The sequence below is a fragment of the Notamacropus eugenii genome, chromosome 2 (genome assembly GCF_028372415.1).
Source record: "Notamacropus eugenii isolate mMacEug1 chromosome 2, mMacEug1.pri_v2, whole genome shotgun sequence".
Taxonomy (NCBI): domain Eukaryota; kingdom Metazoa; phylum Chordata; class Mammalia; order Diprotodontia; family Macropodidae; genus Notamacropus; species Notamacropus eugenii.
Genome location: NC_092873.1, coordinates 81829950 through 81899544, shown reverse-complemented (window position 1 = coordinate 81899544; position 69595 = coordinate 81829950). Strand labels below are relative to the sequence as shown.

Genomic DNA, 69595 nt, shown 5'->3' with positions numbered 1-69595 from the left:
AAAATATAATGGTATATTTAGAAAATCCTAGAGAACCTACTAAAAACGAAATTGCTGAAATAATTAACAATTTTAGCAAATTAGCAGGATATAAAATAAACCCACATAAATCATTATAATTTCTCTATATTATCAAGAAAACCCAGCAGCAAGTGATAGAGAAATTCCACATAAAGTAACTGAAGGCAATAAAATACTTAGGAATCTATCTGCCACGATAAATCCAGGAACTATATCAACACAATTTTATAAAATACTTTCCACACAAATAATGTCAGATTAAAGCAACTGGAAAAATATTATCTGTTCATGGTTAGGCCAAGCCAATATAATTTAAAAAAAAACAATTTTAACTAAATTAATCTACTTTTTCAATATCATACAAATCAAACTACAAAAAAATTATTTTATAGAGCTAGAAAAAAATAAAAAATTCACCTAGAAGAACAAAAGATCAAGAATGTTAAGGGAATGAAAAAAACTTAAAAATGGACTGTTAAAAAGCAGTAATCATCAAAACAATATGTTACTAGCTAAGTAACAGTGGGATATCAGTGGGATAGGTTAGATACATTGTTGTTCTGTTTCTCCTTCTTTTTCAAAGAGGACCATGACATCAGGGAAATGATGACATGACTTGCAGCTGACTTTGATTTGAGTGAGGGGGGACTGAACTAGGTCACCAACCTCACTTTCTTCTCCAGAGACATCTGGAACCGATGGCCAGAGTTTCATCAGGATGACTGGAGATGGCCCAGGATGTAGTGGGAGACCCTGGTCCTTTTATGCTAAGGCCTTTTCAGATTCTCACTTTGAGTGAGGTAATTCCCATCCAGTGAATAGACCTCTTTAAGAAGTGAGTCAAGGGATGGCCGACTGGACCCAGATGCCTCAGGAGAAGAAAGTGACGTTGGTGACCTTGCACAGCCCTCCCTCACTCAAATCAAATTCAACTGCAAGTCATGTCATTATCTTGATGTCATGGTCCTCTTTCAGAATAGAGGACAAACATAACCTGAGAATAATGAGCAGCTTCTCTCCTCTCCCCTCCCCTCTCTCCTCTCTTCCTCTCCTCCTCTCCCTCCTCTCCCCTTATCTCTTCTCCTCTCCTCTGGTGTTCTGCCCAGGGTAAGGTACACTCAATGACCAAAAGTTGCTTTTTTCCTTTGGATTTACTAGCTACATTCCTTGCTCAAAGATCAAGTCTTAAACCCAAGTTATTCTGGAGCTAACAGACTGGATAAAAAGTCCCCACCAACCTAGCAGAAGAGAGACAATTCTCAGAGAACAAAAGAAGAGAATATCTGCTCTCAACCTCTGAGCAACATACCCCCACCACATTTTTCAACCAGCTTGTCTAGACTTTCTGACAAGTATGACTCCCTAGGTTTTCCAAATCATGCATCACATGATTTCTGTGGAAACAAAAGTTCAATCATCTCTTACAGAAACTAGCCAGTAAACCTCGTTAACTAGGCAGCTTCCAGCCATCAAAATTTACCTTCCTTTGGAGAAAAAAGAGAGAACAAAAGAATGAACTGAGTTACCTAACTGGTTGGGTCCCCATTCAAGCAGACTCTGCTTTGTAAATTAACACAGTGTTTGCTAAACCCAAAGATTCAAGCGTTTAGAGCAAAAATGCTCTATTTTACAAACATTGCTAAAAAAAAGGAAAAAAAGCTGGAAAACAGCATGGTAAAAGCTCGGTATAGACCTAGTTACACTGTATACCAAGATGAGGTCAAAATGGATACACGATTTTTACAAAAAGGGTGATACCATAATCAAATTAGGGCAGCAAGGGATGGTTTATCAGCCTGATCTGTAGAAAAGAGAAGAATTTAGGATCAAAAAAAGAGAGCATTATGAAATGTAAAATAAGATTAAATGTAGATTAAGATGAGGTTAAAATGTAAAAAAAAAAAAAAGCTATTTTTAAAAAAGAAAAGGGACATGGTTGTACAAAACTATTTCTAGAAGCTTTTTATGGGAAGGCAAAGAATTAGAAATTGATGGAATGTCCATCGATTGGGATATGTCCAGAGAAGTTGTGGCATAAAATTGTAATGGAATACTATTGTCCTATAAGAAATGATACAAAGGAGGGACAGAGTGAAGATGGCAAAGTAGAAGAACAGATCTACTCCAGCTCACCCCCCAAAGTCCTTAAAATATGTATTAAAAATGACTCCAAACAAAGTGTAGAGCAGCAGAAGTCACAAAATAACAGAGTGAAAAACATTTCCAGCCCAAGACAGCCTGGAAGGCCAACAGGAAGAGTCTGGTGCATACAGGACTGGAGCAGACTTTGGAGCTCTGAATCATGGGCAGCTGCCACAGTTTCCAGATTTCTCAACCAATAAACACCAAAGATAGCTTCAAAAATCAGTGAGAAAGCTCTTTCACCTGGGTGAGAGGTAAGCACAATAAGGCTCCATCCCTAGCCCCAGTTCCAGTCCCAGAGCAGCTGCAGCCACTATCTCAGCAGCAGACACTTCTGGATCTCTCAGACTACAGACCATGGGGAAATCGAGCTGTTGATCTGGCTCTCAGTTCTGAGTGGCAGTCCTGGGGTGAGGAGGAGCACTGGCATGGCAGAGCTGGTGGTGGCTGGGGAGACAGAATCCTACTCACAGTTCCAGGGCAGTAAAAAGGGCTTGTGGTTGCTCACAGACCAGAGCGCAGGCCAGGAGAGGTGTAAATACCTCTCCTTTGTGTATGCCACTTTGGAGGAACTGAAAACTTACAGGTCCCTAAACATATTTCAGAAAAAAGCTGCACAAAACCTCTGAAGTCTAAGGTGGTGTAACCTCCATGTAACAAAGGACTGAAAAGTCAAGTAATTGGCTGGGGAAATGCCCAAAAGTGGGAAAAAATAAGACTATAGAAGGCTACTTTCTTGGTGAAAAGGTGTTTTCTTCCATCCTCTCAGATGAGGAAGATCAAAGCATTCAATCAGAGGAAGACAAAAGGAGGAAGATAGGCTTCTACATCCAAAGCCTCCTACATCAAGGCTCCTACATCCAAAGCCTACTAAACAAATATGAATCGGTCTTAGGTCATGAAAGAGTGCAGAAAGGATTTTGAAATCAAGTAAGAGAAGTGGAGGAAAAACTGGGAAGAGAAATGAGAGGAATGCAAGAAAATAGTGAAAAACAAGTCAACAGCTTGTTAAAGAAGATCCAAAAAATGCTGGAGAAAATAACACCTTTAAAAATAGACTAATCTGGGCGGAGTCAAGATGGCAGAGTAGAAAGATACACATATGCTAGCACTTCCCCACAGCCCGTAAAGTACCTGTAAAGAAAGACTCTCAACAAATTCTAGAGCAGCAGAAGCCATAGAACAACACAGTGGAAGACCTTTCCAGCCCAGAGTGACCTGAAAGGCTGACGAAAAATGTCTGTGGCACCCGGATTCAGAGAGGAGCCCAGCCCAGCCTTGGCTGCATGGGGAGGCTCTGGGAGAAGGACGAGAGCAGGCCTTGGGGGTGAAATCCCCAGTCACAGTAGCAGCGGTGCGCAGATCCCTCAATCCACAGGCCCCAAAGGTCAGCGACAGGGTTTTTTCAGCAGACTGAGAAGGGAGAAGGATTTTTCCATATCTCTGGCCTCAGGTGGCAGCCAGCAAAGATCCCATGGGGCAGGCTGCTGCAGCTTCCACAGCAGCCCCTACAGCAGTGCGTATCCATTGTTTGATCGTAAAACCCCTGGGGGCACTGAGCAGCTGATTCTTACCTCAGCCCTGTGTAGAGGCCCTGCCCCTGCAGCTGATCTTTATCTCACACTGAATGGAGGCCCTGCCCCTGCAGCTTATCTGAATCTCAGCCCCAAGTGCTAGCTTGACAGGAACTGGAGGCAAGGTGGTTGTGAAGACAAGACTATTACTCAGATTCTGGGCACAGAAATTTTTGCTTGCTTCCAGACCAGTGTACATGCTTGATTGTACCACCTTGGAGAAACTTAGATCTTACGCACCCCCAGAGTATACCCTACTCTTGACAAAGGACCCAAAAGTCAAGTAACTGGTTGGGAAAATGCCCAAAAAAGGGGGGGAAAAATAAGACTATGGAAGGTTACTTTCTTGGTGAACAGATATCTCCTCCCTTCCTTTCAGATGAGGAAGAACAATGCTTACCATCAGGGAAAGACATAAAAGTCAAGGCTTCTGTATCCCAAACATCCAAAATAAATATTCAATAGGCTCAGACCATGGAAGACCTCAAAAAGGATTTTGAAAATCAAGTAAGAGAAGAACAACTGGGAAGAGAAATGAGAGAGTTGCAAGAAAAGCATGAAAAGCAAATCAACACCTTGCTAAAGGAGATCCCAAAAAATGCTGAAGAAAATAACACCTTGAAAAAGAGGCTAACTCAATTGGCAACAGAGGTTCAAAAAGCCAATGAGGAGAAGATTGCTTTCAAAAACAGAATTAGACAAATGGAAAAGGAGGTTCAAAAGCTCACTGAAGAAAATAGTTCTTTAAAAATTAGAATGGAACAGATGGAGGCTAATGACTTTATGAGAAACCAAGAAATCACAAAACAAAACCAAAAGAATGAAAAAATGGAAGATAATGTGGAATATCTCATTGGAAAAAAAAACTGACCTGGAAAATAGATCCAAGAGAGACAATTTAAAAATTATGGGACTACCTGAAAGGCATGATCAGAAAAAGAGCCTAGACATCATTTTTCATGAAATTATCAAGGAAAACTGGCCTGATATTCTAGAACCAAGGGGAAAAATAAATATTGAAAGAATCGACCAATCACTTTGTGAAAGAGATCCAAAAAGAGAAACTCCTAGGAACATTGTAGCCAAATTCCAGCGTTCCCAGGTCAAGGAGAAAATATTGCAAGCAGCCAGAAAGGAACAATTCAAGTATTGTGGGAAAACAATCAGGATAACACAGGATCTGGCAACTTCTACATTAAGGGATTGAAGGGCATGGAATGTGATATTCCAAAAGTCAAAGGAACCAGGACTAAAGCCAAGAATCACCTACCCAGCAAAACTGAGTATAATACTTCAGGGGGAAAAAATGTCTTTCAATGAAATAGAGGACTTTCAGGCATTCTTGATGAAAAGACCAGAGAGTGAAAGAAAATTTGACTTTCAAACACAAGAATCAAGAGAAGCATGAAAAGATAAACAGCAAAGAGAAATCATAAAGGACTTACTAAAGTTGAACTGTTAACATTCCCACATGGAAAGACAATGTTTACAACTCTTGAAACTTTTCAGTGTCTGGGTAGTTAGTGGGATTACACACACACACACACACACACACACACACACACACACACACATACACACACACACAAAGAGAGAGACAGACAGACAGAGACAGAGACAGAAGGACAGAGAGAGACAGAGACAGAGAGCACAGAGTGAGTTGAATAGGATGGGATTATATCTTAAAAAATGAAATTAAGGGGTGAAAGAGGAATATATTGGGAGGAGAAAGGGAGACATGGAATGGGGCAAATTATTCTCTTATAAAAAAGGCAAGAGAAGACTTCAGTGGAGGGGAAAAGGGAGGAGGTGAGAGAAAAAATATGAAGCTTACTCTCATCACATTCTACTCAAGGAAGGAATAAAATGCACAATCGTTTTGGTATGAAAACCTGTCTTACAATACAGGAACGTGGGGGAGAAGGGGATAAGCAGGGTGGAGAGGATGATGGAAAGGAGGACAATGGGAGGAGGGAGCAATTAGAAGTCAACACTCTGGAGGAGGGACAAGGTCAAAATAGAGAACAGAAGAAATGGGGGGCGGGATAGGATAGAGGGAAATTGCCTTCTCAATGGGGATGGGTGGGGAGGGATGGAGGAAGAGAAGTTGGAACTCAAAGTTTTAGGAACGCCTGTTGAGTATTTTTCTTGCATACAACTAGGAAATAAGAAATACAGGTAATGAAGTATAGAAATTTATCTTGCCCTACAGGACAAAAGAGAAGATAGGGATAAGGGAAGGGAAGGATGTTAGAAGGGAGGGCAGATTGGTGATAGGGGTAATTAGAATGTTCAGCGTTTTGGGGTGGGGGGAGGGGAGAAATGGGGAGAAAATTTGGAAATCACAATTTTGTGGAAATTAATGTTGAAAACTTAAATAAATTAATTAAAAAACAAATAAATGGATTAAAAAATAGACTAATCCAAATGGCAAAAGAGATCCAGAAGTCCAAAAGGCAAAGATTGTTTTCAGAAGCAGAATTATTCAAATGGAAATGGAGATCCAAGAGCACACTGAAGAAAATAGTTCTTTAAAAATTAGAATGGAGAAAATGGAAGCTAATGACTTTATGAGAAATAAAGAAATTATCAAACAAAAGCAAAAGAATGAAAAAAAGACTGTTAAATATCTTATTGGAAAAACAACTGACCTGAAAAATAGATCCAGGAAAAATAATTTAAAAATTATTGAACTACCTGAATGCCATGATCAAAAAAAAAGAACCTAGACATCATCTTTCAAGAAATTATCAAGTAAAATTGCCCTGATATTCTAGAATCAGAGAATAAAATAGATATTGAAAGAATTCATTGATCACCTCTTGAAAGAGATTCCAAAAGGAAAACTCCTAGGAATATTGTTGCCAAGTTCCAGAGTTCCTAGGTCACAGAGAAAATATTACAAGCAGCCAGAAGGAAACAATTCAAGTATTGTGGAAATACAACCAGGATATCACAGGATTTATCAGCTTCTACCCTAAGGGATCAAAGGACTTGGAATATGATATTCTAGAGGTCAAAGGAGGTAGGGTTGTTACCAAGAGTCACCTACCCAGCAAAACTGAGTATAACACTTCAGAGGGAAGTGAAATGGAATTTCAATGAAATTGTGGACTTCCAAGCATTCTTGTTGAAAAAACCAGAGCTGAATAGAAAATTTAACTTTCAAATGCAAGAAGCAAGAGAAACACGAAAAGCTAAACAGGAAAGAGAACTCATTAAAGAGAACTCATAAGGAACTTATTTAAGTTCAATTATATTCCTACATGGAAAGATGATATTTGTAACTCATGAGTTATGTATATGTGCATATATATCCATATGCGTGTGTGTATATATGTGTGTATATGTATATGTATATGTATTTATATATGTATATATGTATGTGTGCATATGTCTAGATATATATATATAGGTGTGTATGGGTATATATGTATGTGTATATTATATATATATGTGCATGTGTATATACATATATGTGTATATATGGATGTATATGTGTATGTGTGTGTATATATATACATATATATATATATATATACATATATATGTACATAGAGGGCACAGGGTGAGCTGAATATGAAGGGAGAATACCTAAAAAATAAAACTTATCATTTAGTGGAATGTACTAGGAATAAGAGAAAGGGAGAGGTAGAATGTAGCAAATCATCTAAAATAAAAGAGACAAGAAAGAGCTTTTACAGTGGAGGGGAAGAGGAGGGATTTGAAAGGGAATAAGTGAGCCTTACTCTCTTGGGATTTAACTTAAGGAGGGAATAACACACACTCATTTGGGTATGAAAATCTATTTTACCGTACAAGAAAGCAGAGGGGAAGGGATAGGAGAAGGTAAATAATAGAAGGGACAGCAAATTGGGGAAAGGGATAATCAGAAGCAAACACTACTGTGGAGGGACAGGTCAAGGGAGATAATGGAATGAGTGGAATGTAGGACAGGACAGAGAGAAATGTGATTAGTTTCTCACAACGTAACTATTATGGAAGTGTTTTGCATGCCTTCACATGTATATTGAATTGCTTGATTTCTCAGTGAGGGTGGGTGGGAAGGGAGGAAGGGAGAGAATATGGAACTCAAAGCTTTAAAAATGAATGTCAAAAACAGTTTTTGCATACAACTGGGAAATAAGATGGACAGGCAATGGAGTATAGAAATCTATTTTACCCTACAGAAAAATAGAGGGGAAGGGGATAGAATGGGGGGGGAGTGGTAGAAGGGAGGATAGACTGGAGCAAGGGGTGAATGGAGTACATGTTGTCCTGGGGTGGGGGGTAGAGAGAAATGGGGAGAAAATTTGGAATTCAAATTCTTGTTGAAATGAATATGAAAAACCAAAAATAAATAAATTATATATTAAAAAAGAAATTATATGCAAGATAATATCAGAAAAACAGAAGAGAGTTTATATGAACTAGTGCAGAGTGACATGAGCAGAACCAGGAACCCATTCTGCCTAGCAACAACAATACTGTATGATGAACAATTGTGAATGACTTTGCTTTTTTCAGCCATGCACCATCCAAAACAAGCCCAAAGGACTTAAGATGAAAAATGCAATCCACCTCCGGAAAAGACCTGATGGAGTCTGAATATGGACTGAAACATATTTTTCTCTTTCCTTTTTTTGACTCTAGTTTCCTTTACAAAATGACTAATATGAAAATATGTTTTACATGATTGAATGTATATAACTTATATCAGATAGCTTACTATCTTGGGAAGGAGGAGGGCAGGAAGGGACAGGGAGAATTTGGAGTTAAAATTTTTTTAAAATCAAATGTGAAAAATTCGTTGTATATATAATTGGGGGAAGGGGAATAAAATATTATTTTTAAAAACATACTTTTTTTCTCCAACAATTTCTCTGGCTGGGGTGGGGTGGGCAGCCACAGGCAACGAGCACTATGGCGGCAGTGGCGACGGCGGCGGCGGGAGCGGAAGCTGTGTTGGGGACCGTGGGGGCAGGGAGGGGGCATATAGCCACCGTGGTGGGGGGGGGAGGGGTGACCCAAGCCACGACCAGGGTGCCCCTGGGTGGGCCGCGCTGGTGCCAGAGCCATACACATGAGACATGGAGGAGGAGGGCAAGAAAGGGAAGAAGCCTGGAATTGTGTAACCATTTAAGCTAGTTTTCCTTAAAGGAGAAAAGGGTCAGGATAAGAAGGTCCACGAGAAGGTCACAGAAAGATGCCCTCTTCATACTGTGGTGCTATCTCTACCTGATCAAGTTGAACCAGATATGCTGTTGAATGACTATATTGAAAAGGAAGTGAAGTATTTAGGCCAATTAACATCAATCCCAGAATATCTGAATCCCTCCAGTGGGACTGAAATTCTGCATTTCATAGATAATGCAAAGAGGGCTCATCAGCTCCCTGGGCACTTGACCCAGGAACATGATGCTGTGATCAGTCTTTCTGCCTACAACATAAAGCTGGTGTGGAGAGATGGAGAAGACATCATACTCAGGGTTCCCATCCATGACACTGCAGCAGTTTCCTACATCCAGGATGGCTTATCACACCTAGTGGTGCTGAAAACAGCTCAGGACCTTGGAATCTCCCCCAGCCAGAGCCTTTGTGCAGAAGGCTCCAAAACCCTCACCTCGGGCTCCCTGTCTGAAAGCGGAGTGGTACCCGTTGAAGCATGCTGCTTGGTAATCCTGGCTACAGAGAACAAAGTGACTGCAGAAAAACTCTACTCTCTGCTCAGCCAAGTTTTCCAGATTGTTTACACAGAGTCCACCATAGACTTCTTAGACCGAGCAATGTTCTATAGGGCTTCTACTCTCACATGCCAACTGTCCCTGCACAACGAAGACTCTTCTACGAAAGTGGATATGAAGAAGCCTATGAAAGTGAAGCAAGCCCTTTCTTGTTTTTGAAGTTGCCAGATACAAGTGGCCCCTCATCCTCTTTCTTCACACAGCCGTCTCCTCACATCAAAGCAGTCAGTGAGAGTGAGTTGAGCACCACAGCCTCTGAACTCCTGCAGGATTACACGATGACGCTGAGAACCAAGCTGTCATCCCAGGAGATCCAGCAGTTTGCCATGCTACTGCAAGAGTACCGAAATGGGGCCTCCATTCATGAATTTTGCATCAATCTGCGACAACTTTATGGAGACAGCAGGAAGTTTCTATTGTAAGGCCTTTCATCCCAGAAAAAGACAACCAACATTTTGAGAATTTTCTGGAGACAACTGAAGTAAAGGATGGCTGAAGCATCATCACTGACAGTTTTGGAAGGTACCTGCGGACAATAAGCACCACTTCCAATTCAATCACCAATGGGAATGGGGCCACAGGGAGATCAGATGACCAGTCTGCACCATCAGAAGGGGATGAATGGGACCGTATGATCTCTGATATCAGCAATTACATTGAGGCACTTGGCTGCAGCATGGACCAGGACTCTTCATGAGGAAAAAGCCTGAAGGAGGGAGGAGGAACATCTCTCAGGCCTGAAAGGGGCCTTCCTCTCCTTCTGGTTCACTCTCTCCTGTAGCTGTCATCCCAGTCCTTCCTCAGAAATGGTTCTAGGGGACCAGCCATAATGCTAAACACCTTGTTTCCTTCCTTAGTGGTGAGAAGCAGAATGGTGTATTAGAGAGTCTGAGTGAGCTAGGACCCTTCTACTGTGAAGAAATGAATGTGTTATAAGAGGAGGAGTGGTATTGGCTGCCAGAAATATAAAAGAGTTTTGCACTTGTCCAAATTGTCCATGTTCCTTGCTCCTATCCTCTGCCTAGAGGTTTCTGGGTAGGAGTGTGTCAACTAAGGTATGGCAGAAGGATGGGGAGAGGAGCCAACTTGGTGAAGAAGGTTCACTTCAGTTCCCCTGGACAGTTTACAGTTTTGCACATGATGTTCCTGTTGTAACTCTCAGAGACCTTTTCCGAAAGAGGAAGTTTATCACAATGTGAATAATTTAAATCTCTTGTTGTCAGACACATTTCTAGTCTAAATGGAGAGATTGTGTGTGCTGAGAGAAGTGGTAGGCATTTTCCATTTCAAATGGTTGTCCAGGGATGATGGAGAAGTCAATTGGGCTATCTGGAGTATGGCACTGGGGAGTTTTCACTGACTTCTGCTCCCATCTCTCCATAGTCCTAATAAGATCTTGTGGGCCAAAGAGGGGAGAGTACTCTTACCTCTGTTTACTAAGACTGTCCTCATCTCATTTAGGTGTGCCTAAGAGAAACCCATTCCTGGAGAATAGGGCCTTGGCTGGGTATTGCAAGACAGAGTTGGGGCAGGAGTGGGCTAGTTTGACTTTGTTGGAGAGTCTTTGTTGCCTTCTCCAGCATTTCCCTGGACACCCTGCTGCTTTCTGAAGTAGGCAGGGAGGGAGGGGAAGGGGGATCTCCTCTAAACCCAAAGGAAGTTGTGAATTTCAGTGCCAGGAGCTCCTCATGTTTGGCTTGTTCTGATTTTTCCTTCTTAGAACTGAGGGTGAGATAGTGGCAGTCCCATAGGATCAGGTGGTCAGGATTCTCTGAGGGACAAGTTACAGTAATAAATGGAAGACCAAATCATATTCAGTTAACTGGGATGCTTTACCTTTGCATGAGGTATATAATATAATGTACATGTAGTGTAAATATGCTCTTATAAATACACTTATTTTTTTAATCCATATGCCATCCCGATCCTGGCTTGGGAAGCTAGCCTTCCCAGAGTGGTGCGACTTGCTGTCCTCTTGGTGTAATAGCCTCTTCCTTAATTTATACTAGGGTTATATTTTTTACTCCTTTTTAGATAAAACTTCCCTAGATTTTGCTAAGGGACAGTCACAGCTTTCTTTTCATTCTGAGATAAAACTGTTAGTGTGTAGCAATCTTCTCTGATGCTTTTCCAGACAGGTTGTCTACAGTCGCATTCTCTGTCTCTCTTGCTTTCTTCCGTGTATTTCCTTACCATAACCTTGTCACATTCCTTTCTTCATCTGTCTCATTCTCCTGTTTTTGTTCTCATTTAGGCTTGCTCTTGCCCCAGCCTTCCCCTATTTCTACCTCCCCTTCCCCCTTTTTCACATATGCAGCTGTTCCCATGTGTTACTGAGCACGGGGTGGGGGGTGGGGGGCTGCACATTACACTGACTTAGCCAGCCATCTGTGACCTTTGTGTATACAAGTTAGCTATGAAGGAGGGTCACAGTTTCTACCACTGTGCTTCATTGCTGTGTCTGCGTAGATGGGAAATTTGTCTTTCTGAACCTAGCAAAGGCTAACGTCCATTTCCCAGTCCAAACCTTTACCTTTTGGATTAGCATACTTGGACACACGATCATAAATTTAGAGCTGGAAGGGACTTTAAAGATCCCCTAATCCAGTCTTCTCATTTGTAGAATGAGGCACTTGAGGACCAGAGAAGTTAAATGATTTATCCAAAGTTACCTAGTCAGTAAGTAGCTAGAGATTAAATTCAGGTCCAGAATAGCAGACTCCAGATATAGCATTATTTCTACTTCATCACACTGCCTCCTTGCAGGCACCTCATTGGATCCTTGGTTCTCAAGCAGACCAAAAAAACACTTGCCCAAGGTGAGGTTCATTCCTCCTGAGGGAGAGGAGAGGGGGGTGTGAAGGTCATCATGCCAGGGACTCAGTGTCAGAAGCCAAGCCACGGTAGGGCTGTAGGCAGTGTGGATGTATTTAATTTCTACTCCTTCCTCTTCCTTCTGTTTGAAAGCCAGGGCAGGATTAATGAGAATTCTATCATGGATATGTGCTAACTCATTTCCTCTGTTCTGTACCTCCTCTCATAGACTTTCCTTCCTTCCCTCCCGACTTCCTTTCTCTGCGTCTTCTCAATGGTCACTACAGTCTCAACGACTTCCTGTTCAACTATGAGCTTTAGCTTTCCCCAAGATGGAAAGCATTTCTGCCTATCATCTGACTCCCTGTGGTATTTCTCAGGTAAATTGCACCCAGAAGGTACATAAATATGAATGCTAGACTTAACTTGAGAGCACTACTTTGGTATGGGTTGCACATTTTACCACCAGTTCATCTATGCATCCCCACCGACTTCCTATCTCTGGAGCGATGACTGACTAGTTATCAGTTTCAGTGGTACCTGTGGCACTGACCCCAGAACTCCACTTCCATAGGGAAAAGTCAAGATGGTACCCAGAGGTTTAGAAGAGAGGGATCAGGTCTGGAGGAGTGGGAGAAGTGAAAAGGAAGGAAGAGAAGGAATCAAATCCATTGAACTGTCTAATCTTTCTGGAAATGTCTTGGGCTCAGCTCTCTTTAGGCCATAGAGGAACACCCTAACTCCACCCTTACTCAGGTTCATCCTTCCCTGAGCTACAGTTTTAAAATCCCAAAGCCCTTCCTCCAGTTGGGGAAGGGAATACAGAGTAGAAGCAAACACCCCACAAAGCTTCCTCTAGACTTGTGCTCTTCAGAGATGCCAGCCTGGCTGTCCTAACAGTGCTGCTGCACTGTTTTATCTGTCTCTTTCTGTATTACACACCTCCAGGCTTTCGGGGTGGGTCGGGGGGGCAGTGGCAAGTGTTCTTCACAGTGAATTGGGCATTTGATTCTCTTCTCTACAATAGCAAGCTAGAAGGCACTAGTGCCGTGAGCTCCAACCCTGCTAGTATCTGGGATCCTCTAGCCAGACTAGAGCCCCTGGTTGACTGATAGAGATCAATTGTTTCTGTCATACAGAATGATGGGCAAAGAGGCAGTCCCTTCTTCCCAGAACAACAAAGCTAATACAGCTCTTAACATAGAGGAGAACTTAACCTTAACTGAGCATGGATATGCAATGCCTTCCTAGGGCACTGAAATACAAAGGGAATGGAGAGGGGGGCAGGAATGAAAGCAGGAAGGACAGTGGGGGCAGAGAATCTTGAATTTTTGGAGATTCAGCTCCCCACAACGGCTTGAGGTAAAGCTGGACTATGTCTCTCCTGCTTTAAGCAAAATATGAAAAGCCAGTTTGACATAATGAATAAATTAGAGCATGACTGTTCACTTTAGAGAGGATTCCCCTACTAGCAAGCTTCCCTCTTACATTTAAGGTAGGATATCATTCACAGGAATTAGATTAACACATGAAGTTTATAGCACCTAACATAGTGCTGGTCACATGGTAGATGCCTGATAAATACTTATGGGTTAATTGATTACTTGGAGTGATCCATTCATTGATGGTATAAAGGAGAGCACCTGTGTCCCTGGTGGATCCTCACCAAATCCCCAGAACTTTGGCCATCAGAATTGTTAGTGCCTTTGATGTCACTGCACTGGAATTAGTGTACACTCGGCTGACAAAGTTCAGGCCGGGACATGTTGGAGATGATTTTCCATAACAGACTTCAGGGACTTGCCTGTTAGACCTGTAGCCATTTTCATATGTGCCGAGTGATGTGACTCAAGAGCTGCAGTATATTTGTATCATTGGCTGTGGATTGTTGGATCACTGAAAACAAAGTTCTCTGGGTACCGGGCTATTTGGATAATTGTCTTTCTCTCTCCCCACTGCCATGTCCTTCCCTGGCCCAGCCTTGTCCAAGACTTGGTCAGTTTTTGAAACTGAAATTTGTTCCCAGTTCTGTGCTTGGGGAGTGAAGGGGATGGGTGTTAGGGTTAGGGGTGGGGATTGGATGGGAGAGATGCCTTTATTTTTTATATGGTCTCTAGATTTATATACAAAGGTAATTTGCACTATGGGATTCTGGGAACGGGGACAAATCAGGGCCCTAGAGTTTGAAAGCTCTTCGGTCTCCCCAGGTGGGCTTCATGCCAATGGGGCTGAGAGGACTTTGGCCCCTGACACAACCACCTGAGCCATTAAAAGTGTCCTCAAGTCTTTGTGTGGGGTTGTGAGAGGTGGCAGGCAGCTGTATGTATGATATGATGTTCCTCACCTCATTTGTACACGGTTTTGTATGTATGCTTTCTGTACGGAATATTTGTTAGAGGTAAATATATTCCAGCATCCAAAAAAAAAAAAACCCACAATTTCCTTGAAGAACTAGTTGGTATGTAGAATGTAGGGCCTGGAGTTCAGAAGACCTGAGTTCATATCCATCCTCAGACCCATACTAGCTTTGTGACCCTGGGTAAGTCACAACTTTTATCTAAGTTCCATTGATTATAAAATGTGGATAATAGTAGTATCTACCTGCTAGGGTTATTGTGAGGATCATAGAGATAATATTTGCAAATCTTTTACCACAATGCCTCGCACATAGTAGCTGCTTAATAAATGCTTATTCTCTTCCGTTTTCCTCCCCCTTTCCCTGCAACACAATGCTTTATGGGGAAAGAATAGATTCAGTATTTTGTTCAATTCCTACACAACATTGTTCCCATCAAATTCACATTCAAAGGCAGTATCATCACTGCTTTATGAGTCCTTGTTTCAGGTTTCACTAGCATGGATACCAAAAGGTTTCTCCTTGCATCTCAGCATGTTGATACTGGATTGGCTGCATTACCTAGTCTAACATACCAGGATGTCATCACCTTTCAAAATCACATAGTCACCTTTACCTAGATTGGAAAAGAAAAATACAGAGACCAAGGATCAATGCCCTGCTCAAGTATCACATAGCCTCAGATGGGGAAGAAAACCCAAAGGTTTCTTCCCTTACTACTTGGTCTCTTACTTGAAGCAAAGAAGTCACCAAAGAAAGGTAGGAGACAAAGAGGCAGTAGCTGAAACTGATAGTGTTTCTTGAATGTGTTCAAACTCAGAGTCTCTTCTTCAAAATGTGATTTATTAAGGATACCTCCTTATGTATCATCACAGCTCTTCTGGAAGCAAACTTTCTGGCCTTACTATGTGGAGAAATGCTATTCCAGTTGCAATGATCATCAAACTTAAATTTAAAATGAAAAAGAAAACAAAGAAAATAATTTTGATTTATAACAAAAAAAAATAAGCTAAAGAAAGGAGAAGGAAGTTCTATAGGGGAGAACAATAAGCAATTGTTTGAACTCCTAAGTTAAGTTTGAAATATTTTAAAAACAAGCTACACATAGTGGATATTCCTCACTTCAAAGACAGTCCTATTTTTTGTGCTTTACACAAAGAAATAGTCACATCTGTCAATGTTTGTTAGTTTTCTAATAGCAAAAAGGAAAAAAATTATATTAAATACAAATTTATAAAATATCTGAAGCCAGACTACCAAAGCAGATCTATTTATATACAATTTTTAACAATACTGCTTAAAGAAATAATGAACAATTTGAATAACTGGAAGGAAATTCAGGGCTCATGACTTGGCCATACTAATATAATTAAAATTATGATGCCATTGAAGCTAATTTAAAGACTTGGTGCTATGCCAATCAAACTCTCAAAGGAATACTTCATAAAGCTATATAAAAAATAGCAAAATTCATTTATAAGAACAAAAGTACATAGAACCCAAAGAAAATGATGAGAAAAATCAGGATTAAACTGAAAATATAATTTTAAAAACTCAAATTATAATATGAAACAATAGCCACATCCCCAAAAAATGTTGCTGGTTAAAAAATACAAAAGTTGTTGAAAGGAACAACTAAATAAGAAAAAATAAAAATAGAACTAAATAATTCATTATTTAACAAATCAAAGAATACAAATTATTTGTAGAATGTACAATTCCTATTTGAAAAGAATTGCCAAGAAAACAGGAAAGCAGTTTGGCACAAATTAAGTCTAAACTATGATCTTAAACCACATATCTTAATAAAATAAAAATAAGGGGGCTCAGTTTTTGGAAGAAGTTTTGAGTGCCAGATGAGAGTCTGGAAAGCCACTAAGCTGCCCCCCAGCTTTGAAAACTTTGGTGCTTCCTTCTCTGGTAATGATGTATGTATGTTAATGGTCAGACATTTTGGAAGCATGTCTGTTGACTTTTGATTTCTCTGTATTTTCTCTTAAGTTCAAAATGCTGACTAACTGAATGATATATGTGCTTCATTAAAGTGAATGTTAACCCCCCAAAACAATATATAAAAATAAATATGTGACCTAAATATTAAAGCTCACACCCTTAAAAAAAAATTAAGGACAACCGTATCAGTTACTTTTCACAGCTATGATGTGGCAGAGAGTTCTGAATCAAGCAAAAGATAAAAGTGATTTAAAAGAAAGACAACTTCTATAACGTCAAATTTAAAATCTTTTGCAAAAACAGAATTAGTGAACTAGCATGTGATGGAAACCAGTTTATTAGAAGGAAAAAAGTTGCATCAAATACCACTAATTAGGGCTTGATATCCAAAATATACAGAAGCCCAATCCAAATATGCAGTTTAAGTTTTTCTCCAATGACTAACCAAAGGATATAACCAATGCACATTTTTTTAAAATTGTCAATTATGAGCACCTATGTTGAAGTTTCCTCTATTTTTCATTCAGCATGCAAGAATTAGAGGGAAGCTCTCACTTGATCTTCCCTACCCCCTCAAGCCAGCAGCATGTCTCAGGCTGAATTTGATTGAGATGTAAAAGTCAAAAACCATATTGTTTATCTATAGCCACTTCAAACAAGCCACAATTGGAAATGTAAATACAGATCATCCAGGTATGATGGACTTCAAAGTCAAGGCTAAGTGACATGCCTGGAACTCTTTGAAAGGGAAATCCAAAGAAGATTCCATGAAAACTTGTATTACAAAAGTGGAAGAACTAAAAGGAAAATACGGACTATACAAGAAACTGGAGCTGTGCACTTGAAAGCCAAATTTTAAAAATGATTTAATTTCCTAATACTGTGATCAAAGTTAAACCCATGTAAATAATGTGAAGCAGTAAGAGTTGGCAAGGCTACACTAGGTCCATCAGGTTATACAGCTCTTGAATTGGAGAGTGATGCAGTTATTAATCTTGGCTCAGTAGCTTTCTTTAATCTGTAAATCAATAAAGTACATTTGTTACCTTAAAAAATTTTCCTCAAAACAACTAATCATAAGAGAAATACAAATTATACAAATTCAAAAGAAAAACAAATTCACACCCAGCAAATTAAGAATAATAAAAGATGGAAACAGACAACACTGGAGGAGTTATGGAAAAAGAGGATTGGTTGGTTTTTCCTTAATGCTCAAAGAGAACCAAAATGATATCACTACATCAGTGTCAAGATGCAGTATGTCAGACTGTAGCTGATTAGACCAGTGTGAGTTCAGAAGGTTCTACAAGTTAGGTATAAATAACCTATATGAACATTTAAAGTAAAGATGTCTCTCAATCTGTGCATTTCACATTTCTTTGAAATACCGAAATTCTGCTTTGCTCATAGAGCACAGTACCTTCTTTTATGTGGGCATGTCATGTTGGACAGTCCTATGCCAATGTCTCCCATGTCTCACAGTCAATTCCAAAGTTCTTCAGAAATAGCTTGAAAGTGTCCCTGTATCTCTTTTTCTGAACTCCACATATACACTTGCATCGTGTAAGTTCTAAAATATTCTTTTAGAGAAATGTATGTTTGGCATTGAAACAATGTGGCCAAGCCATGAGTTACCCTCTGTGCAGCAGAGTTTGAAAGCTTAGCAGTTCAACTCAAGAAAGGATATCAATGTCTTATACCTTATCTTGCCAGGTTATCTTCAGAATTTTCCTAAGACACTTCAGGTGGAATGTGACATAAGCACAACAACTTCATAGACATTAAGTTTGGTTGGCAGTCTAATACCTCTTCTTTCCCACAATTTCCTTCAGACTCTTCCAAACACTGAACTAGCTCTGGCAATATATGCATTAGCCTCATCATCTATGTCGACATCCCTGAAAAGTATACTGCCAAGGTAAGTGAACACATCCACAGCATTCAAATTTCTCCATTTTCTACAACCATGTATGTTCCATGTATGGATAGTGTGGTGCTGCCTAGTGGAAATCTGTTTTCTTAGTATTGTTAGACTAAAATTAGCACAAGCAGCAGAGAATTGATGCATATTTTGTTGCATCTCAACTTCAGAGGCTGCATTGAGGGCACAATCACCTGTGAACAAAAAGACATGCATCAACTTGATGTCCACTTTAGTCTTGGCTTATAGGCATTTTTAAATTTTTTTGCTAGTAGCCTTTTCAAGTTAAATAATTTACTAACAGTGCAGTAGATGACCTTGATGCTATTTTTGTCCTCACTGAAGGTTTCTAACAACATTACAGAAAACATGATGCTAAAAAACACAGAAGCAAGCACATATCCCTTCACTTCATTGGTGTCTGAGAAAGTACAGGAGCATCGTCCATTATCCAGAACCCAGACAAGCATACTATCATGAAACTGACATACCATACTAGTGAACTTCTCTGGGCAACCACATTTTGCCATAATTTTCAACAAGACCTCATGACTGACAGTATTAAAGGTATCAAAGTATCAAATTAGATCTACAGATGTATACAGACCATTGTTCTACTCCTAGCATTTCTTTTGGAGTTGTTGGACAGCAAACACAATATCAACCATTCCTCAGGCCTTTCTGAAGTCACACTGGTTCTCAGATAGGTTCCCATCTTCCAGGTGAAAGATCAGCCTACTAAAGAGGACTCTCACAAGAATTTTGCAAGCAAGGACTAAGAAACAGATACCCCTGTGATTGTCACAGGAGTGCCTATATCTTTTTCTTTTATAGAGATGGATAATGGCAGCATACTGAGCTCCTGGGGATAATCTTCTCTTGCCATATAACCTGGAAAACTTCAATTAGTTTTTGCATGATCAGTGGATCTCATGTCTTGTAAATCTCAGATAAAATAGAATCAACACCAGGCATTTTGCCACACAAGAGGGCCTAATGACATTCAAAACATCTTCTTCAGTTGGAAGTTCGACTAAAGGGGGATTGCCTTCATTTTGAGGTATACAGTCAATGGATTCAGCATTGATTAATGATAATGTGTTGAGAATGCTTATGGAAGTATTTAGCCCATCTCTTTAGGATCATATCCTTATCATTAAACTATGTGGTTCCATCAGCACTGCATAGTTGAGATGAATCCTAGGTCTTTGACCCACAAATAACCTTCAGGGTATCATAAAAGCATTTTGGATTATTACTATCAGCATAAAACTAAATTTCATCTGCCTTCTTACTGAGCCAAAAATCCTGCATCTCTCTAAGCTTCCCTTGAATTTTAATTTTCATGGACTTAAACTCTGCCTTCTTAGAGATGGATAAGCTATCCTGCTCGTAAACCCTATGGAATTCTTGATTTTGTGACATATAAAAAGTTCAAGAGATTTAGCTTCTGGGTAGCTTATAATTTTATTCATTATGATTACCCAGTAGTTAATAAAAGGATGGTAATTTGGCTGTCTCATAAACCAAAGATCCCTCCTGGAAGCACCATGATCTTTATATAAACTTGGAAAAGTGGATGCTCCCAACAGGTGACAATAAACTCTAATTGGCTAATAATTAATGAGAGAATGAACATAGTAATGGGAGGTAGAACTATTCTAATAATTGGGTGGGGGACATGACTTTTATTATGTCACTCTTAGTTATCCGTACTCAGACCACTCCCAGGTTCTCAGGCATTCTAGACAAAGGGCTTTACCTCCACCCATATCTAAATAGAATAAAATGGACAGAAGTTACCTAGATTAGATTCATTTTTACTCTTTAATCAGAACTAAGCTTTCTCAGTTTGGTGGAGTCTGAACAAGACTAAGGAGAATGTTAAACTCCAACCTCATCATCAGTCATATTTTCCAGAGGCTGATTTGACCTAGTAGAGAATGAGAACATAGAAGGTTAAAAAAACCTGTATCCTCTGATAATTGGTTATTAATATAAGAGAGAAATAATAATTTCTCCCAGTTTTAGTTTAGCATCTTCTGTATTTCTCCATCATTTTTGTCAAATCAGTCTTGAAGTTTGTGAGTGTTCTGGTCCAGATGAGTAAATGTGGTAGTATACAGTAAACCTCTTAATGCTCTTAAAGTGACATCATCCCTCTCACTTTCTGTGTTTCTTTTTTTTTCAATAACACTATCTATTAAATACCAATATTTGCTGTGAGGGTGCATCCATGAAGTTTTCTTTGGTTCATGTAAACAGAAGACAGTGTTGGTGATGAGAAGGTCTTAAGACATGCAAGTCTTCACTAGTGACCATTGCTGTTGCTGTTTCCAACTCCATTACTCCCAAGGATTTTCTACCATATCTGATAGCCTGTGCCTACTCTGGCATTAAAGTCACCCAGAATTATAAACTTGTGTTCTTTTGGCGCACTAATGATTAGGGTCTCCAGGTCTTCATGAAACTTTTCTTTGACCTCATCAGGGTTCATGATGGAAGCATACTTGCTGATGATGGTGATGTGATTTCCTGCAAGTGGCAATCACATTGTCATGAGCCTGGCATTCACTCCTTTGGGGAAGCATACAAGATTATTGATTAAATTACTTTTGATTGCAAAAATCTACACCAGCTTCATAGTGCTCCCTATCACTGCAGTCAGTTAAGGAAAAAAAAATACATATATATATATATGTATATATATATATGTTGCTCAACTTTGGTAAGTTGGCCTTCATTTTCCCAGCTTGTCTCACTCAGGGTTGCTGTTTGGATGCAGTACTTGCTGAGTTCTTTCACAAGAAAAGCTGTTCATCTTTCAAGTCTACTGGATTTCATGTTATCCAGAACTGTATACACATTCCATGTATTAATGCCAAGTGGAATCATCTTCACAAAAGTTTTTGTAGGGGTGTGTGTGTGTGTGTGTGTGTGTGTGTGTGTGTGTGTGTCTTTTGACATATGATAGATTCTCACCTGCCTGGGTAAACAGGCCAGGATTAGGTTAGTGCAATGGTAATTTAAATGGGAAGATCTTTCCCATTCCTTAAAAGGCCCATGTGACCTTTTTAAATCACATGGAAGCCTAAGTCACATGTGGTGGGAAGAGTTTGCTAAACAGGTAGAACAGGAAGGGTGGAGAAGAACTGGGAGAAAGTATTGAGACCTGTCAGTGGGGAGGAGAGAGGATACAGGCAAGCAGACACAGGCTCATGAGTGTTTATGGAAAGGGCCCGGTGGGGAGGGAGAGGGAGGCTTGGGAATGGCTTTGTCCCCTGCCATGCTAATGTGTAATGACTTCTTGGTTACTATAATGGATTTGGCTTTCTGGTGTCTGAATAAATGTGTTTCTTCTGCCTTCTATATGGAGAGTCTGTTATACTTTGTGATTCAGAACTACACTGGCATATTCATAGTTGCCTTCAGTGCTGTGAATATTGCCTCAACGATATAGTTAGGTGAAGCAGACAATTTTTAGGGCACTTTTTCTAGCCCTTTTCTCATACCAGGAAGTAAGCAGTGTGGGTCTTTAAAAAAAAAAAGGCTATTCAGACACACAGGGGGCTGTCAAATTCTACTCCAGCTTCAATCCAATGAGAAGATGACCTTATGGCCTAAGCCATCTGAATTCAGGGTTGTGACTACAGCTCCTACTATATCCACACCTATTGCTTCATTACTTGCGTGTCACCACAGGACTGTGAGGTAGGTTAAAATGGTAAAAAGGCATGGGTGATATATTTAGACCTGCACATAAATTGGATTTAAATGAGGCAAAGTTGCATGAAATCATCAACCTCTCTCTCTCTCTCTCTCTCTCTCTCTCTCTCTCTCTCTCTCTCTCTCTCTCTCTCTCATCACCTCATCATCATCATCATATGGCAAGATAAAAGTCAAGACAGCTGTCAATGACTTGAGATGCAGGGGTGTCTTCAATGTCTCTAACTAGGTCTAAGTCCTTTCACAGACCCTGCTGCAGTTGCCTTCATGGTTATAGGAACAAATTGTTCTTATCTACCCATTCCCACATGGAAGTCTTTACATGCTTGGGGTAGACACCCTTCCCAACTCACCAATGGTTTTGAGACTCCCTAGATACCCTCAACCTGGATAAGCCCATTTGCCAAAACAGTTTACTAAGGTTTGGCCACTGGACATGCTACAGCTTCTTGGATCCACAGATGAGAGTTGGGTGAATCAGGCAGACATCAAAGGCAGAAAGCAGCCTTCACACAAGAGGTGCTAGTCTTCCCTGAATACCCATCTACCCCAATAGGACTACTAAATTATTGTGGGTGGAGCTGTGAAAACTCTTTGGAATTATGCTTTTTTAAAAAAATGACCAAAATATCCGAACTCTTTGACACAGAGTTTCCACTGCTAGGTTTATACCTACCAGGAGGTTGAAGAAAGAAAGATACAATACACCAAAAAAAGAAAAAAAAAAACCCTTATAATAGCACTTTTATGGTAGCAAAGATAATAAATACCCATTAATCAGGAAACAACTGAACAAATGATGATACTTGGATGTTATATAATATTGTTACCCATAAAAAACAATGAATTAGAACACTCATGGGAAAACTTGCATGAATGATTGCAAAATGGAAGAAGTAGAATGGGGGAAACTATATGAGTGTAATAGTGTAAAGGAATAAAATGATTTAAAATCCAGATTAATCACCATGATTATAATGACTAAGCTTGAGTTTTGATGACTTGGGTTCTAAAAACCAGTTTCTCAAATACAAACTTTAACCTACTGCACTTGGCCACTTTGGAACAAGCTGCCAAGAGTGGCTGCTTCTTATGGCTTGAAAGTCTTTAAGCAGAGGCTAGATAACCACTTGCCAGGTTTGCCACACTGGAGGTTCCCTTTTTGTTTGGGTTGGACTTCTACACAATGTACACAAAAATATATTATCTATGATGATGGTAGATATACAATAGATATGGGAGAATGATTCTACATTAGAAAAATAATTATAACTGATCACATTAAAAATTAAAAACTAAAAGCTATGTCATATCAATAGATGTGTTAAAATACTTTGTAAAGCATAAAGCTAATTTATGTTGGAAGAAAAATTATGAAATGGCACAGAATGGTGATTTTTACATAAAATTTTTAAAATATACTGTGGTATTATTTACATTAGAGAAAGAAATTTTTCCAAGTAAATAGAGGAGTAAAACAAATATATTCCTTTCTTGTTATTTCACATAGATCTAAAAATTAGAACAATAGCACCAAGAAAGGAGAGAGTAATTAAATACAAACATTTGCAAAGGGAAACAAAACTATTCCTATTTGGGAATGACATGATAATTTACTTAGAGAGCCCCAGATAATCTGTACAAAATCTAACCGAAATAGTTAAATAGTTCAGGCCTTGCAAACTCCAAGCCCAGGCTTCTATCTACTACACTATGTGACTTCTTAATTAAAAGATGCAGTAAAGTTATGCACTCTTCATTTGTTGGTTGGATTTGCTAAATTGTTTTGTTTTGGTTTTTTTTAGCTTTCTTTTTAAATCTGTTAGAAGGACTAATTTACTGGGTAATAGAGGAATATATTCAGAAATTAATTACTGTGAAAAAAAAGACAAGACTTCAATACAAATTAAGAGCAGACAAATAGAAGTGACTGGTAAGCTAAACAACAAACACACAAATAAAAATAATAGAAAGATAGACCCTAGTTTCAGTCACTAAAAAATTTCACGTTTCTCAAAAGCAATAAACTCCACTCCTTTCCTGTTTTGTTGGCATTCAACTCAGCGTCCTTCTATGGTATCATACACGATACACATACTGATGAACAAGTTCTGTAGATAGTTTCTCCATCTCCACACAGTATGCAACATGTATTCTATATCCATTTGGGTTTCCCTATGTGGATAGTTAAGCTAAAATATTTTAAATGATTATAGATCCCACCCAGGAGGTTCCCCAACATTTGATAAAATCAGTAAAATTTTACGTACAGACAGGAGTATCTGGAGCATGTCACCATTTATAGGAACTTTCTCCTTGACTTGATTTATGTACCTGGACTCAATACAGTGTACATAGATGAGGTTCATGCTTGAGATATGAAGTAAGAATGGAAAGTCTAGTATTAGGGTGAATGCGGAAGAGAAAATAGGAAGTAAGGTTAAGAGAAAAGGAGAAAGGATGCAAAGACTACAATGTGAAAATAAGAAAATCATTTTATTTGTTTCCGAATCTCCTTTTCCTTCTGTGTATATTACATTTTCCTCTGACTCTGCTGTCGCAAATTATAATTTTTTATCCAAAATCTTTAATTAGTTGCTATATACACATATATATATAATATAAAATTTAAATATATATTTAAGCTCTTTCATGTGTACCAGCAAAGACTGTTATTATTTATCAGTTACCACAAAACTTTCTGAGGGTAGATTAAATGACTTCTAATACCTACTTTAGGTCTCTGCATACTTGAGGTGCTAAGTGCATATTACTTAATAAGTTTTGTTTAATGAAAGATTGTCTTGAAATTGGTTATACCAAGAAATTAAAATACCATTCTAAGGCTCAGATAGTTCTGTGAAAAGGGAGACATCAGCTATGACTTCAGGGACATTAGTCTCATATTTCCTCATTTTCCCCTAGGGCTCCTTGGTGTTCCATGCTAATTGATCACTGTGGGAACTTTAACCCAGAGGAGTTCTGCAGAGAAAATCTTCAAGAGGCTGCTGATGGAATTGACACTCGTAGAATTGCACTTCCTTTGTCCTTGGATATCCATAAAAGTTATCCTTCCCCATGGCTGTAAGCCTTTAAAGCAGAACAAGGAATTCCTAGTTACTAGACAGAATCAAAGATTTCGTTGTCTCTGGACTCCCCCTCAGAGGTGGCTCTCAGCATAGATTGAAAATCTGATAATGCATTAAGGCTAGAAACAAGCTAAACATAACTGAGGAAATGTATTGTTATAGTCTTCCCTCTGCTCATAACTGGTGGTCTTTTTAAAAAGGACTATCAGAAAGGAAAGACCTGTTCTTTCTTGTATAAGGGGAAAGAGGGGCAGCTAGGTAGTGCAGAGGATAGAGTACCAGTGCAGTAGTCACGCAGACCTGAGTTCAGATCTCACCTCAGACTCTTGACCCTCACTAGCTGTGTGACCTTGGGCAAGTCACTTAACCCCAATTACTTCATCCTGGATCATCTCCAGATATCCTGATGAATATCTAGTCACTGGATTCAGATGGCTCTGGAGGAGGTGAGGCTGGTGACCTGCACAGCCCTCTCTCACACAAAACAAAGTCAAATGCAAGTCATGTCATTATTTCTCTGATGGCATGGTCTTCTTCGGCAACGAAGGATGAATGAACAATAAGGGGAAGGAGTAATTTCAAAGAGGTGATTTTTTTCACTAGTCTTCATTTCTAAAGGCAGAATAAGGCAAAATGGGCAGCATCAAAAACTATATTATTATTTTTTTTTCATTTAGACATGTAATTGTATCAGTGTAGGGAGCTCCCAGTAAGGAAGCTCTCTGTTCAAGCAAGTCAACTTTCAAGTCAGAGGATGAAAAAGCTGTTGTCAGTGGTCACAAAGTGTACTTGTTAGAAGTGAGACTGAAACTCAAGATAAACTACTTCTGAGGCCAGTACTCCATCCATTATACCACACTGCCTCTCAAAAATAGAAGCATAAAACATAAGAAGCAGAGACTGTAAAAGAATGTAGCTATGATCAATGTCAAATTGGTTTCTCTTTCTTCACCTCCCTGATTTTTGACATAGATTCAAAGAGAGTCTTCTAAAATAGGAGAGATGATGTTGTGTTGGGCAGATTAGGCTGTGATCTTATTTTCTGATGCTATGGAGGACCACATAGACCTAGATTTGAACTAGGGAAACTGTTCTCTCTTCACCTCCCTAGAAGCTGATTTTACTTCCTGTATCAAAGTAGTATCATAAAATTTGGACAGATTCAGAGGAAGTTCAAAGGAGTATCTGAAGTTCTGGGACACAAACATTTGCAACTCAAAGGTGTGTCTAAAGGTAGGTTTTATTTCTTCATTTTCAATTAATCTATCAGAGACATCTCATCAATGTAGAAAGGAACTGACAACAGTTCCATATAGGTCTTAGCAAAAAAAAAAAAAAAGTTTCCTTAAATTTTCATGCTACTAGAAACTATTTCAAGTGTAAACAAACACATTTCGATGAATCTATTATTTAATGTGTGAAGACTTCCTATGATCCTTCTATTCTTACTAGATAGATTTGTTCATTTCTCCTTCTGAACAACTTTCTGGTGATGTGCCTCCCTAACTCTAGCTAGACTAGTCCTATAGTAATAAATAAAGTCTCTCACCCAGCCTATTCTTGGAAACATCTTAGTTTGATAGAACCCATCAGATCAGGTGCTGCATTGGTATAACCTTCAAGAACCCAGGTCACTTCCACGCAGTGATAAAGGCATTAAAGCAGAATTTTCTGAAGGACAAAAAGAACTTGCTTTTCATTTTAAAGTATGATTCTAAAGATATGGGTTTTATTCCTACCCCAGATATACAATTATTACCTTACCTGCTTCCAGAAAGCATCGTCAATGATGTTGAAACATTTACATTTTCTTATCATATTCCCCTTAAGTTTGTGAGGTTATATTCAGAATATGGCTTACTCATAGACATCAAAGAGAGTCATGGAAAGCTACAATGCTTTAATAGACCTGAGATTTCATCAATAAGAATACCCCCTTCAACAGTGCAGGTTCCTACTCATCTATGCCTTTTCATCCTATAAAATTGTCTTCCTTGTCCTTCAGCACATTGATAGCAACTTATAATGAGTGGCTTACTGTACCATAAAAAGATCATACTCAATATTTTAGTAAACTAATTAAAACACACTCTTAACATTGACCTCATTTTCACAAAATCTATTAGCCCAAAAGGTGATCAGTTTATTAGTTACTAGTTAGTTACTGATCATCTAGTGTGTTCATCATTTCTGCTTTGTCTGCTCCATTTTTCTATGTTTCTCTGAAAACCTAACTATTATCTTCATTTGTGAAATACTCCTCTTTATTCCAGTTAATTTTATTCTTTGTTTCAGATAAGGTAGAAATAGATTCAGAAATGAAAATGATGTAGAAACAAAAGATATAAATTTTTGAGAATTGCTTAAAGCCATAGCACAAAGCTGAAAAATGAAGTAGATAACTTGGCTCCCAGTCCTCTTATTAAGTATTTATAGATCCAGGAGATTAGAAATCATATATTTTGAGCCACATGAAAGCTTAGGAGCTTTTAATTCAAATCCCTCATTTTGAAAAACCAAGACACTGAGGCATAGGGAGGTTCATGATTTTCCCAGAGTTGCATAACTGGGGGGAAAAATTGGCACAAGAATTCAATCTAATAAAAGAGGCATCAGACAAGATTTTCTTGACTCCAGATCCTGTTGGACTTCTAACTTGAAGTACAGGACTCTAAAAATGACCTTATTGGATTTTCCCTTTTTTCCACATGTCACTCTGCTACCTCACCCTTATTCATGCCATATGTATAGTACTACAGCAATAAACAGAACCATATTGTATGGATTACCAGTACTAGAATGCTTTCTTTATCATTTCTTCCTCATGAACCTACATTAAACATACACATATGAGCACTTGTGCACACACACACACATACACCACAATAGCCTAGTTTTAGTATAATGGAATTATACCACTCCAAATCTATTGTAATTATTACCACTTTCACATCTCAATTTTCTCCCTTTCTGCCTGTCTTTACTTCCACATTTTCTGTGGGTTTTCTTCCTGAAACAACCTGTGACTCCTATCCTTTTCACCCACCTATCCCATCCATCCTTTAAACTTTACCTAAAACTTGATCTTCCTTAAGAATTCTATTTTTAGTGAGAAAGTTCTCACAAGAGTGAGACTGCCCCAGAAAATATTTAAACAGCCAGAAAGAAAGTGGGCTATTTGGGAGTGGACTATTTAATTTACTGAGTACCAATAGAGTAACCACTGGTTTTAGTATTCTACTGCTCATATTTTTAAAAATCAATACGGTTTTGCTCTACAGAAGTTTACCAACCAATAAGAAAATAAAGCAACCAGAACTCATATAATTCTTTTCAAATCAAAAGGGTATTGAGATAATTGTATTGAGAAGACAACTTTATTGAGTTCAAGGTCATGTGATAGTGAATCCAGTTCAATTCAAGAAGTATTTATGAAAAATCTACTTTATACCACTACTGGGCCAGGTGCTAGGAATATAAAGACAAAAAAAATCCCCTTCTATCAAAAACCTTACATTCTGAGTAATATAATATGTTCATAGAGAAGCAAATATGAGGTTATTTGAGGAAAGGGAGAATATTGACTAGAGATAAATGAAGTGGCATCTAAACTTGAAAAAAACTAGAAATCATTTTTAAAACAGTTAAATATTTTATTTTGTCCCAATTGCATGTGAAAACAATTATCAACATTTGTTTTTAAAACCGAATTCCAAATTCTCTCCCTTCATCTCCAAACCCCTCATTGAGAAGGCAAGTAATTTTGTATGGGTTTTACTGTTTTGATCTTTTCCTAACGCATTTTGGTTTTTAGAGTCATATCATACTCAGGTCTACTTCAACCTAATAACAGTCTTAGACATATGTTTTACATTCATTCATATAAAAAGTAAACAGTCTGTCCTTATTGAGTCCCTTGTAATCAGTTTTTCATATGTATCTTCTATTTTTCTTGGACCTTGCATGTCAAATACTCTATTAAGTTCAGGTTGTGGTTTCTTTTAAACAAAATGATAAAAGTCTGACAATTCATTGAATATTCTTTTTTTTTCTCATTCGGGATTCTGCTTAACTTTTCTGGGTATATTTTCAGTACCAACCCAGATCTTTTGCTCTTCAATATATAGTGTTTCAAGACGTCCAGTCTTTTAGTATCACCACTGTTAGGCCTTGTGTGATTCTAATTGTGACACCACCATATTTAAATTGTTTTTTTCTTGTTTCTCACAATATTTTCTCCTTCATCTTGGAGTTTCAGAATTTGACTATGATATTCCTATAGATTTTCCTTGTAAGATCTCTTTCACGTAGTGATCAGTGATTTCTTTTTCTATTTCTACTTTCCCTCTTGTTCTAATTCTTCAGGACAATTTATTTATTTCTTACATTATTATATCAACATTCTTTTTTGATTATTGCTTTCAGATACTCTGATAGTCTTTTCAGATAGTCTTACGTGTTCTCTTCTTTATCTCTTCTCCACATCAGTTGTTTTTCTTATGAGATGTTTCACATTCTCTTCTATTTTTTAACTCTTTTTGGATTGTTATATTATTTCTTGGTCTCATAACTTCATTAGTTTCTTCTTGCCCAATTCCAGTTTTCAAAGAGTGTTTTTCTTCCTTAAGATTCTGGATCTCCTTTTCTATTTGCTTTACTTTCACTTCATAATCTTCTTGTTTCTCTTGAAATGTGTTTTTTTAATTTTTCCTCAATCTCTCTCATTTGATTTTTAAAGGGTTTTTTTTTTTTTAAGCTCTTCTATGAAGTCTTTTTGAGAAGGTTTATTTTGAGTAGGAGAGCCTTTTTTACTTCAGTATCTTCCTCTAAAAATGAAGCCCAGTCTTCTGTATTCCCATAGTATCTTTTTCTTTTGCCTACTTATTTTTTTGTTTATAGTAACTTGTTGTAATCACTTCTAGTCCTAAGGGATGGTGCTTCTGGCCTCAGGTTCTCCTTCAGCCCGCCCCTCTGGTCTGGAGCCAAAACCAAGAACTCCACTTTCCTGAGGTGTCCACAGCCAGCAGCATCCTGCCCCACTGCTTCTGCATTCATGGGGATATATGCTGGTTAATTCCTGCCCAGGGCCAAGTCTCTGCAGCACACTTGGGCCTGGTGTTCTTTTTCAGCAGAGGTTCCCTCAGTATTCCCAGTCTTAGACACCCAACTCCCCACACTGACCAAGAGTAAAAAACTCCTGTGATTGGGGCTGAGTTTACCTCCCAAACCAGCTAGCCCCAGAGTTCACACCCCAGGGTTACTCTTCACATTGACCAAACCTAGGTCCTGGGATTTTTCTTCAGACCTTCTCCAGTTGTCCCAGGAGGACCACTGTTCTGCCCCAACTCTTCTTTGTTATTACTGATCTACATTCACCATGAAGCACTATTTTATCTTGTTTGTAGTGGGGAAATCTGGAAAGCTTGAGATTTTCAGGTCTACTCCACCATCTTCCCAGAATCCTCTCCACAATAATTTCTTGAAAGATGATGCCTAGGATCCTTTTTCATCATGGCTTTCAAGAAATCCAATAATTTTTTAATTATCTCTTCTGAATGTGTTTTCCAAGTTTCTAATAAGATATTTCACATTGTCTTCTAGCTTTTCATTTTTTTAATTTTGTTTTATTGCTTCTTCATGTCTCATAAAGTCATTAGCTTCCACTTGCTCAGTTCTAATTTTTAAGGAATTATTTTCTTCAGTGAGCTTTTGTACCTCTTCGTCCATTTGTCCAATTATATTTTTTAATGCGTTCTTTTCTTCAATGAATTTTTGTGCCTGTTGTTCCATGTGACTGAGTCTACTGTTAAAGGGATTCTTTTCAATGAATTTCTGTATATATATATGTTTTCCTTTTGGCTAATTCTGCTTTACCAAGCATTCTTCTCCTCCTTGGATGTTTGCACCTTTTTGTACTATTTGTCCTAGTCTGGTTTTTAAGGTGCTATTTTCTTTAAGGTTTATTTTTTGTGTCTCCTTTACCAAGGTATTAACTTTTTTCATGTTTTTTTTTTTTTTTTGCATCACTCCCATTTCTCTTCCCATTTTTTCTTCTACTTCTCTTACTTGATTTTTAACATCCTTTTTGAGCTCTTCCATGACTCAAAACCATTTCATTTTTTTTTTTGGAGGATTTGGACGTAGGAATTTTGACTTTGCTGTCACCATAGTGGCTTTCTATAGTTAGATTATTTTCTGTTGTATGCTTATTTTCTTGACTTTTAATTCTTTGTTAAAGTGAAGCTCTGCTTCCAGGGTGGAGGACACACTGTCTCAAGCTCCAGTTTTATGCAGCTGTTTTCAGAAATACTTCTAAGGGACCTGTAAGTTTTCAGTTTTTCCAAGGTGACATGATCTAGGGAGAAATGTGTGTTTTCTACTCATACTGTACTATGCAATGGTCTGTAAGTGACCACAAGCACTCTTTCCTACCCTGGAACTGTTATCAGGATCCCAGCTCCCCAGTGGCCACAAGTTAGTGCTCCTCCTTGGCCTGTGACTACAAACCAGGACTGTGACCTAGATCTGAGTATGGGCTAAGCACCAGAGTCCTGCCCCCAATGCCAACCAAGAGCCCCTTACAATCTCCTTCTGACCAATTGTTCAACCCCTTTACCATTTGTAGGCTGAGAGTTCTGGAAGCAGTCACTGCAGCTGCTAATTCATTCAATCCTAAGGTCTGCTCCTGGCTTGCTAGGACTTGGTCTACGTTTAACTAGCTCCCCTCTCACTCCAGTGCCATAGACCTTTCCTGATAAACTTTTAAATTGTCTTGGCCTGGAAAATTGTTTCACTCTGTCCTTTTGTGGTTTCTGCCACTCTTGGGGTACGATTTTGAGGCATTATTTAAAACTCTTGTAGAATTTTTGAGGGGAACTCAGTTGAGTTGCTTTTTGTCTGCCAAGTGTGCTTTGACTCCCAAGAAGCTAGAAATTCTAAAGGAGAGAGTGGATGTGGTCCAAACATAGCAGACATCCTGTGCAAAGGCATTAAGATAGGAGATAGAATGTTGAGTTAGGAAACAGTCAATTTGGCTGAAAGATAGAAAGCATGAAAGGAATGACATTGAAATAAATTTGAAGAAGAATTTGGGAAATTCATAGGAGTTATGGGTATCCTGATAATGTAGTATTTCTGGTTTATCTGAAGCAATGATAGGGAAATGAAGAGTGATGAAATTATGATAATAAAGCAATTTATCTTAGACTTACCACCCAATTTTAGTTCCATATTTAGTTTCTTATGGGTCTTTTTGCTCAGTTGACACTGGGTTGGTATACAATGAAAAAACAGAAACAACCTTTGCTCTACAGGAGGGCCTACTACCTAATGTGTTCTTTATCTACTCCCCCTATCCAATCTGTTGCCAAGTCCTGTCAATTCTACCTTTATAACATATCTAATAGGAATTCCATTCTCTCCTGGACTATTTCAATACTTTTTCTCGTTGGTCTCCCTATAGCAAGTATCTCTTCCCTCCAGTTCATCCTCCACTAAGGCATCAAAGTGATATTCCTACAGGACAGATTTGACCATGTCACCCTTCTGCTCCATAGACTCTAGTGGTCCCTTCTTGTCACAGAATCAAATATAATTATTTTGGCATATAAAACCCTTCATGACCTGGCTTCTTCTTATCTTTCCACTCTTTTTATTCCCTTTCTATCCCACTCTTATACTCTGTGATGCTCTGACACGTTCTTTTTCCTTTCTTGCATAAGACACGCCATCTGCCAACTCCAGGCATTTTCACTGGCTGTCTTCCATGCCTACAATTCTCTCTCTCCTCAAATCCATCTCTTGGTGTTCCTGGCTTCCTTACAATACTAACTGAAGTCCCACTAAGAAACTTTTCCCTATACCTTTTAATTATAATGTTTCATGTGTTAATATATCCAGTTTAACTCATTTATAACTTCTTCATTGTTATTTAAATGTCATCTCCCCCATTAGATTGCAAGCTCATTGAGAGCAGTGACTATTTTTTATGCTTTTTTGTATCCCTTGGGCTTAGTAGACCAGTACATAGTAGGCACTTAAAAATGATTGCTGATGACTTGATTTCTATTTCTATGCTTGACAAAACTAACTGTCTGATTTTTTTTCCTATTTTCCTTATTTTCATTAGAACATTTATTCACCTTACTCCTATCTCACCTTTCAGATATTCTGGAATTTTCACAAAGGACAGGGTGCAAAAAGTGGATGGAAACAGCCAACGACAGTTCAGGTGATTTCATCTTAGTAGGTTTCTCTGAACGACCTGAATTGGAACTGGTTCTCTCACTCTTTGTCTCCTTGTTCTATACTATAACTCTTGGGGGTAACACTGCCATCATTCTACTCTCTCTTCTAGACTCCAGGCTCCACACTCCCATGTACTTTTTCCTCAGAAACCTTTCCTTTCTAGACCTTTGCTTCACCACTAGCATTGTCCCCCAGATGCTGGTGAACATCTGGGGAGGGAGCAAAAAGATCAGCTACTCTGGATGTATGGTCCAGTACTGGGTGGCCTTGGCTCTTGGCTCCACTGAGTGTGTGCTTCTTGCTGTGATGGCTGTTGATCGTTATGTAGCTGTCTGTTGGCCCTTACGCTATGCTATGATCATGCATCCACACCTCTGCCACCTCCTAGGAGCTGCTTCTTGGACTGGTGGCTTTGCCAACTCCCTTCTACAGTCATCACTGGCCATGGTGTTACCTCGTTGTGGCAACTACAGAGTGGACCATTTCTTTTGTGAGCTACTAGTCATTGTCAAACTTTCCTGTGTGGACACTGGCCCAACAGAGTCTAAGATGTTCATTGCCCGTCTTATCATCCTTGCCATGCCTGTCTCCATCATCTTAACTTCATATGGGTGCATTGCTCGGGCAGTGGTGAAGATCCGTTCAGCTGAAGGAAGAAAGAAGGCCTTTGGTACTTGTACATCACATCTTCTAGTAGTGTCACTTTTTTATGGGACCATTATGTTTGTGTATCTACAGCCCAAAAACAATTACTCTCAGGACCAAGGTAAAACCCTTGCAGTGCTCTATACAATTCTAGCTCCCACGCTTAACCCTCTGATCTACACCCTGAGGAATAAGGATGTGAAGAAAGCAGTAAGAAAAGTAATGGGGAAAGAGCAGGCATAAAGATACACAGGATATGTAAGAAAAGATAGAACTGCCTCCTAAAAGCAGTGATCTGATGATTCATGGGGACACACAGCATTTTTGTCCTTTTTCTGGTATCAAGGTGTTACTATATTTTATTTCTCAGCTCCCGGAAATTTTACCTAATATTCTGGAATGGTTAAGTATTTTCTTAGAAATCATCTAACCCTTCCAAAAAGAAACCTTTGGCACCTCTACCCCAATCCCAATTATGAAATGTCACCACGTTTAAGTTAGTGGCCCCTTACTCTTTCGTCTCCCACCCAATCTCTGTGAATACATTTCTAAATTATCATTTCTGTTAATCATTGTAGATATAATGCTGATGATTCTTTCATTAGGTTTATTATTTGTCCTTAATGGTAATAGAACCACCATCAACATCATAGCCAGTTTAATAATTAGCAACACTATCATTGTCATCATTATGAAGACATTTATTTAAGTACTTAGTTGTGTTTGACGCTTAGTTGTTTTTGGACTATGGACTCTAATTGGTAATAGAAACTGGCTAATTAGTGGAGTAGATAAACATATATAGGGCTGGAAGAAAACATTTAATGACACTGAATGAAAATGAATATATATATATATGTATATATATATATATAATGAATATGTATACATCTACATGTTTTCATTTATCAATATTCATTCAGAAAAGATTAACTGAGTACCAACTGCATGTAGAGCACTAAGAAGAGGCAGAGTTTAAAAAAGACATGGTCCCTTTCCTCATAGAGATTACTGTCTAGGAGGAAAATTAAGACAAGATTATATAGAATATGAAAGGAAAGAGGTAAGCAAGTCCCCTGACTAGTCAACCAATACTTCATATGAAACTTTCCTAAATAGAGAGCTATCGGAAGGATGAATAGTAGAAAGACATCTATTTTATATACCAACAAGCAAATATTAAGCACTAACCACACAGTCATTGAAAGATGTACAAAGAAAAGCAAATAAAATATCCCATAAGCTCAAAGAGCCTATCTTTAACTGAGAGAAACAAAATGAATGGAAAGAAGTACATAGACACATAAAGACATCAGAGAAGTTAATTTGTTCTGTATTTCCAAGGTGATTTTTAGGCATAGAACATAACTGGGGGCAGCTAAGTGGCACAATGGATAGAGTGCTGAATTTTGAATCAGGAAGACCTGAGTTCAAATCTAACCTCAAACTTTCTAGCTGTGTTACCTTGGACAAGTCATTTAACTTCCATTTGCCATTGGAAAAGGAAATAGTAAACCACTTCAGTATCTTTGTCAAGAAAACCCCATGGATAGAGGTTCACAAGGTCATAAAGAATCAGACATGACTGAATAACACCAATAACAAATAGCTTAAGAAAAAAAAATAAAGATTAAAGACTAAAGTGTGTAAAGCAGCCAGTATGATGTGGCTGAAAGAAAAAGTAACGAATCTCAATAGATCTCAAAGAAATTCTTTTCCATTGACTATTCAATGCCCAAGAATATTAAGCATATATCCAAAGGAAAATGCAATTTCCTGAAAGTTGTACAGTTAACTTATTCCCATACTCTTTTCTGTAATCATCATTATTTTCTGACACCCAAATCAGAAGCCAGCATGGCATAAACTATCTAAGAGAAATTCTCCTCGTGTTTACATAGAGTAAGGAAATTTGAATTCTTTTATAAAAGTGTGGCAAATGAGGTTTCCTTTTATACTTAGTTTTGAAGGATATAGAATGAGAAGAACTGGATCCCTATTCTGGTTCTGTTTTTTATTACCTGCAGAAGTTAATAAAAATAGGATTGTACTTTGTAGGTAGGAAGGATCTGGATTCAAATTTCATCTAAGAATACTTACTGACTGTGACCCTTGACAAAATATTTAGCCTTATTAATCCTCAATTTCCTAATCTGTGAAGAAGAAGAAGGAGGAGAAGAAGAAAAAGAAAAAGAAGAAAAAGAAAAGACCTGCCTGTCATACTTGCCTCAAAGAGCTGCGAGTTATTATGAGAAAATCAAAGAGATAGTGTATATTAAAACAGATGGTAATTCTGTTGAAAGGGCTATATTAAAAATGGTCACCTATAAAATATTATTACCTACATTCTCTTAAGTTTCTTCATCCATTCAGTAAAGAAACTACAACAAATTAACTCTAATGTCTCTACTAGCTTTAAATTCTAAGATGTTTTCTGTGCCCTATAAGGGAGTACCAAAGTTAGGAGAATCTTGGCTATACCCAAAGCCAGAAAAGTATATTCATTAATATTGCAAGCTAGGAGAACATCTAACCAGAGGACAAATACAATATTCTGTTTATTACTATTGCAAGTAAAAGGAATATCTAGCCAGAAGGAAAATCGTATGTTTTACTATCGGTCATGGACTTGTCTGATGGAGAAACCAATTAGTCAAACACTTTCACTTTACAAATGAGGAAATGGCAGAACAGGTAAGGGACAATAAGCAGCAAAGCTGGGAATATGAACCATGTGCTCTGACTCCAAATCCAGGCCTTTTTTCAGTACAGTATTCACTATTGTACAATCTTGATTGAAGTGAAAAGTATCAACAACTACAAGGTACAAAGTGCAAAAGTACAAAGAACTGAGGCAATACATCCAAGGAAATCTGGGGGAAATGGAACTCTGGGACTCAAGAGTGTTTGTTGATGAAACCAATAATACGTGGCCAAGACAAGATGAACATGCCATAGAGGAAGAACAAAAAAGAAGTATCAAGGAGCAAAGGAAGTCCAAATAAAAACCACAGTAACACTGAAGTTATCAAGGAATTTAGCAGTCATGACTGAGACGAATTTATGCTATCAAGTCTTTGGACTTTAATAATTTCTTTCTTTCAGTTATGTAGTAGCCACAATCTTCCAATATTTTTAAGTGTTAACACAACATGAAAGACCTGTTACTAGATGCTACAGAAGAACTAAATTCATAAAACTGGTTTTTTCAGTCTTTCATTCTTCATCTAATTGGTCTGGAAATACCCACAAGAGATGGCTCTGGGATTTTTCATGTTGCCGCATTCTGCCCTGTATGGAGATTTTACACTGTTAAATGCCTGGGAGGAAAACTGAAGAAAAAAGCCAACATCTATGTGACTGGCCATGTTCTTGCTATCAGTGCTAATACTACAACAGAAGAGATCTATGTCAGACATAAATAGTTCTTGAAGAGATAGGAATGAAGGGGGAAAATGGTCTTCTGACATTTCACTTGGGAAGAGAAGGAATTATTGAGAGATCAAACTAAGATACAATAATAATCACCGAATTTTATACTTTAGAGATTATACAGGACTTTATAGAAATTTTCTCTTTGATCCTCATAACACTTTGACATTGATTCAACCTCTCAGTGGCATTGATAGCTACTCCCCTGTTCCTGTTCAGCAAAAGGACCTATATTCAACTTGACGGTTATATGTAGCCATATAATTGGGTGGAAGTACTGAGAAAATATTAGTTTCTGTGTGGTTCACAGAGAGTGAGTGAGCTTCTAACCCTCAATACTTCCTTCTGTGAGGCAGTGCTGATTCACTCTGTGGTATGGATTACTATAGATTTACCTAATAAAAGCAGCTCTAGGAGCTCCCAGTTATAGAAATCTTATCTCTTCCCTGAATTTGTTATGTCTCATTGAGCCCTAGTCACATGACTTCAGCATAATGAAGTCATTCCAATTAAGTAGTAGCAAAACTCAACCAATTATATTTTACAAAGAAATGTAAAGAAAATGAAAGGAAGGCCTGATAACAGAGAATGAATATAAGAATGTTGTCTCCCATTAGGTGGTGAGCTTCTTGAGAGTAAGAACTGGTTTTTGCCTTACTTTGTCATCTCAGCTGTTAGCACAGTACACAACATATAATACATGATTAATAAATGTGCCTTGACTGTTGAAGACTTTAAGTTCTTTCTCTTTTCTTATTGCTGTCACTAGCTTTTTTTGTTCTTTACACAAATGATAAGTGGTGACAGGAGGCATCTTTGTTTCACTCCTATATTCATTAGGGAAACTTTGGGTATTTTTCCATTACAAATAATTCTAGCTTTTGTTTTCTTCACATTTAGTTCTATTTAACTTTCTGAAATTGTAATGTATAAAGTCTCCATTCATTTTTATGAGAATATTTTGATAATCCTTTTTTATCTTACATTATCAGGGTCAATAACTCAGTAAATAGCATATAGCTTTTGACCACTTCTTACCCTGAAATGCTACCCCTAGATGAAAGTTCCTTACTTAGTCCATCCTGGGTCTGTGACCTAGAACCGGGTAGGGAATGATCAAGGGTACCAAGGATATTCCCATGTCCTGCACAAGGCTGGGGTTCCTCTGATTATGTGTCTGAGAACTCTTTTTTGCCTTGGTATACAACCTAAGTCTTCCAGTGCCTGCTTATTGGAATATTCTATGTGGTAAGCCCCTGGAAGACCTCCATCCCCACCATTTTTCTACTTATTCAGACCTCAGATGGACAAATGACTCTCTATGTTTTTCTTGGATTTCTTAATCAGGACTTGGTCTGATGTGTTTTCCAGAACTTTGTTGAAGAATCATGGGGGAAAGCTCAGCTATTCTTCCTGCTATTGTGCCATATTAAGTCTGCTCATTAGCATATAGTTGGACAAAATAATTTTTAATAATTTCCTTTGTTACCTTCTTAAGTGTTGTAAGTTACACTTTTTATTTTTGAAAATGAATAATCTGATGCACCTACACATACACATCTTTTAATTCAGATTAACTAACTATTTATCTGTTTTGTTAGGGTTTTTTTATACTAGCTCCTCATTTGTTTGTGAATTCAATGGTATTTTGTTTCCAATTTTATTAACCTCTTCTTTAATTTATAGAAATTTTGTTGTTCACTTGGAGATTTTTGATTTGCTGTTGTCCAAGTCTTTTTTATTAGGACTAATTCATTAATTTGTTATTTCTCTGTTTTGTTGATGAAAGAGGATAGAGATATAACTTTTCCCTTGAAAATGTCCTTAGCTGAACTTCATAAGTTTTGGTTATGTTGTCTGATTTTTGTTATTTTCTTTGATGAAATTTCCTATTGCTTACATAATATTTCTTGACCTACTTTGATGAAGTTTAATATACATATACATTGTTAACCTGAAAACTTGGTTAAAGAAAGGCAACAGGCTGAATGCATACATTTTATGATTTAATTAATTCATCAATTCCCTATTAAAGAAAACGGTAACATAATGCAATATGGAGCCAGAAATGTTCTGGCTACCCAGTGCAGAAACCTTCTGGCTTATATACATTTTGCCGTGAGAAAGGAACTCTCCTAATTGAGCAAATCATAAATTCAGTGAGGCAGGACAATTAACAAAGCAATGTTGGTCAGGCCTTGGGATTCCAGGCTGGATAAACATATGTCTTGGTGATAAGGAAATCCCACCAGTAGTGAGTGGCAGGCTTCCTGCCCTAAACAGATAACTGACATAGGAAAGGGTAAACAAAGTTCAATAGAAATTATGACCTAAGATGTCTATATTTTCTTTACCATTAATATGCCATAACATAATATATATCTATAAATATTAAGATATGGAAAACGTCCCATTATTCAAGATAGTGTCTTAGGTTAAAGGTCTCTTAAGGAATGCAGAGTCAGCCTTGGCTGGCTTTGTTGACATAGGAGAGGCATTCTCTGAGTTTGCTTCAGAGAGAACAAAGAGATTATTCCAAAATTTTATATTAAACATTGTCAACATATATATCAATTTTCATTTTTATACTTGGGTTTGAAAAATCAGTTTCTTAAGTACAAGTTTGGAAAGGCATGGCTAGATAGCAGTTTGTCCGGAATTAAAAATCTGAGAGTTTTATCAGGTTGCAAGCTCAATATGAGTCAGGAGTGTAATGTGGTACCAAAAGAAATGGAAAGGAAAAAAACAAAGACCTTGGACCATGTGTTAAGGGAGTCATTATAAATATGGAATAAAGAAGTGATAGTTCCATTCTACTATAAGCTGATTAGACTATATATGCAGTAGGTGTAAAGTTTTGGGTGCCATGGTTTAGGCAGGAAATTTTGAAACTAGAGAACAATACAGAAGAGAGCAAACTTCATGGTGAAGGTCTCATAAGACGATTTGTGGAAGGAAATCAATTTGTATGGAGAAGAGAAGACTCAAGAATGCTTACCAACTGTCTTTACGAATTTGAAGAGCTATTCCATAGAAGGAGGATTAGATTGATTCTATTTGTCCTCAAAGTGAAAAAAAAGAGGATAAAGATGTAGAAGATGGCAAGAGAAAGATTTAGGCTTAATGTAAGAGAAATTTTTCTGTTTTTTAGAGCAATCCAAAGGTCAGACAGATTTCACTTGGGACATAATAGGTTCCCCCTCACTGGAGTTCTTCCAGCACAGGCTAGAAAAATATTTCCAGAGTATGTTATGTAGATTCGTTTGAAGGGTTGAGTTTGCTATGGCATTTCTAATAATTGTTATTCTCTGGTTCTATATTTCTCTTTCTAATAATTGCTACTACTTTGAGAGTAATATATGAAAAAGCTGTTTACTTTTGTGGGCTTCTCTTCTATTGCTGAAGAGATTATGCCTTATTGAGTCTTGAGCTTTTTTTAAAAAGATTATCACATCTTCAATTGCCTTTTGGATATCTCAAACTGTGTATCTGATAGACATCTCAAACTATATATGTGAAGTAGAATCTATCTTCCTCCCTAAGACCTCCCATCTTCAGAATATTCCTACTGTTAAAGGCATCATCATTCTAACAGTAACCATTTATAACAACTTCAGTATCATCTTAACTCTTTATTCCCACCCTTCCCCCATATCCAGTCTATTGTCATATATCATCTTTCTTTCCTTCACAAGAACTTTTGAATGCATTCACAACCTGATTCAGGTCTTCTTTACTTCTGTCCTAAAATATTACAATAGCCTTCCAGCTGATCTCCTTGTCCCATATCTCTCTGTACTCCAATCCATCCTCCATTCAGCTCCCAAAGAGATTTAGCTAAAGCATAGGTCTGACCTTGTTATCCTCCTGCTCAGTTAGCTCCAGTGATTCTCTATTACCTCCAGAATCAAATATAAAATCCTGGGTTTGGCATTTCTTGTCATCGTACAATTTACTCCCATACACACACTCTGTGATCTAGCCACACTGGACTACTTGCAGCTCTTCTAAACAACACTCCTTATCCCATTGTTTGACCTTCATACTGACTACTTCTCATGCCCAGTTGGCTCTGCCCCTTCACCTCTGCCTCTTAGTTTCCATGGCTTCCTTCCTTCCTTCAAGATACAGCTCAAATCTCATTTTGTACATAAAGCCTGTAAAGACAATTTAGTTGTCTAGTGACAAAAAAAAATTAGTGCTACCCATTTAATACATTTGACTACACTAAAGGAGGCATAATGTCAAGGTTTGGTAGGTGGTGCAGGGAATAGAGTGCCAGGCCTGGAGTCAGGAAGACTTGAGTTCAAATTCATCCTCAGACACTTAGTTCCTATGTGGGACGGTTTGCTTCAGTTTCCTCATCTATAAAGTGAGCTAAAGAAGAAAATGGAAAACCACTTCATTATTTTTGCCAAGAAACCCCAAATGGGGTCACAAAGAATAAGACCTGACTCAAAATAACTAAATAAAAATGTCAACAATTAGGAATTTGAGAGTTCCAATTTGTTTTTTCTTAGTCATTCAATGTTTGGATTACTGTGTTCACTTTTGGTAACCACAATTTTCTAAGACGATCACAAAATGGAAGAAAAAAATGAAATGGTGAAATGGTCTTGTGATCATAGAAATAGTGAATTGTCTGAAAGAATTGATAATGTATGAGCTATGAAAAGCAGACTTAGCAGGGACAAAATAATTGACTTCAAGTATTTCAAGGTTTGTCATATGGAAGCGGGATCACACTTGTTCTTCCTGGAGCCAATAGGTATGACTAGATTAGAAGCAATAGGTAAAAGTCACATTAAGGAAAATTTTGACTTGAAATAAGGAAAATCCTCCAAAAATTTTTAGCTATTTAAAAGTGAAATTAACTAACAAAAGACAATTGATTCTCCTCTAGCAAGCATCATGAAACAAAGGCTCTGGTCTCATAATCACCTACAATAATTTGTTGGTTGTGCTGTGCAAGAAATTCTTATTTAAATATGTGTGGAGTAAATGACCTTTGGTGGCATCATGTCTCTGAGATTCTATGATGCCATAATGAAAAAGTGACAATCAACATGAGACAAAGTCATCATGTCTTGTAGGGATTCATAATGGCGATGAAAGGTAATAGTGGAATGTGTCCTAGGTATTAAGAAAATAGATTCAAAAAGTTTAGAGAAGAGATGGACATGATTCTGTGATTAGAGACTATCAAAGGAAATGTGTTATAAAAAATAAGAGATTCTAAAAATATTTAAATTTTGACCATTAAATAATTATATTTCACATTTCATGCCCAATTATATAGTGAATGAAACTTGAACTAAAACTAAAACTGAAACCCAGCTAGTCTGTAAATCTAATTAATATTAAAATAATCATAATAAAAGAAAAGACAGAATGTAAGGAAATCACTATAGGGACACAGAAAACTCTGATACATTCAAACTGCATACAGAAGGTCCAAGAAGAGAGACAGATAAATAAGAAAAAACATCTAACAGAAACAAAAAGTTGTCAAGTATGTCAGAGTGTAATAAGGCTAATTAGAAAAAGAAAATTCATAAGAAAACAAAAGGGTATTTTTAGCTACTTACAAAACAATAGAAAAGAAAATCAGAATAATCCTACTACTTAGGGTGGTATATTGTTAATGGAAGACAGAGAAAAAGCAGTACTACTTAACTTTTGATTCACTTAGGCAAGGATTCCTTACCTGGGACACATGAATTTGTTTTTCTTTAATATATTAATAATTATTTTATAATTAATTATTTAATTTTAGAATTCTAATTAAATGGACATTTATAATATACCATCATAATAATTATAATTTAAAATAGTATTTTAAATTTCAAGATAATTTCTTTCCTTTTTAAGCTAATGGATTTTATTTTGTGCATTTATTATCAAGCCTGAACATAGACAAATATCCTGATTTTCCAAAAGCAAGTAAGGATAGATTCCAGAAATTATATACAAATATTCCAAAGGATCTTTGATCTCATAAATATATATATTGTTGGCTGTAGCATGCATTGTAACCCAGTGTATTGCTAATGTATTTTTGCATAATGGGAAGATCTTTCCCATCCATTAATAGGCCCATGTGACCTGTTTCAGTCACATGGAAGCCTGAATAACATGAGTGTGTGGTGGAAGGAGCTTACCAAATGGGTGAAACAGGAAGGGGTGTAGCAGAGCTGAGAGGAAGTTGGACACAGCAGCTAGAGCTGAGGGAGAGAGAGAAAACAGGCAGCAAGCTGTGAACTGTCAGTGTTAGTTTGTGGGAATGTCTGAGCAGGAGGAAGGCTTGGGGATGGTGGTGCCTCCTGCATTGTTAGTGTGTATAGGTTTCTTTGTTGCTATGATGGATTTGGCTCTCTGGTGTTGCGATTCAGCTTTCTGGTGTTTACATAAATGTTTTGGTTCTGTCTTCTACAGGGAGAATCTGTTATATTTTGCCATTCATAATTATGCCAGCATATTCGTAGCCACCATAGGCATTGTAAATATCATGTTGGCACTACATTCAGCTATGGCTACCCAATACTTAAAGTTATTATTCATGTCCTCTCAAAATGTATCACAAAGGAAACGCTCAAAATGACAGGGAGTCTCTCACATCTCTTGAGATCATAAGATATGAAGTCCAGAAACTGTTGTTATAGATTGATAAATTTGATATTGTGCTCTCAAAATATTTTAGAACAGATTTGTAAATGAATGGTTTATGAGAATTTAGAAGAGATTATTGGACATTAATTCACTAAAACGTGATACACCAAAAATTGTCATTTTCATTTTTAGAAGATTATAAGACTGCAAAAATTAGAAGAAAGAAATGCATGCATTGTGTTATTCCAGCAAAATATTCTACTGAAATATGATTTTGATATTCTTCTGAATAATGGAGTGAAATATTGGCTGGATGTGTTAAATATCACATTAAATAGTAGCAATATACAAATAGTACATGAAAAAGTCATACTAAATTGATAAATATCTAATTGAACAAAAAGAATATTGATTAACAGATTAAGTTGGAGGGAGTTCTCAAATGAAAGGCTTCAAAGCTTCATTTTTGATTCTCATCCAACATTTGCATGAATAATGAGCATCAGAACATTATGTTTTATTACTCAGAACAGTCATGTTCAGTTTTTCATTTCTCTCAAGGTTCTGCTCCTGACCGATATGAACTTTTCTATTCACCATACTTCTCACCTTTTTTATTTTTCTTTTACCTGTTGTCTTCTCCCATTAGAATGTAAGCTATTGAGGGCAATTACTGTCTTTCTTTTTGCTTGTATTTGTATTCCCAGGATTTGGCACAATGTAATTGTTGTAGTTGTTATTCACTCCTGTCAGATTCTTCATGACCATGGGGTTTTCTTGGCAAAGAAACTGGAGTGGTTTGAATTTTTCTTCTCAGTAGATCCTTTTTTTTTCAGGCAAACAGAGGTCAAATTATTTGCCCAGGGTCACACAGCTAAGAAGTATCTGAAATTGAATTTGAGTTCAACTCTTCCTGACTTCAGGACAGTGCTCTATTCACTAGGCCATCTAGATACTTCTGCACGTAGCAAGCACTTAATAAAAACTTATTTACTTGACTTCTGACATGTTTCTAAAAAGTAAAGATGACCCGTAGCTGGAATAGGTTAGTTATTATAATAGATGACAATTAAAATTTAGCAAATTCTTGATGCACTGGACTAAAATAAAAATCAATAGTAAAGAATGAAAAGTTTTGCATTTAGGGTAAAGATAAGGGATGAGATTGTCCTACTTTGTTACATACGAAAAAGGTCTAGATATTTCAGTTAATCAAAAACTTAATCTATTGCAGCCACTAAAATAGCCAAAATGTTAGGTCAGATTAATAATAGCTCACATTTATATAGAATTCTGCAACTTATAAAATACCTTCATCTCAATAGTTCTGTAAAGTTATTTATTCCCTTTTTATAGATAATGTAAGTGAGTCTCAGAAAAGTTAAATAACTTATCCATGTTCTCATATGTGGCAAGTGCTACATAAAAACCAATTCTGACTCCAAGTCCAATAATCTAGTCATGACATTGTGTTGCCTCTAAAAGATATATAGGATGTAAGTCACACAAAGTAATGAACCCAACTGTACTCTAGCCTGGTCATAACACACTTGTAGTATTTTATTCATTTCTTGCTCCTAGATTTTAAGAGAAACATTGACAAACTAAACTATGTCGGAAAAGTGTGAGTCTGAAACCTACACTATATAAGGAATTATTTAAGGAACTGGAATTGTTTAGCTTGGAGATGAAACTTTAGGGAGACCTAATCATTAGATTCAAATATTTAATAGGTAACCAAATTGTCTTGCATTTTCCCAGATGTAAGATCATAGAATTTAAAGCTAGAAGGACATTTAAAGATTGTGGATTGAGGATGAAAGGATATAGAGAGAGATAGAGATAGAGATTCATATATATGTATATGAATGCATGTATGTATGTATTGCATCTCAATATGTGAAGGAACTTCTGAACAGTTAGAGACCCTAAATGATGGAATAAGTTGCCTTCAGTGGTTCTCAGTACACTATCATTGAAAGTATCAATTAAAACCTCGATGCCTATGAGCCAGGGATGGTACAGGAGAGATTTCTGTATTGTTCGGAAGTTGATTTCTAAGGTGAGTCCAGCTTGAAAATTCTATGATTATAATGCCTCTTTTATACTTCAATACTACTACAGGGTGACTGTGAGGATTTAAGGACGTACTGTATATAGACAAACATAGACTGCTAGATTTCAGTATCCTTAGGCAAAAATTCTGTGGTAGTTAATCCTATTGAATAAGAAAGTAAAAGTCCATTTTGTTGCCTGGATATTCGTCCGCACCACTAGTGTCAAGATCAGTTAGAAATGGAGACCACTAAAATGTACACAAAGATTCCTGCTGTAGCATACTGATTTAGAAAATCACATATTAACATATCATTTTATATTTTAATTTATTTTCTTAAATATTCTGCTGTTAACTTTCATTCTGGTTTGACCTGTATTTGGGAATGTTTCTGGCCATGAGATTGACCGTTCTGGTCTAAACAATGTCAAAAAATATGGATATTTTGAAACTCTTTTGTGATTGGTATCAAGTAACAAAAGCTCTCCTTTTCTCTTTCTCCCAGTACATTTCTCTCAACACTTAATTTTATATTTAGGTATTCTCCCTTCATATTTAACTCACCTTATGCCCTCTGTCTATACATACATACATACATACATACATACACACAACACATACATATATGTATATGTACATGTTTATGTATATTCCCTCTAACTACCCTAATACTGAGAAAGGTCTCATAAGTTACAAAATCACCTTTCCATGTAGGAATATAAACAGTTCAACATTAATGAGTCCCTTATGGCTTCTCTTTCCTGTTTAGCTTTTCATGTTTCTCTTGATTCTAGTCTTTGAAAGTCAAATTTTCTATTCAGCTCCTTGACCCAAGAACTCTGGATTTTGGTTCCAATGCTCCTAGGAGTTTTCCTTTTGGGATCTCTTTCATGAGATAATGGGCAAATTCTTTCCATTTCTATTGTACCTTCTGGTTCTAGAATATCAGGGCAGCTTTTCTTGATAATTTCTTGAAAGGTGATGTCTAGGCTTCTGATTACCCCTCCCTACATTTGTCCTCTTTCCTACTATCCCCCCTTTCTTATACCCTTCCCTCCTACTTTCCTTTAGTGTAAGAAAGATTTCCATATCGAATTGAGTGTATATGTTATTCCCTCCTTCAGTCAAATCTGATGGGAGTAAGGTTCACTCATTCCCTCTCACCTTCCCCCTCTTCTCCTCACTGAAAAAGCTTTTTCTTGCCTCTTTTATGTGAGATAAATTACCCCATTCCACCTCTCTCTTTCTACTTCTCCCAGCACATTCCTCTCTCACCCCTTAATTTTATTTTTAGATATCATCCCTTTATATTCAACTCATCCTGTGCCATCTGTCTATATTTACATACATATGTGTGTGTATCTGTGTGTGTGTGTGTGTGTGTGTGCATTATATATTCCCTCCAACTACCCCAGTACTGAGAAAGACCTCATGAGTTGCAAATGTCATCTTTCCACGTAGGAATGTAAGCAATTTAGTTTTAGTAAGTCTCTTAAGATTTCTCTTAACTGTTTACCTTTTCATGCTTCTCTTGAATCTTCTATTTGAAAGTCAAATGTTTTATTCAGCTCTGGTCTTTTCATGACTGAAAATCCTCTATTTCATGGAATGACCATTTTTTCCTTGAGAAAATTCTCAAGAGTTACAAATATGATCTTTCCATGCAGGAAGGTAAAGAGTTCAACCTTAGTAAGTCCCTAATGATTTCTCTTTCCTGTTTACCTTTTATGCTGCTCTTGATTCTTGTGTTTGAAAGTCAGATTTTCTATTCAGCTCTAGTCTTTTCATCAAGAATGCTTAAAATTCCTCTATTTCATTGAAATTCCATTTTCCCCCCTGAAGTATTATGCTCATGTTTGCTGGGTAGGTGATTCTTGGTTTTAATCCTAATTCCTTTGAGCTCTGGAATATCATATTCCAAGCCCTTAGTGTAGAAGCTGCTGTGTTATCCTGATTGTCTTTCCACAATACTTAAATTGCTTCTTTCTGGCTGCTTGCAATATTTTCTCCTTGACCTGAGAACTCTGGAATTTGCTTCCAATATTCCTAGTTTTCCTTTTGGGAACTCTTTCAGGAGGTGATGGATGGATTCTTTCCATTTCTATTTCCCTCTGTGGTTCTAAAATATCAGGGCAGTTTTCCTTGATAATTTCTTGCAAAGTGATGTCTAGGCTCTTTTTTTGATCATGATTTTCAGGTAGTCCAATAATTTTTAAATTTTCTCTGTTTTCTAGGTCAGTTGTTTTTCAAATGAGATATTTCACATTATCTCCTGTTTTTTCATTCTTTTGGTTTTGTTTTATAGCTTCTTGATTTGTCATTAAGTCATTGGTTTCCATGTGCTTCATTCTAATTTTTAAGGAATTATTTTCTTCAGTGAGCTTTTGGATCTTCTTTTCCATTTGGTCAATTCTGATTTTTAAGGCATTCTTCTCATTGGCTTTTTGGACCTCTTTTGACATTTGGATTCATCTATTTTTTTAAGGTGCTATTTTCTTCAACATTTTTTGAGTCTCCTTTAGCTAGCTGTTGACTCATTTTTCATGATTTTCTTGCAACATTCTTATTTCTCAACCCACTTTTTCTCAACCCCTACTTCTCCTATCTTATTTTCAAAATCCTTTTTAAACTTTTCCATGGCCTGAGATCAATTCATATTTTTTCTTGGAGGCTTTGAATGTAGGAGTTTTGACTTTGCTTTATTCTTCTGGTTGCATGTTTTGATCTTCTTTGTCACCAAAGTAAGATTCTATAATCTGATTTTTTTTCTGCTGTTTTCTCATTTTTCCAGTCAATTACGTGGCTTTTTAGTACTTTGTTAAGGTAGCACTTTGCTTCCAGAGTGCATTGTTGAAGGAGTGCACTGTCTCAAACTTCAGGGGTTTTGTGTTGCTTTTTTCAGAGATATTTCTAGGGATCTGTAAATTTTTAACTCTTCCTAGGTTGTGTGATCAAAGGAGAGGTGTTTACTCTTCTACTGATCTGTGCTATGGTCTGTGAGTGATGACAAGCACTATTTTCTGCCTTAGAACTATGAGGAGAATTTCCTCTCCACTGCTACCACAAGTTCCATCACAACAGTTTTCCTCCTTACCCTAGGATAGCCACCCAGAACTGTAAGCCAGATCCAATCAAGAGCAAAACAAGAGAATCCTACCTCAACACCAGCAAAGAAATCCCTGCAACCTCCTTCTGATTAGCCACTCGATCTCCCCATTGTCTGTGGGCTGAGAGCTCTGAAAGCAGCCACTGCCACTGCTGCTATCACCACCACCACTCTGGGGCTGGGCATGGGGCTAGACCATACTCCTCTTTCACTCAGGTTCAGACAGACCTTTCCCACCGACTTTCTATGTTGTCTTTGGTGTTTATGTTTTGAGAAGTCTGGAAACCACCATAGCTGCCAGTGATTCAGCCCCTTGAGGCCTATTCAGGGAGTTGCTGGGTCCCAGTCTGTGCAGGAGCAGCCCACACTAGACTGCACTCCTCTCCCAGCCCAGTGCAACAGACCTCTCCTGTCGAACTTCCAGATTGTCTTGGGCTACAAATTTGTTCCATTCTGTCATTTTGTGGGTTCTGCTGCTCTAGAATTCCTTTAGTCATTTTTACAGGTATTTGGAGGGGTTTGGGGAAGAACTCAAGGAAGTCCTTGCTTTCACTCCACCATCTTGGTTCTGCCCCCTCTACTATCTCTTCTGACACACTGCTGTGAAATTGAAATTCCTCTCCTCCCTAAAAACCTTGCTTTGCCAGTATCTGACAACCAAAGTCAAGTAGTCCAGGTTAGTGAACATTAGAAAATTTGTAAGAAGACAGCTCTTACATTGCTCTCTCAGATTATTCATAAAGACTTATAGGTAGCATGATACTATGAGAAGCACACTTAGAGCCCAAGAACCTGGTTACAAATGTTGTTTTCAACAAATCAAGCTCTCTAACTCTACATTTCCTTATCTATGAAAACTGTTGGGGAAGGGGGGGAGCAGGGATAAGAGTGACTAAAGAGTTTCTGTGGTCTCATCCAAATCTAATGTATATGACCTTGTGATCTACTTATTTCCAGTTTCTATAACTCACTTGGTTTGACCTTTCCATGACTTTCTTCATTGCCTTATTTATATCTTTCTTTATCAGTGTATATATCAAAGGGTTGAGGGTGGGAGTTATAATAGTATACATAAGGGCCAGAACCTTGACTTGGCCTTGAGAATAATTATTTCTTGGGCTGAAGATGCAACAACAGGATACTCCCACAGAACAATGAAACCACCATCAAGTGTGAGACACAGGTCCCAAAAGTCTTCCTCTTTCCCTCAGCTGAGTGGATTTTTGCCACTGCTCAAGCAATGCAGGCATACGAGGTGAGGATTATGGAGACAGGGATGGCCAGAATGATAAAGTGAGTAATGAATATTTTGGAGTCCATTGACCTAGTGTCCACACAAGATATCATGATGATAACAAGCAGGTCACAAAAGTATGTGCCACATAATGGCAATGCCATGACCAAAGATGACTGAAGGATAAATTAACAAAACCCAAGAACTAAGATGCAGGTGCCAGGAGATGGCAAAGCTGAGGATATGCGATGACTGTAGAGTGCAAGGGCCAGGAGACAGAAATGTAGCAGTCCACCATCATTACAACAAGAACTGCACAGTCAGTAGATCCAAGAGCCAAAGCTACTGAATATTGGACCAAGCAGCCAATATAACTGATTCTCTTTTTATGTCCTCAGATGTTCATCTGCATTTGGGGGATAGTACTGGTCGTGAAACAGACATCCAAGAAGGAGAGGTTTCTGAGGAAGAAATATGGAGAAGTGTAGAAACTAGAGTACAGAAAAGATAAGATGATAATGGTGGTGTTGTCCATCAATGTAATGGTATAGAATACAAAGACAAATAATTAAAAGATCAATTCTAATTGAGGCTACTCAGAAAACCCATTAACATGAAATATCCTCCTGAGTTTTCATTAACTTCCATCCTCTGCTCATTTTTCACATCCTCCAGTCAGATGAATGTGTACCTACAAAATGTCTAAACAAATTGTAAAAAGGTGAAAATTTAATCAATTAGCTGGTTGGTATTAGGACATATGGTATCACTCTCGGGGTAAAATCCAGTTTTTACATAATGAAAAATTACAATGACAGCACATATTCTTCACCAGTGGAACTGACTAAATTTTCTGGTTTTGTAGAATTATATTTCCACTGTTTTGTGGGAACCAAGAGGACAAAACTTATGAAATGTAAGTAACATGAACTGCTCTCTTTTCTTGAATTTTATTAACCTCTTCTCAAATCAATATGGCTTCATGTTACAAATATTACTATCACAAAGCTTCGCCTTTCTGCTTGGGAAAATTAGGAATATGAGGAAACAGAAAACCAAGAAATCTGACATGTAGAGTCAGGTTGTAGGAATACTCATCTGCTATCTCATAGAGGAGATTCTTGACCAGGTATGAGCCAGATGATATGGCTTCTGAAGTCCTTCTCAGCTCTGATATTCTGTGATTCAATTATTATGTCAATAAGGCAGCATATACATCTTCCCTATTCAGTAAGATAGTGAAAGGGGTATATGATAGCAAGAAGAGAAAAGATTGGGATAAACAGATTATGTAAATTATTAGAAAGTGCTTGGCCAGCACTGACATTAGTTAGTCCAAGGAAAGATGTGTTCATGGGTTTCAAGTACATCCTTCTCAACAATCATGCCAATGAATGCTATTCATAAGAAGGGAGACTTTCTTAAAGACAGTAACTATATAACCATGCATATATATCTATATCTATATCTATATCTATATCTATATCTATATATATATATATATATATATATATATATATATATACACACACAGATACTTAACCATTTCCACTGCATGAGATACAAGTGAAAATGGGGCTTCCTACTACCTGATAGGGGACCAGAAGAGAAAGAACTCAAAACCACAGTATAAAAGTCTTTATTTTTTTTTGTTTTGTCTTCATTTTCTGAATAATTTTTGTATCCGGGAAGCATTAAGGATACTCTTTCAGATAGAAACTGAATAACATAACCCTAGAAAGGCTTTTGTCTTTTGAGAGTTTGCATCTTCTGTTTTTGGAAATTCAAAAGGAATAAAAACAACTGTCTACTCCAGTAATGACATATCTTCTGAACTACAAACATGTTTCCAACCACCTATGAATTATCTCTACCTTTGCAATCCACTAGAGCACCAGATTCAACATGTCCAAACTGGAATTTGTTCCCTATCAAATCAGTTATTTCTTCTGACGTCTGTTCCTCACTTTGTCTCCAAAATATTTGTAACCTTGTTTTTGATTCTTCTTTCCTCCTGACTTCTCAGAAAGTTTTGTATCTTCCTATACTCAGCCCTTAGGTATGCATCATCACAGTGAGGCAGCCAGAAACGGAGAAGTCTTTCTTTCTACCCAGTAACTGAGAGTTCCTGGCTCTGCCCAAAAGAGTTAAACTCAAGGTTCCCTAGACTAGCTTTTATGGGTCTTCAAGATTAGAAAGATGCATGAATACACAGAATAATTTCCTAATAAGCTTCATTTTTTTTGTGAAGCATTCCCCAAATACCCAAATTCCTTAGTGATCAATTAGCATAAAACTTTTATAGCCCTAGAGAGGAAGTACAGAAAGAAATCCCTGAAGTGTTGGAGTTTCTCCGTCTTCCCATGGAATTTTCCATGTATAATGAAAACATTGCAATCTATTCAGCTATCATTCTGTATACTTAGTTCCCATTACATTATAGACAATTTGGACAAAGAGGGAGGTAATAATTGCTTACAATGAAGATAAAGCACCTCACTTTTAAAAATCATTGATATTTAGTTTGGTTAACATTTAATTCAAGAAGACGTGATTGTGTTGAAGTACAAATTCATTTGTTTAACTGCTTTAAATTTCATCATTATTTTAGATAGTTGTTCAGTTAATCTTGACATGAAGCCTACTTCATTTACCATCAGATATTTTCCCACCATAGCCACCTGTTTTCAATCAGTTTTCTTCCTATCTCTCACAAAATGAATCTTATATTATGATGCAGTCTTTTAAAGTATGTTTTGTGTTTTCATATATTCAAAACTTATATGAATGTTATTTCTGAAGGCCTCTCGAGGAAAATACATATAGAATAGATTTTGTACAATCACAGATGGTATGAAGTTGTTAAAAATCTGCCTTTTCACCATTTAAAACCTTGACCTCCATACTCTGAGCCATTGTACAATGGAAAGAGCACTGGTTCTGAAAAAAGAAGCCATGCATTGAAATGCCATCTCTTACACTTATAACCATGTGTGTCTTAATCCTACCTAATAGAAAGAATCCTAGAGTAGGTTTTCGGCAGAGTTATGGGGGTAAATTTTTAACAACCAGTTCACCAAAAAAATGTGCACATGAAAAACATTTTCTCCATCACTTTCTTAAGTCTAGACTCTAGACCATCAAGAAATTAATAAATCAAGTTCTGATTGGTGATGTTTGCTGACTTCAAGGTGCAAATGCTCACGCTGAAAATTTAGCAGTTGACTGGATAGTGATTAAAGCTGGCTCCAGCACACCTCTGATTTTAGATAAATAGTGAATTGTATTTTAGTTTTTGTTTATATCACTAATCACCTGGGAAAATCATTCCACCTCTCTGGGATTCAATTTTTTCACCTGTAAAATTGAATATTTGGTAAAATGCTAGGGATATATCAATGTGTATTTGTTCTTCATTGTCGAAAAAGATGATGCCATCAGAGAAATGATGAAATGACTTGCACTTGAATTTGTTTTGAGTGAGGGAGGGCTGTGCAGGTCACCAGCTCAGTTATCCTCCAGAGCCATCTGAATCCAGTGACCAGATATTGATCAGGATGACTGGAGATGATCCAGGATGAGGCAATAGGGAGTAAGTGACTTGCCCATGGTCACACCGTTAGTGAGTGTCAAGTGTCTGAGGTGAGATTTGAACTCAGGTCCTCCTGACTCCTGCACTGTTGCTCTATCCACCATGCCACCTAGCTGCCCTTGCTACAGATTTATCAAATATAATGGCTGCCCTCAAAAAAATTATCTATTACAATAAATATGATGTGTGCTCAAAAAAACATGAAGCAAATTAGATAGTTAAGTGTGGAAGACAATGTCTTTGAAACGAGACTCATGAGAGATCTTCAAAACTAACTCAGCTTATGAATCTCAGGACTTCTTCACCTCCACTCCAGTGGGAGTTCTTCCAATTCATAAGTTCCTTCCTAGAAGTTTCCTCCTAGAAACTCCATTTCAAGGAGAGGAGAAAAGAGAAGGGAAGAGAAGGAGAGAGGAAAACAGATCCTTACCTGCACAAAAAAAAAAAAAAAGTAATTTGCTCCACCATCTACACAGGAAAAAAAAGAAATTAAAAAATCTATTTAAACATGCTGCTAATTAGAAAAGGAATAATGTTTTTTAATTGTGTTTGTGTGTGTATGAGTACAAGCATGGACATATATCCTCTGAAAATGGATTGAGTCTGACTTTTTTATTTCTTTAATTTGTTTCCTTAACACTATTTTTTTCATAAATAGAGGGGGGTTTTTCAATTACATGTAAGGAGAGTTTTCAACATTCATTTTTTATAAGATTTTGAATATCAATTTTTTTCTCCCTCCCATCCTTCCCAAGACAGAGAGAAATATGATATAGGTTATATATTTGTATATACAACATACATATATAATCTGATATAAGTTAAAAATGTAAACATATTTCCACATTAGTCATGTTGTGAAAGAAGAAACAGAACAAAAGGGAAAAGCCACAAAACAAAAAGTAAAAACAGTGTGCTTTGATCTGCATTCAGGTTCCATAGTTTATATGTTGGTATAATACCAATATGTTGACAGAAGTCAATCAATAGACATTTGTCAATCGCCATGTGTCAGGAGCTATGCTAAACCTATGAATTAAAGAAAACCACACACACAAAACAGGGAAAAGACAATCCTTGCCCTCAAAGGGCAGCCTAATGTAGGAGACAACATGCAAATAAATATTTGCAAACTAGGTGTTATGAAAATATCCATAGAATCACTGATAGATTCTGCTGCCAATTAGAACTATCAATATACAGGTATTTAGGAGGCAAAACTCAGGTTTGTTATGCTTCGGTATAGATCCAGAGTTGAAAAAAATAACTGAATTCAAGCAAAGATTTCTTAAAATTTATATTGTTTCCAATAATTTCAGAGAAAAAAACCACAATTTTTTTAAACTATAGTTGCCAGTAAGAACTCCAAAAAACAGGAGAAAATAAAGACTTATGACAAAGATGTACTTGTTAAATTTACATTCCAAAGGTAACTGAAAAGAAGAAACTCACAAAAGATCCAGTTTATCAAAAAAAAAAAATCATTTGTACTGGAGTAGTCATGGATTTACCACCACAGAATAAGTATCATGAGTTATCTCAACCTCACCAGATTTCTTATCTAAATAATTAAGAGTCTTAGAAAAATATCATTTAGCTGTTTTGTAACTCTCCAACTTTCCTTACAACTAAAGTGGCCATTCTGGATCCAAAATAAAAATAGAGAAAAAGGAATGCAAAAAAAAAATCTTACAACAAAGATATATACAAGATGTATGATGGGAGAAAGAAGGCAGACACTAGCAGGGACCCTAAAATTTTCATAATGCAAACAAGAGTAGAGGTTTTCTCTTTCTTTCAAATCTACTGAGTGGACAAATCTATGAGCTCCATAGTCAATCCTTTTTGATACACACAAACCACAGTTTTTGGGGTAGAAAGAGTAAAGAAAACAGGGGAGACCAACCAGTTGCTCTTTATCAAGAACTCAAAACATGCCTCATTGGAAGCGACCAGAATTCAGACTTAGCATTGTGTAGGTTCCATGGAAAGTTCCTCACAAGAACATGACCAACTATGCTCCATGAAACAGTTTCTAATCCAACTCCTTTACTTTACTTTTAGATATCGAGGAAGCTGATGATAAAGAGACTGGTGGTTAGAGAGAATGAGGGGATGATTGCAAAGCAAGATATCAGAGAGGGTGGGACCAAGGAACAAGTAGTGTTTGATCCTAATGAGAAGAGAGTAGGGAATAATATCAAAGGATTCTGAGGTGCAGAAGAAGGAACTCACAATGAATTGCTTCTATTTCCTTGGTAAAGAGGCAATGTACTCTGATGGGATATGTAGTAGGCTAATTAAGAATTAGAACAACCATTGTGGAGAATATGGTGGAGAAATCAGTAAAGTGTAAAAGGACTGTCTAGTATCAATGGGGCCCAGCAGAGGTTGGTTAGCATAAATCTGCAGAGTACCAAGTCAACACGGTTGTAGGATTTTTTTCCATACCACAATTTAGCAATCCATGATTATCTGAGAAACAATCATTTTACCAAAAAATTCCACATGGACCCTTAGCGAAGTAAGGAAAGACTTTATTAATAACTCTCCTGCCACAGACGGCAGAGTTGGATTTTGGCAAGGCAAAGGTGATAAGATAAAAGATCAAGTAATTCAAAGGTAGAAGGTAGAATAAAACTAAACAGGTTAACTATAAGATTGGAAATGTACCATAATGAAATCAGAAAACAAATGAAGGGGGATAGAGCCAAGATGGTGGAGTATAAGCAGGGACCTGTATGAGCTCTTCCCCCTTACCCTCAAAATACCAGTAAAAAATTATTCTAAACAAATTCTAGAGCAGCAGAAATCACAAAATGACAGTGAAAGAGATTTCTAGCGCAAGACAATCTTGACAGGAAGACTTGGAGTAGAGAACAGCATGGGCCATACCTGCACAGACAGGACTGGAGCAGGCTTCAGGGTGCTAAATCACTTGAAGCTGTAGTGGTTTCCAGACTTCTCCACCCACAAATACCAAGGAGTGTCAAAGGTCAGTGAGAAAGTTCTCTCACCTGGGTGAAAGAGGAACATGGTCTGGCCCTAGCCCCTACGACAGCAGCAGCCACTGCTGCCATGATGGCTGTTTCTATAGCTCTCAGCCTACAGACAGTGGGGGAATTGAACAACTGATCTGGGTTGCAGTCCAAGGTGGCGGTCCTGAGGCAAGAAAGAGCGCTGGCATGGCAGAGTTGGTGGTGACTGTGGAAAGGAAATCATACTTGTAGTTCCAGGGCAAAAAACAAAGTGCTTGTGGTTGCTCACACACCAGAATGCAGGCCATGAGAGGAGTAAACACTTTTCCTTTGACCATAGGACTTTGGATGAACTGAGTATTTACAGGTCTCTGGAGATATCTCTGAAAACAGCTGTACAAAACCCCTGAAACTTGGGGCAGTACAACCTCCACTAAACAAAGAACTCGAAAGTCAAGTAATTGACTGAGGAAATGACAAAAAAGGAGAAAAAAATAAGACTATAGAAGACTACTTTCTTGGTGAGAAGGTATTTTCTTACAATGAGGTAGATCAAAGCATGCAAGCAGAGGAAGAAAGCAGAGTCAAGGCTTCTACATCCAAAGCCTCCAAGAAAAATATGAAATGGTCTCAGGCCATGGAAGAGCTCAAAAAGGATTTTGAACATCAACTAAGAGAGGCAGAGGAAAAATCGTGAAGAGAAATGGGAGTGGTACAGGAAAATCATGAAAAATTACTCAACAGCTTGCTAAAGGAGGCCCCCAAAAAATATGTGCTAAAGAAAATAACACCTTTAAAAGTAGACTAACCCAAATGGCAAAAGAGGTAAAAAAAAAAAAAAAACAGTTAGGAGAAGAATGCCTTAAAAAGCAGAATTGGTCAAATGCAAAAGGAGTGCCAAAATTTCACTGAAGAAAATAATTTCTTAAAAATTAGAATGGAGCATGTAAAAGCTAATGACTTTATGAGAAATCAAGAAATTATAAAATAAAAACAAAAGAATGAAAAAATAGAAGACAATGTGAAATATCCCACTGGAAAAATAACTGAACTAGAAAATAGATCCAGGAGAGATCATTTAAAAATGGTTGGTCTACCAGAAAACCATGATAAAAATAAAGACTTAGATATCATCTTTCAAGATGTTGTCAGAGAAAACTGCCCTGATATTCTAGAACCAGGAAGTAAAGTAGAAAAGGAAAGAATCCAACCATCACCTCCTGAAAGACATCCCAAAAAGAAAACTCCTAGGAATATTGGAGCCAAATTCCAGAGTTCCCAGCTCAAGGAGAAAATATTACAAGAAGTGAGAAAGAAACAATTCAAGTATTGTGGAAGCACAACCAGGATAACACAGAATTTAGCAGCTTCTACATTAAGGGTTTGGAATATGATATCCCAGAGATCAAAGGAATTAGGATTAAAATCAAGAATAACCTACCCAGCAAAACTGAGTACAGTTATTAAGGGGAAAAAATGTAATTACAATGAAATAAAGAACTTCTAAGTATTCTTGTTCAAAAGATCAGAGCTGAATAGAAAATCTGACGTTCAAATACTAGAACCAAGAGAAACATGAAAAGGCAAATAAGAAAGAGAAGCCATAAGGGACTCATTAAAGTTGAACTGTTTACATTCCTACATGGAAGATGATATTTGTAACTTATGAGACTTTTCTCAGTATTAAGGTAGTTACAGGGAATATATGTATATATACATGTATATATATACATATATATATACAGAGAGAGAGAGAGAAATATATATATTTATATATACATATATACATACATATACATATGCATATGCATATATATTTGTGTATGTATAGACAGAGGATACAGGGTGAGCTAAATATGAAAGGAGGATACCTAAAAATAAAATTAAGTGTTGAGAGAATTTTACTGGGAGAAAGAGAAAAAGAGAGGTAGAATATAGTAAATCATCTCGCATTAAAGAGCAAGAAAGAAATGTTGGGGAAGAGGAGGGAGGTGAGAGCAAATAAGTGAGCCTTACTCTCACTGGATTTGGCTTAAAATTGAGTATGGAAATATATATTACCTTGCAGGAAGACAGGGGGGAAAGGGATAGGAGAGAGAGGATAATAGAAGGAACAGCAGATTGGGGGAAAGAGTAATCAGAAGCAAACACCATTGTGGAGGGACAGGTCAAGGGAGAGAATGGAATAAATGGAGGGTAGGACAGGACAGAGGGAAATGAGGTTAGTCTTTCACAACATAATGTTATGGAAATGTTTTGCATGGCTACACATGTATGACCTATATCGAATTGCCTGTTTTTTCAATGAAGGTGGGTGGGGAGGAAGGGAGGAAGAGAATGTGGGACTCAAAGCTTTAAAAATGAATGCTAAAAATTGTTGCTGCATGCAATAGGGAAATGATTTGTACAGGCAAGGAGGTAAAGAAATGTATCAGGAAAATAGAGGGGAGGGGGACAGGAGAAGAGGGGGGTGACAAAAGGAAGGGCAGATTGGGGAAAGGAGTGGTTGGGATACATGCTGTCCTGGGGTGGAGGGAGGGGAGAGATGGGGAGAAGATTTGGAATTCAAAATCTTGTGGAAGTGAATCTGGAAAACTGAAAATAAATAAATTATATTTTTAAGAAAGAAAACAAATGAAGGACTGAGAAAGTAAGGGAAAGGAATCATCAGAGGTTGAAGTGAGTGTAAAGAATAGGTTAAACAGTAGGTAAAACAAGAGAGATCCAAGGTGTAATTAGAGTTAGCAATTTTAGAGTTATGAAACACAGAGATGGAAAAATTGTGGGTGACTTTGATGTCAAAGATTCAACCTGTCAGTTAAGAACAAATCCAAAACCTAAAAAGATTTTTAGAAAGAATTTTATTGACAGTTTAGCAGAAGAGAGGGGTAGAAAAAAATAAGATTTGCTTCCCTCTGGTAAGTTTTACATTATATAGAGTCCAAACAAAAACACAACAGCTGAGTGAGTAATCTCTATTTCCATTTTCCAGATAAGACACCTGGGTTATTTGAGATGCATGTCAGCAGCTAAGTCTAAACATTCAATAAAATTTGGGTGAATCTAAGATATAAGATTTTCTAAGAAGTTCCAACAAAACACCTGAGTGGAGTCCATGCAATCTTCAGCTGACAGCAGTCTTCAGCTCCCCTGGAGGGTGTCAGGAGTCAGCATGACCTATACATCCTAAATTAAACAATATCAAGCTACAGAAGGGTAGATTCAAATAATTTTAACAAATAATAAAGTATTTTTCCCACAAGGCTTCCCTGCATGTAGCTATGGCAGATTGAAAGTGGAAGTTAAGAAAGTTGATATACTGAGAAACCAGAATATTTGTCATCATACCAATCCTTAACATTATTTCAATATTGAAATCCTCAAGTACAACGGTAAGGGTTGGAGTTAAGAGATGGATTGGGCCAGCTACTGAATTCCTTCCAGAAGAAGGGACAATGGTGAGACAACCAGTAGATAATTACCACAAAGATCAGGATAGTATAATAAAACTAGATGGAATTTAACAAGTTGGCAATTACTATCTTCAGAGGGCAGTTCTGGAAATGACAATGGGAAGAGAAGTATGCTTGTTCCTCCTTCTGGTCTACTATATTACTAGGCAATGAGAGAGGTTACATATAGTACTGAAAAAGGATGCTAAGACTGCAATGTCCTCGGTGGAGTCAGGGAGTCATATCTCTATGAGATCCAGAAAATGAGAATGAAAGGAAAATCTCTAAAATTAAGAAAAAATAAGAGAGTACAAGAAAAGGCAGCTGAGGGAGGAGATGAAAAGGGATTTAGGTGAGGTAAGCCTGAGATGCATGAGAATAAGGACAAAGGGGATAACAGAGGAGGTAGATGGTTTTCACTTAAGCATTATTAGAAGTGAAAGAGGTAGAAGTTTGAAGATTATAAGATAAAAATATATGAAGCCAAGATAGCAAAGAATAGGCCAGTGCTTAGCTGAACTCTCCTAATGTTACCCTCCAAACAACTTTAAAATAACATCTCAAATCAATTTTTTGATGGCAGAGCCCACAAAAGGTCAGAGATATTGTTCCATCCTAAGATAATTTGGGAGATGTGCAGGAGAGATCTGTAACACTAGAGTGGATGCAAACCCAGAGAGTGGCAAGAGTGATCCTTAGAGTTTGCCCTGATCGCAGCAATGTCAGCAACAACTTTGGGAGACCTCAGTCCAGAAATAGTTAGGGAGTCAGATAACGGTCCAAAAAGAGTTACAGGGAACCTCTTATGCATGCTGTGTGCAGCTAGCACTGAATGACAGCTCTATTGTTCATAAGTAGTGTGGGTCATGGCTCCAGGGTGGAAAGGAACATGAGGCATCAGTCTAAAGGGAACAGGGGCCCTAGTTGAGGTTCCAAGGCAAAGAGAGGGCTAGTACTTGCAGCTGCAGGGGAGCAAGGGCCCTTCTTGGGTAAAGACCAGAGCACAGACCAGGAGAGACCATACCTTTCCCAGGATAACACCACCATGGAAGTATAAAAACTTGCAAATACCCAGAACTGGCTCTGCAAACAGCAGCATGAAAAAGGCTAATGCTTTGTACAATGCCTACCAACTCCCAAGTGAGCAAAACCCAACTTTAACATAAGGGTCAAGGTAAAAAAATAGGTTAGGAAAATGAGAAAATAAAAAAAAAATATCAACTGAACCATAAAAATCTATTGCAGTGTTAGGGAAGACCAAGACACAAACTTAGAATAAGAAAATAATGTCAAAACAGCTACTACGATCAAGGCCTCAAAGAGAAATGCTAGTTGGATACAAGCCCAACAAGAATTCCTAGCAGAATTAAAGAGATGAGTGGTAGAGAAAAAACTAGGGAAAGAAATGAGAGTGATGCAAGAAAATTGTGAAAAGAGAATTAACAGCTTAGTGAAAGAAGCAAGGAAAACTACTGAAGAAAATGTCACCTTAAAAAACAAAATTGACTGAAGAGTAAAAGAGGCACAAAAATTCACTGAAGAAAAGAACTCTTTTTTTAAAAAGTAGAATTGGTCACTTGGGAAAAAGTTCACTGAAGAAAATAATTGCTTAAAAATTAGAATTAGGCAAGTGGAAGCTAATGACTCTGAGATTTAAGAAACAATCAAAGTCATAAAGAAAGAAAATATCACTCTAGCACTCAAGGACGTGCTGGGGGAGAAAACCTAGGTATCTGGAATCTCCCCACTCAGTGTCAATATGAAAGATAAGCCACAAACTCAGAATTCTCCAAATTTAAGCCTGACTTGCTTTTCCAGCAACATTTTTCTTCCAGAAATCTCTACCAAAACCTCACATCCCTCGTTCCCCAAAATCAGTACAAATGATTATGAATTTCTCATTTCTGTGGCAATTCTGAGACAAAAATCTATGAAATGTTTACAATTTACAACTATTCAAATCCCAAGGTACTAAAAATATTTGAGAGAAAAATGCATGAAAACAGATTAAACAGTGAAAAAAGTCTTCCTAGCTTCTAGCTTCTAAGTAGCTTTTTGAAATATGAATGGTAACTATAAATAGCTCAGAATTTACATAGATTCAAGTCTGCATGTAGGTATATAAAACATTCAATGTATAACATATACCACTGTAAAATTAAATTGAAGTTCATCTTAAATGAAGCATAAGAATTGCACCTTTACCTCACCCCCAAGATTTTATTTATATATAGATAGGACAACTTTATAGAGTGAAAATATAACTGTCCCAACTTATGAGAAATCCAAAGATCTCATTAAAGGTGCCCTTCTTTGAATGTCAATTTGGCTTAGATCAGAAAAATGAATATGAATTGTCAAATTTTCTTTTGAAAAGGTTTTTTTCATTATTTCCTAAGGAGTAGGATTCTTTTCAGCAGCTTCACTTTTCAAAGGGTAAGAAGTATGACTCCCTGCTCTAGAAAGAAAACTTCTTTACTGAAGTTACTTTTCATGTAGTAACACTACCACCTAGTGGAAGCTTTAGGTCTTTTGAACATAAAGGCTGTTAAATACAGGTACCATTTGACAAAGATTTTGTAACATTTGTGAAACAGACCTGGACACATCCCATTCAGTGCCCACCTAGGAAAACAAATTACATAATGACAACTAAGAAGGCTCAGAAAAATAAAAAAAACACTTTCATATTAGTTCTGAGAACATAGTAGAATCACAGAATTATAGGAAATTAGAGTTTGAAAGGCCTTCCAGTCTAACTAAAACAGAAAGAGGGATCCTTCAGTAAAACATGCTGGAAAGTGGTTCTCCAGTGTCAGCTGGAAGATCTCCAATGAGGGGGAATTCACTACTTCTAAAGGCAGTCCATTCTACTTCTGGGCAGTTTTAATTATTCAGAAGTTCTTTCTGACATCAAACTTAAATTTGTCCCCCTGCAGCTTCTTCCTCCAAGGACAAATGGAACAAATCTAATTCCTCTTTCACATGGCAGCCTTTCAGACATTTGAATACAAGTATCATATTTCCCCCCAGTCTTTTCTGTTCCTAGCTAAATAGCCCAAGTTCTTTCTGTTACAACATAAAGGGCTCTGGACTCAACTGGACCTGGATTCAGTCCCTAGGAAACCTGAACCCAAAAAGGAGATGAGGCAACTTCTCTCTGACTTGCTCCTTCCACCCAGGAGTTCTGAGGAAAATCTACTAAATAAAGCTTATGCATGTTTCATTTCAAGGGTTTCCTGTAAAAGGGATTAACAGTATTTCTTTCTAGGCAAGGTATTCAATCTATAAATTAAATATCCAGAATAGTAGGAATGTGTTAGAGTCAGTTCCAAGGGCTCTTGAGTGTCCCTTGTTAAATTTTCGTTGTGAGCATTTACACCTTGGAAAATGACAAATACTAGAAATAGGAGATTGGTTTAATGTTTTATTGATTATCTGAACTTAAGAAAGTGATGGGAAAAAATGTTAATGCATATTAAACTTAAAAGCATGTCAAGCATACATTTTTTCTGAGAGAATCAGTTGTTAAACATTTTCCAACACAACACTGTATACTCAATATACTGTATTCATTTCTTTTACCATAAAATAAAATTTTAAAACATTAGAGATCCATGAGTGTGCATTAACAAGTACTTTAAACATTAAACAATAAGTCATTGCTAGTGGTATACTTCAATACCAGCTAAAGCACTTTGTGGAACTGCTGATCTTCCCAACTCACAAATCTGGGTGTCGTGGTCAGTCAGACCATGACCTGGGTTTTGTTGGTGTTTTCAATAGCAACATCCTCCTAGAGGTTTCTCTCATGTGGTAGTGGTGTTCTTTATCCAAAGAGGAATGTAATTGTAGGGAGCACCTGCTGCTAAGCAACTGGTACTAGCTCAGAAACTCTAGACTTCTCTAGATCATCTGTGAAAGCTGGAAATGTTCATCTCTGCCTCCACTCCTTTTCTGTTTCCTTTTATGTATTGTCTTCCCCCATTAGAATGGCAGATCCTCAAGGGAAGGAACTGTCTTTCTATTTACTTGTGTTTATATTCCCTGAATCTAGCACAGTGTCTGACATATAGTAAAGTTGTAATAGATAGTTGTTGATTGAGGTTCATTATCTTTTTAATTATCATTCTAGAAAAATTTTCCATCAATGCAAACACCTTAAAGCCCTGTACTATTTCAATGTTATCCTCATATCCTCTAGCACTGATCCTGGAACACAGTATGTGCCTAATAAATTCTTGTTTAATTGAAGTTCAGCTCATTATTCTATGGTTTCTAGGCTTTGCTTTCTTTTGTGTTTTGCAAATGGAAAAAATATTTTTTCTTTTCTAGTCTTAATGTGGTGTTTGATGCTTCAGTATTTCAAACATAATAGGAATGACTCGCCAATCATATTTATCAATTCTTTCAATATTCAAAGACATAGTTTATCTGGTCCAGGAGATGTGAATTCATCAAGAAGAGAGATACTCTGTTACTATCTCCTTACATCTTGTGTATCAATCGCCTCAACCATTTTTGTTCTATTTCCAGTCTCAAGTAGGCAGAGGAAACAAAATCATGATAAAAACTGAACAGCAGGTTGTGCCATAGATAGAGTGTGAGGCCTGTGGTCAAGAAGACCTAAATTCAAATCCAGTCTCAGACACTAGCTTAGTTGCGTGACCCTGAAAAAGCCACTGTCTCTCCAAGAAAAACCACATTACTATTTATGAAATTGTTTTCAAAGAGGAAGTAATGATAGCTAAGAAAGATGTCCACATGCCAAAGCATGATGAGCTGGTAGACAAGAATATGTGCAGCTTCTTTGTCATGAAGACCATCTAGTCTCCAAAATCCCATGACCATCTTAAGGAAGGGTCCACATGGAGACTTTTCTGTTATTATCTTACCATTGAGGGCATTCAATGAAAACAGGAAGAGGTTAATCTGTCCCATCAGAATGTGCCTGCTCTGCTTCACAGATGGCATCCAGAGACAAGAAGGACAAAGGTATAATGTCTGGAGGCTGGACTGCCTGCTTTGCCTCCTGGGATGAAGCTAACAGAGGCACATACAAATGAAGTACTGCTCACATTGATGCTGATAAGAAGGATAAAACTGATGTTAAACCAACAGCACAACCTTTAAGACATCTAAATAATTGAAGAAATACTAACAGCTAACAGGTAGATTGCACCAATATAATAAAAATTACAATGGTGACTAAATTAATTTACTTATTCAGTACTGTAACAATCAAACTACCAAAGGATTATTTTATAGAACTAGGGGAAAATATATCAAAAAACTACTAAGAGAATCAAAAGAGCAAGAATACTAAGGGAAGTCATGAATAAAAAGGTGGAAAGGAAGGGAACAGAGCAGTACCAGATCTCAAACTATACTATGAAGCCATAAACAATGTGGTACTGTGTAATAAACAGAGAAGTTGATCAGTGCAATAGATTAGCCACACAATATATTTAAACAAATGAACATAGTAGTAGATATGTGTTTTGCTTAATTACATATATTTGAACTGATTTTTTTTCTTGCTTTCTCAATGGGTAGGGAAAGTAGAAAAGGAGAGAGAGAATTCAAAATTGAAAATAAAATTGAATTGAATTTTTTTAAAAAAAGAAATATTTTGATTTTCAATTACTAGTTTAAGTAATTCAGGGTTAGATAATTTTAAAATGAATGTTATGTTTTCCTTATTATTTTTATGAACTTTTACCTTAGCTCTAATAAGTGGTGTTCTGATATCTGACTCAGGGGTAAGTCTCAGATAAATAATAAGTCTTTTCCTGGATGTTAAAATAAACTTCCTTATCTGTTCATTCTTTATGGTATTGTTGATATTCACAATGTCTAACTGGTACTAATTTTTCTGTCAAGGAAAGCATCCATGACATAAGCACAGCAGACTTCTTTTTTGGTCTCTCGTTTATTTTTCCAGAGCTGTACTTTCTGAAGTATTTTCTCTTTCTTCACATTTTCTCACTTTTTTCATGAAATCAACAAGAATCAGAATGCACATTGATTTTACTTTATCAAGTTCTTCATAGAATTTTATTTGATCCTGTATCAACTCAGCATATGCTACATTTATTTTCATGGTGGTCTTTTAAAATACATCTTATTAATATTGCAAAAAATATGACCAAATATGCCAAGAATTAAGGTTTTTGTTCCTTGTAGAAAAATCATAGAAATTTGCCTCTCCAAGGAGTACCTATGTACCATTTTTCCGTTTAGCAGCAACTACCTCCTTTTTTCTGGTTTCATTAATAGCAATAATGTTAATGTTAATATGATCCAGCTCCTTCTCATATATGTCCATTCACTGATCATTGGACAAGATTCTCACATTTAGAGAAAAAATGATGGAAGGAAGGAAAGAAGGAACGAAGGAAGGTAAGAATCTATAAATGGTATACCAGTGAACTTGACTTCAATTCCTGGCAAGAGTGTAGAATATATTTTTAAGTGGATAGCTGGTTAGTGAACAATTAACACAAAAAAAGCAGAGATCAAAAAGACCACAATCATCATGGTATCCCAGGTTAACCTAATTTCCTTTTTGATAAAGTTATTAGAGTGGTAGATCAGGAAAATGTTATAGAAATAGTTTACCTCTGTAGTTTACCTGCAAAGGATTAGTCAAATTATCTCATTCCGTTCTTGTGAACAATATGGAAAGATATGGGTTGAGCTAAGTGAAGTAAGTTATGTGAATTCGGAACTGATTGAATACCAAGTCTAGAGTATCACTAATGGATAAATTTAAATTAGAAGAAAGTCTCTAATAGAGTGTTTCATTGACCTGTCTTTAGTGTTATATTATAAAACATGTTTTTAAATTTCTTTCTTATTATTATAAACTTGACAAACATGAGTATTTCTCTATACAAAGAAGAACAGAAAAGAAGACTGAACATGAAACCATGAATCTCCATTACACAGAGTTTGTTGGGTTGTGGGTCATGGTTTTTTTCATATATTTCTAATTTAATTGCTCTGCTTGTCAATGTCCCCTTTGAAACTTCCTTCTCCTCTCTTCTGTTTATTTTTCAGTTATTCATACATTCTCTTTTCTTTCTCATCTTTCATTTTTAGTATTGTTATCATTACTTTCCTACTCTGTCCAATTCTTTCTCCCACCAGGAAGGAAATAAAAGACAAAATAAATCCACATATTGATTATGTCTTAGATATCTCATTTCTGCAATTCTAGCCCCTCACTTCTCTGCTAAGAGGTGGTAAACATGATTCATCATCAGTCTTATGAAGTTGTAATTGGATATTTCATTGGCCATAACCTAGTTGTAGCATTACTAAATCAAAGGGCATGTAAGTGAATCCAGAATGGTTGGTCTACTTCACAGTTCCATCAGCAATGTAGTCTGTTTGCCTTGCAACAATCCATACAAAAATTTTCATCTTCTTTTTTTGTTGTCTCTCAATCACATGGACGTGAGATAGAACATCAGAGTTATTTTATTAGTTGTTATTAGTGAGATAGACTTTTTCACATGGTTATTGATAGTTTGTCTTTCTTCATTTGAGAACTATCCATTCATATCCTTTAATCGTTTATTTATTGGAAAGTGACTCTTGTTCTTATACATTTCCAAGATATATGTTCCCTACATATTTTGGATATTAAACTTTTATCAATGAAGCATCTACAAAAAAAAATTTCCCTAGTCAATAGTTTTCCTTTCAATTCTAACTACTTTAATTTTGTTTGTGTAAAAACTTTTCAATTTTACACATGGAAAATTGTTCTTTTTATCTCATGTGATATTCTTTATCTATTGTTTGGTCAAAAATTCTTCCCTGTCCAAAGTTGTGAGAGTTATACTATATATTTCTCAGGTCCTCTATCTTGTTAATGATGTGGCATTTTATATCCAGGTCTTTTATCTACTTGGATATGCCACTTATTGTAGTATAGGGTGTGAGGTGTGATCTAAATATGATTTTTGCTGGACTACTTTCCAAATTTCCCAAAAGAGTTTTTCTGTTGGGGTCCCCTAAACCATTTTGGGAATCCCTAAACCCCGACCCAAGGCTCTTGTCCAGCAAGAGGCCTTGATCTAGTGAATAGTGAAATGAGGCAGGAGACAAGGTGGTGAGAACTCCATTTACTCCAGCTAGCTCACATGCATATATAGTCTTAATTATGTGAACATTCGTAAGCCTATACATTGAACCTATCACCTAACATTATTCCTTATATGGGTGTCTTCTCCACTGAATATCCAGAACTGGACAAAGAACTGCCATGTTGCCAACAAAGACAAGACCCTTCCTCCTGAAATCCATCTAGTTCCACCCCTACTGACAAGCCCCCAGGTTATCTAGGCAGGCTCTCATTGTGGTGTCCTGAGATGGACAGGGGTTGGCTCTAACTGGTCCCGTTACATTTGTCCAGTAATGAGTCCTTACCATAATGATTGTAGTCTTTGCGTTTTGAATACTGCACTAATACATAATATTCAACTGATTCTAGGTCCCGTGCACTGAACCTAATGATCAGCTCTTATATTTTTAACCAGTCCCAAATTGTTTTGATGATTACTACTTTGTAATATAATTTGAGATCTGACACTGCTAGGTTTCCTTCCTTCCCTCTTTTTTTTTTACTGTTTTCTTTGAGAATTTTGTTCTTTGGACCCAACAGATAAACTTTATTATTTTTTCTTACTTCTATAAAGTAAACTTTTGCTAAGTTTAATTTCAGTGGTACTGAATGTGTAATTTAGGTGGTATTGTCATTTGTATCTTATTGACACTGTATAGCCATAAACAATTAATATCTCTCCAATTATTTAGGTCTGCATTTCTATAAACAATATTTTGTAGTTGTAGTCTTATAATTGCTGTGTGAGCCATGGTAGTTGGATTCCCATA

General features: G+C 37.2%; 1 protein-coding gene and 3 pseudogenes across 1 annotated transcript; 3 read left to right on the top strand and 1 right to left on the bottom strand.

The window, feature by feature from the left end:
* The first annotated feature begins 8827 nt into the window (after window positions 1-8827).
* On the top strand, window positions 8828-10178 carry LOC140523584 (cerebral cavernous malformations 2 protein pseudogene; annotated as a pseudogene).
* A 7012-nt stretch (window positions 10179-17190) lies between these two features.
* On the top strand, window positions 17191-17449 carry LOC140522693 (acyl-CoA-binding protein-like; annotated as a pseudogene).
* A 16096-nt stretch (window positions 17450-33545) lies between these two features.
* LOC140523583 (putative olfactory receptor 2W6) lies at window positions 33546-34475 on the top strand. Its single transcript, XM_072638394.1, has one exon. The coding sequence runs from the start codon at window positions 33546-33548 to the stop codon at window positions 34473-34475; it is 930 nt and encodes a 309-aa protein (XP_072494495.1).
* A 15907-nt stretch (window positions 34476-50382) lies between these two features.
* Window positions 50383-51329, bottom strand: LOC140522692 (olfactory receptor 2Y1B-like; annotated as a pseudogene).
* Window positions 51330-69595: the final 18266 nt, after the last annotated feature.

Excerpts from the sequence above, each read along its gene's own strand:
- LOC140523583 (XM_072638394.1), top strand. The coding sequence starts at position 33,546 with ATGGAAACAGCCAACGACAGTTCAGGTGATTTCATCTTAGTAGGTTTC.